We start from the raw sequence: 69749 nt of genomic DNA, 5'->3' as shown, positions 1-69749 counted from the left end.
CGTAATTGTGCTTTGTCGTGACACGGTGACAGCGTGGCTTAGGTGCCCACAAAGAATTTGCCCCTCCTCGAAGCCAGCTGCTGGCATCAGTGCTGCCAGAGCACACCTCTGTATAGGAGTACGTAGTAAAAGGGGCATTCAGATTTCATGGAAAATTCCATAATTACCCATAACTATTCACTCCAGAGGAGCATTACTGTTGATTTATCAAATATGCCACTGGGTTAGCATATTGATCCCCTCAAATTTAACCACAGTTGTTTACTGTGTAGTTTATAAAGTTCTGTCCTCAGGATGTGCTCCCCCAAATAGCCTGCGAGTCAAGCTTGGTGTCCACACAGCTTGTTGGCATCATGTCCTGAATAGCAATGAACTTGGGTCTAGGAGCTCAGTCTGTGGGAAGAGTAAGTAACAGCACTCCTCTGAGTCAGGTGAGGTCCTTCCTTCTCTCTGCTCACTTTTAATTATAATTGCTACCATCTTCCTTCCCTTTGTCAGGGCTGCAAATCCAGTTGGGAATCTGGTGAGCTGATCTCTGACAATATCAGATGTTCTAAGGACTCTTAATCGAAGGCAGCCCATGAAAGCACCCTGGGGAGTGCTTTATTCTCTGTGTTTAAAAGGACATGAAAGTACAATAGTTCTCTTTATCCCGGTACAAAGCAGCCAATTGATCTTGTCAGTTTAATAAATAATACAATTGCTTCCATCAGACACTGTTAATAGACTCCTGTCTGGACTAATGTTGTACAGAGTGGTACAAGCACAGAAATGCTATCTGCTGCGTCTGCCCCGGATTAACCACCTCCTCCTTTATCACCTAAAGGCAAAGCTTCCAGCAGCAGTCCCTGAAGGGCATCAGGTCCCCTGATCTTCATCTCTTTCTTTATCTTTCTTCATTTTAATGTGTGCTCTTGGAAGAGACAAGCTAATTTCCTGATGCGTCTGTTGTCTGGCTGCTTCCTAGCGTTTGTACAGATTCAGAGAAGCTGGGGAATGTTAAACAGGCCTCAGGTTTGCTTTTTCTTTTTTTTTTTCCTCTGTAAGTCATTCACTAAATGGTCTCAAGATGCAAAGGCTGGCTCACGCTTTCCAAATGCTACAAAGGTGCGTGGAGCTCGGATGCAGCTCCTGGAGTGTTGGGAATACAAGGGCCAGATATAGGAAAGAAGAGGCTCACAGCTCAGGGTATGGGCCACTCCTGGTTCGGTGCCAACATAACCACGTTATGCCCATCTGTGGATTTCGAGCAGGACTCAGATTTTAGCATAATCAGCCCTGGTTTTGGTGGGGGGGGGGGGGACATCAGACACAGATACAGCATTCGTGTGGAAAGTGCTGGTAACGTAAGCAGAGGAAGATTTTAAAAATCACACTGTCCCAGGTTTGGTTTGCTTTCATTTGTCCTTTCTCTACTGTGACATGGAATGGTTCTGGGTTCTGCAGTGGAGGCAGGTCGTAGACAGGAAGAGTGTGTGTTTGGCACTGAGAAAATAAGTATCTGGGGGTTTTCAGGACCAGAAAGACTCAGTGGGTATAGTGGGGATAGGTTGCTTTGATGGTCTTAGAGGTCTTTTCCAACATTAATGATTCTGTGATGCTACTTCCACACAAGTATTGTGTATATATTGTGTGTACGTATGTTTAAATCCGGTCTTTCATGTCAGAGTCTCACAGGCTGTCTCCTCAGATCATGAGATGTGACCTTGAGTGCAGTGGAGCCCTCTGCTCAGCCTGGCGAAGGCGACAGTGTGGTGAGTAAAGGGTTGACTGATCCTCATGTTTGCAAGAAAAACACCTCTGAACTTAATGCTGGAATCGGTCATTCCACCGTTAATGAAATTGTATTTATTTGCAATTACCTGAGTGCATAACGCAATGGCCAACCAGCAAAAGCTATGCTAACATTTAGGCTCACTACACTTTGCTTTTCTCTTCTGTAGAAGGTAGGCAGGAACGATACCAGGACTTACAGGCATAAGTGATGCTGAGCTGTTCATGTGTTCCTGGGACAGTATGTGAAGGCAACAGATTTGCATCTCCTCAGAGTTCTGCTTGAGCAGTGTGGCCCCACAGCATCAGAAGTTGGCAGACCTGGGACTCTTTTCAGACAGTGGAGAAAGCAATCTCTGGGAATTTAACGCTCCGTCCCCAAAGCCTTTTATCCTGGATCCCTGCGTTCTCAGGTCTGTGTTTGCAGGAATACCATTTTTGAGCTGTTGCTGCATCGCTCGCAGAGAAAACACTCTGCTGCCCTCCTACTTACAGAAATCAAGTGCTTTTTATTTTAAATTCAAAAACTAATTGAAATCCAGATTCTTTAACTAGCTTTTGTGATTACTTCAGAAAGAAAAAGCAGTCCTTTCAATAATAAAATGTTCACACTAAAAATCAGTTTGCTTTACTCCCACACCCATTTTGAATTGAGGCTGCTGTGTTTGAAGGGTAAGATCCAATAGTGCCTGTAAAGCCACAATCGGTGTTTGAAAGGCAACTCTCTGCTGCTCTTTGAGTGCTATTGATGCTTTCAGCTGTGGCATGAAAGACCTAGAACTCTGATCTCGGGTTTTAGGAAAGTCAAGTCATTCAATTCAATTTCAGAACTGTACAGCTGTGAAGCTTTACAAGTTTTGATGTTTAAAAAGGCAGGGATTATTTCTGTTCCCTGTGATTTGTGAGCAACTGCTGCTTCTGTTAGCAAACCCTGGAAGAAACCTGTCTGTCTGATGTGCACAGACTGTTACTGATACCTGAGCCGCTATTACACATCTGGCTGATAGCCATGAGATCAAAGCTCTCTCTGATGCTCTGCTGCCCTTTGAGCACCTTTTAATTGGCCCCGAGCCTGTGATTTAGGACCAGGAACTGAGCTTTGCCTCCTTGGGTTGCTGGGGGAAGCCAGTTTTGGTCTGTAGGAGGCTGATTGCTGCTCTCAGCCTTCCCTCGAGTGAATGGGGGGATGACATCATTACTGCCACCTCTCTGGTTCTGGTCGTAGTATATACAGAGAGCTTGCAGCCTTTGGTCTTTCTCAGGGGAGTCCTGCGGGCTTGGCTGAGGCCTTTTGGTGGGGATACTCAGCTGTCCTCTCCAGGGAAGGTTTTGGGAAGATCTGACTGGCCTTCTTGATCCTACAAGTCACTCTGGGACACCGTGCTCCTCTGCTAAACAAGCCAGACCTACGAGCACGTCCGTGTTGCATTGCTGTGCAGCCTGCATCTCGCTGCACAGGGCAGACTTTGCTTGTGGGATAGGGCAGAGCACTGGCTCTGGTTGTTTCCATTTTCCAGCACTCTGCCCACGATGGCTGTGTGCAGGGAGATGGGACACGGGCAGGTGCCCTGTGGAAGGCAGGAAGCAAAGCCATCCTGCAGGACGGCACTCTGAGCAGGGGCTCAACTCACGTGATGCTGCTCACCTGCTGTTTGCAGCCAAGTCCAAAGGCACAAAGATAGCAGTGCCTTGCAAGATTAAACTCTTTGATTTCAATCTCTTTATCTAGAAAGCGTGTTGTTTTATCTAATGCTTGTCTCCATCTGTTTTAGGCTGCGGTGCCTGCTGTGAAAAGGTATGCATAATGAAATGATTAAATCATGCATTTTCAAATAATCGAAGTCACGCTGTTTCAGCTATGCAGCAATCCTGTTCCTCTTAGGAGACATCTAGCCAGATTCAGAATTTCTTTTGGATTTTTTATTTCTTAGAAGGACTCTGAATAAAAAAGATAATCTGGCTGAGGCCAGTTCTGTTCTCCTGTATGCCCAGGGCCAGATTTGATCACATTCATATTCTTCCTGTGTCGCCACAGACAGAAAATAACTTTGCAGGCTGATTTTATGCTCTAAAGAAAATCATTCACACTGTGACAGCACTTCAAAATATTTCAATCCTTATTCTGTGTATGCTGCTGGCTATTGCTGCAGTGCAGAAAAAGGCACTTCACTGAATCAGTGGTTATGGGAAGGGATAAAGTTTCCAAATCGCTCTTTTCTGTCTTGATTTTCGAACTAATCCCTTATTCCTGCTGCATCTCTGGTTTGGAGCCTCTCCCCGTAACTCTGCACTACTTCAAGCTTTAGCATTCTTGATCTTCTTAGCTGCTCAAAACTGCTTAAAAAGTGAGCATTAAAAGGTCAGGTGATGCTACATGGGCTGCTATATTTGAGAGCTGCTGGTGTTCCCCAAAGAGGTGTGGAAATATCCCTTTTCCTAGAGGCTGCTGAAGCGAGGAGGATCTCCCTGAGCCTTGGTGAAGCTGAACTGCCCAGAGAAGTTGTGGGTGCCTCATCCCTGGAGGTGTTCAAGGCCGGGTTGGATGGGGCACTGGGCAGCCTGAGCTTATGCCTCACTAAGTGCTAGGCAACCCTGCCCGCAGCAGGGGCTTGAAACTGGGTGATCTTTGAAGGGCCTTCCGCCCTAAACCATTCTATGATAAGTGCAACCAGATCCTAGCATTGGAGTGATGGCCAGGTGGATAGGGGCATGTGTGGTTATGATGAAGTGCAAACAGCAGGAGCAAGGAGCATCTACAGTGAAGGATGGGAATAAAAAGACTCTTGAAAGAAAGATACTTGCCCATCCACCAAGGTAGGATCTCTTAAATTGCTCTCGGGGCTGATTGATATAAAATGTTGGTTGCTTGGTCGTTGTATTTTTTTGTTTGTTTCTTTTGTTGTTGGAGAGGAAGGCATGCATGTGTGTGTGTTTCCATGTTCTTACTGGAGTTCTCAAGCAGGAATGATGTCAGGGCTCTTTGGCATCCCAAGTTCATGCAAGTGACAGGGAATGGCTGGAGTGTAGTACACTTGTTTTACCAAAGGGACTGTATTTACAGGAGAGGAAGCACAGCAAGGACAAGGAGCTGCACCACAAAATACCCCTCTAGGACAATTCTTGCAGATCCAAAATGCAGCCTCAGGGAGATGAAGAGTGAGCAAAGCCCTCCCTCCCACACGGTGCCACAGTTAGGAAATTGAGCAACAATTGCAGCCTCTCTATGAAGGCAGAGAAATTTAATTGAATAGCAGAATATCAGATCTGCATTTCAAATGGATGAATTATCTCTTTGGGCCAAGCAGAAGTGTTTAATTTTGACAAAAGGAGATAAGGATTCATCTGCTTTTTCATAATGAAAACTGTCACAACCAGTCTCGTTTCTATTATGCAAGCATTGCTGTGAGAGATTTCAGATCCACTGTGCAGTTCTGCAAACCAAAGGAAACCAAAGGATCTCAGACCAAATGGCACCATCAGTCTCAGAAAGGCACAGCTCTGTAGTGCAGGGAAAGGACAGTGAGCACATGGCTGCACCACTGGGGTGCTCTTGTTCTGTGTGTTGGATGTGGGGGCAGCTCGGCAATGGGATAGAAGGCATTACTGCAAGCAGAAAGCATTAATCACACACACTGACCGCCAACCCATCACCTCCATGCCCACTAAACCATTGCCACGTCCACTAGGCATCATCCTTTGGATGGAGCCCGATCTAGAGATGCTTGGCCTCATTAGGGTGGTACCCATGCTCCTCTATTCCAAGTTCATGCAGGGTGTGTGAAAACACACCGTGACAGAAGAGCTTTACAGCTCAGAGCTCCTGAGATGATGCACCCCTGGATGAATGTGCATTATTGTCGGCAGTGCCCACGTGAGTCCTCATCCTTGCAAAGATCCACTAAGATTTACCACATTCTCGAGATTCCTCCCTAAAATTCCAGCCATCAGCCAAGAGGGAGAGAAGAGCTGTGTGTGGTTTAGTCTCAGTGCAATCTGTTTGAGAAATGTCTATTAATAAAAGGTGTAAAGCCTTTTGCAGTTGGGTGTAGAATGACTTTGTGTAAATAACGAATGATACCAGTCCGTATTGATTTTCCCTGTCTGAGTAATTCCTGGATCAAATGTGCTCCTTTTACAAGTCAAAAGGTGACTTTCTAACTGCAGTCCCTCCAAACTCCGAAGAGCTAAAACCCAAATTTTTCTTCCTCTCCTTCATCACTGCTGTAAATAAAAGCCTTAGAGCGGAGACGCACCTTACGGTTCTGTTGCTGACCCACAAAGCTTACTTTTTAAACAAGAAGAAAGCTTCCCAGCTCCATAAACTAGGCATGACCATCAAGCATTGCTTCATGGTGCTGCGGCCACTGTTGTTCATCCTCCCAGGCATCTCATGCCTGATGCACAGTGTTTCCATTGAGGCAGGAACACATCCTGCATCTGCCAAGAAACGAGAGCTGACCTTGTTGGAGACCTGCAGCCAATGGAGAGATGTTTTTGGGGACGGGGAGCTACCAGGAGCTCACCTGCAGGAGCACTGCCTCAAGTGCTCGTGCAGCCAAGAGGAGGGATTTTTAGGAAATGAATAAATAAATTTAAGTTTTATTCATGACTGCGCTCAGAGAAGACTCAACATCTTTTTCCCTCATAAGACTGACATTCCAAAGTAGAGAAAAGACATCAAATACCAAAGGAACATCCTATTGAGGGAGAGGAAATGAAATTGATTTGACTCCAGGAATCAAAATTGAATATTTAGAATATTTCTTTCTGTACAACTGATTTATCTATTTGTTCCCCAAAGCAAAAATTAACCTTCAGTTTTAAGTAATAATTCAATGTTTTGGTCCTGAAGGCTGAGTGAATGGCACTGGTTTTCCTTCTAGATCTTCTCTGAGGAAACAAAGAGGTGACGGTGACCAGACATGGACTAACAAAGCTCGACTACGGAATAACACTTTACCTTAAGCTAAGTCAGAGCCCAGCCCATGAGGGCAGATATTTATGGATGAAACTATTCCATTTCTGACTTTTATCGGGCTTTAACAACTCTGCCGTCAGCAGCAGGTGCCAAGGTAGACTTACCCCAAAACCTCTCAGTGAGAAGGAAACTCATGTTGAGCAATTCCTCTGTGAGAATCGCAGAATCATTAAGGTTGGAAAAGACCCCTAAGGTCATCAAATCCAACCACCAACCCACCCCCACCGTGCCCACTGACCACACTCCTCAGTGCCACATCTCCATGGTTCTTGATCACCTCCAGGGATGGTGACTCCACCACTTCTCTGGGCAGCTGTGCCAGAGCCTCACTCTTTCTGAGAAGAAACTTTTCCTAATATCCCACCTGAACCCCCTCTTCAGGGGTTCTTAAGGCCGTTACCTTTTGACTAAAGTAGAGCTTCACAACATGGCATGCTATGTGTGTCCCCCAAAGGTTCCTTTGAGCCCGCTCCTGTTCCAAATCTCCCAGCCTCTCTGTAGCACATCTCTCCCTTAGCTCATTCCTGTGCAGCAGGAGCCGCTGGGTTGCACCCAGTTTACCCCAGTATGTGAGCTGTCAGCTCAGGCCTGAACACCGGGTTTCTCACACCTGCAGGAAAAGCTTGCAGCTTGGTTTGTTTCGTGCACTGTGCCCTTGGTATCCCAGCAGCACACCTGATGTCTCTCAGACAATCTCTCTCTCACTCATTCTTCTTCCAGCCTCCCACAGCGAGGTCCCCAAAGTTATCTAATGAACAGGGATGTTATGACATCCTTACACAATAACTCTAAACACCATCCCGGGAAACATCGCCTAATAAACGATGCAATTACGGCGCAGATGAAAAGCGGCGCTCCTGAACGCACGCACTGTGTTGTCCTTCGTCCTGTCGAACAAATTATTTCCGTTTTCCTCTTGAGTGCTTTGTTGTGCCTCGCTTTGTTTATCAAGCTGCCTCTTATTTCTCCTCCTCGCTGGTGTTTGTGGGGAAGAAAAGTGTATCTGCAGGCACAGGAATACGAGGCGCCGGCATCCTGCGCCGCCGCTGGAATGCAGGTCCACCCAGCTGAGTTTTTTCCCATCGTGCTGGGTGGAGGGGTTCCACAGATACGCTCCTGCACACACCCTTTCTTTTTTTGGTACTGTTAATTATTTGAAGCTACTCCTCAGATTGATGGTATGGCTATTAGTGTGGAAAGCAGGCAGCGCCTCTTTCTGTGGCGGCAAGGCACAGGAAGCTTTCTAGCTCGATTTATTCTGACTTCTACCACATCTTGCTGATTTGTTATGCTCTAAAATAAGACCAATTAGACCCAGCAGTTAAACCGGACGGACAGAAGGGCACGTACTTTCCTATCGAAAGGCATTTTTGAAACAACAACAGCAAAAAAAGACTCGCCTCAAGCCAGCAAATGCTATCTCCCCTTTGAAGTGTGGGCAGCACCGTGCAATTATTGCTGAGCTGCCACCGGAGCATCGCAGCTCTGTTCTCGCCGCCTCCAGCCCGCGGCGCTACGGGGCTGGCTTTGCAGAGTGCCATATTTTAATCTGCCTCGTTCACATGAGCAGAGCCAGCAGCAGCCGAAGGGAGAGCTGGCCTTGGCCAACCCAAACACAGCTGTTGTGGCTCATTTTGAAACCTACCAGCCTTTCTGCTGTCCCTTTTCAGAGATGAAGCTTAATCTGTTGTACGCGAGGCTTATGTCACCTTATTCGAGAGTGGTTTCGCTGACAGCCTTTGAGTTTTTTCCTCCTTACCTCATCCTTTGTGGTTCTGGCAGCAAAATGGCTTTAATAGAAACGTGGCCAGGCAGAAAGCGGAGAGCCGTGTAACAGCTGTGTGGTTGTGCCACGCAGCCAGGACTGAGCGTGAGGCACTGAGAGCCCACAGATGACACTGGAGCGTTCTGTCGAGGCCACGGAAAAGTGACCCCTCTGTATCATTGGGGAAAAAAAAAAATGGGCACAGTGAACAGAAGCTGTATTTTAAATTGTGTTTTTAAAATAAGACACTGGCACAGGTTGTCCAGAGGGGTGGTGGGTGCCCCATCATCCCCGGTCAGGCTGGATGGGCTCTGAGGTGACCCTGTTCACTGCACGGGGGATGGACCAGATGGCCTTTAAGGGTCCCTTCTGACTCAAGTATTTCTGTGGTTCAATGAGTTTAACTCCAGGGGATTTTAGCTTTATCTGAAATCCAGATGAGAGCAAAGTGTGGGAGAGGAGGCTGACGTCTGGGCTACACGGATCCGAATTTTCTGCTGAGTTGCAGCACTGTGCAGCAGCTGAGTGGAGCAGCCCTCCCAGCCTGCCTCTGTCTGTGGCTGTGCAACGACCAAAGCAGGGCTATGAGCAGCTCCTGTGATGCCAAAAAAACTCCTTGTGTTGGTTTATCCAGAAGGGCTTCTGCACCAAACATAGCCTCTGGTGTGCGGGTTACGTTTTGGCTCTGCTTTTAGAAGCGAGCTGTCCCGAAAGAAGCTGCAAGTCCATCCTTCAGGTCTGTGATTACTGTAAAAGCCCAGACTGGAGCTTTTTTACTGCTTGCGTGTCACTTTGCTAATGACCACTGGTTTCTGCCTCAGTTGAATAGGTTTCCTGGATTAACCAGTAGAAAGAAAAAGCCCTCTACCCTTGGTTCTTTCTCATTTTATAATTATCTGCTGTTTCTCCAGAGCTGCTCTTTTATCCTCATGTTTTGCTCTTGCCTGGATGTGCCCAGTGCCTTGCAATTAAAGCAAAGCAGCTCCACATAGTTCACAGTCTAAGATCACATCTTACAAACCCTTGCTCATTAGAGCAATCCCACTGGAGTGAATAAGGCTGTTTCCCATCAGGTCTACTTGTTTGTGAAGTTTAGGAGGTTCTGACCTTAAGTTATATGTTTTAATATGTCAGCAAAACGTTCCCTGACTCACCAGTAACGGTATAATTGCCACTGTGGTGAATCTCCAAAAAAAACCAGATCCAAATGTGTTTATGTAACAATCAGAAAGCTTGTGTTCCTGGAGGGGAGGAACAGTTGCCCTTTCGGCATCACTTTGTGCTTTGGCCTGGAGGTGTTCCACATGTTGTGCCAAAAAGCAACAACACGAGGGACACGGTCAATGCAGAACGGTGTTTATTGAAATTCTCTATCTGTGCCACTTGGCAGTGCCAGGAGGTATTCAAAGAAGCAAAGAGTTCTTAAAATACGGTCTTTTTTCACCACCACTCTTTGGTTTTTTTCCTGCAGTGTTCAGTTCTAAGTATAAAAATCAGCTTTTCTGGTTTTGCTTCTGGTTTGCGTTCGATTACTCACTGCTTCTGTGCTCTCTGTGCTCTGAATTTAAAAGACATCTGCTTCACTTCAGCTGTATCCCCCACTGTCGGTCCCTGCCTCCTCCTGCTCTGTGCTTGCTAAAATATTGCTGGCACGAATATGCAAGGAAAGTAAATGCAAAGCCAGCACCACAGATAATTGCTGATCCTTTTAAAGTGTCCAAAGCTCTCGTGAGATCTGTGATGCAGAGGCTGTTAAGTGAGGCAGACCAAGATTCGACTTGCAAGCTGCAAGAGCAAGCATCTGCAATTACTTAATGCAAACAACCTCTGGTGAGAGTTACAAATCAATATCAATATGTGTGATGTGCTTGGTATATTTTATTGTAATTAAACTCTGTCTCACGTAGCTCCTTGGCTGCCTTGTTAGATCCCTGGCACGGGGGCACGGGGGCAAAGGAGCAAGCCACCTCCTCCACAGTTGGCATCAGGCAGACACATACGCTCCAATGTCCCCGCAGGTTTTGCTGATCTATTTGGTGGTGTTTCCCCTGCAGGGATGGTGCTGCTTCTAATCCACTGGAAGCACAACTTGCTTGATAGCCCAAAAGGTATAAAAACGCCTCTCTGAGCTGCCAGGCAGTCTGTACCAGGTAGATGTGCCCTGCTCACGTGGGCACTCTTTCCCACTGGATGGGGAGGAGGCTCGACTCCGACCCGCACATGTGCAGGGCTCTGACCCATCTGGCCAGCCAAAATCTCAGTCGAAGGAGCTGACATCCATCTGCACCCACGGACTGCCAATGCTCAGGGTGCAGCTGGAGGTTAAAGCTAAAACAGTCCTTCTTCTAGGAACGCTGCCTTGGGCAAGGTCTGTCTGATCTGGAAGATTTCATGTTCTCAAAAGAGAGAAAAAAAAACCAACACCCTTTTTCTACTTCAAAGTCCTGGCTTTCCCCTACTTATAAGAAAAATATCTTGCGATCTGACATGGTCAGTCACAGCTCTAGCCTGTGCCATTGCTCATTCTTAGCAAACTCCTCGTCACGAGCCCAGAGAAGGGGGAAAACAGCCAAAAAAGAAAATGCCAATGGAATGTGTAGGGTTGGTTTGAATAGCAGATACGCTTGAGAAAGGCTGTGCAAACATCCAGCCAGGCCAGAAGCCAACTGCAGGTGCTCTGCGTGAGCGAAGCCCATTCAATGCAACGTAGCCAGCCATCATCAGGGTTCTGAGCAGCAGAAAAATGACCTCTGGGGGAATGTTCCCTGGTGCTGATTTTCTGGCATCTCCTGGTGGGCTGGGACTGTCCAGCTGGCATGGGGCAGGCGGGGGCGGGGGTTGGTACAGTCGTGGTGCCCATGGGCAGGTGGCTGCACGGCTGCCCCACGCTGCTGGGGTACCACACCTCTCCCAAGGGTTGGGTGCTTTGCTGTAGTGGTTCTATCTTGAGGTCCCTTCCAACCCCTATGATGCTATGACTCTATGACTCTATGTCTGTTTGGATGGGGTTTCACAGTTCCTTTCAGTTTCGGTTTGTAAGTCTTCCAGGTAACGAGTTAGATGCTTTCTTTCTTCTCAGGCTCAGTAATTGCTTGGCTGCTTTCCATTTGATGCTCCCTATGCACACAGAGGGAATCGTGCTCTTCTTTATCAAGGCTTTCCTATACGTGCCTTCTCTTAAATGGAATGAAGAGAGGGTTTGTCTTCTGGAGGGGTGGAGTTAGGATGCCCACGGGGGTCAAGGGTATGACTGGACAAACTTGCAGACACAAGCAGGGCTGCTTCAGGGTGTATGGCTCTGAGCACGCTTGGCAGCTCGGTGTGCTCCTGGGGAAGCTGCCAGGGCTCAGTCCCTGCAAAAAGCATCCCTCGGCAGGATGCAAGAGCATGCTCCGCTCCTGGCTGTGCTTTAAAGAGCAGCGTAAGCTTGCTGCAAATAGTGGTTGTCTTTGTACTAGAAATGGCATTATTCCCCGTGTCAGTCAGCAGCATGCTGAACAGGTTTGGATGTGAATGCCCTGGTCAGGCTGGACGGGCTCTGAGCACCTGATGAAGCTGCAGGCATCCCTCTTCATTGCAGGGGAGCTTCCCCTTTACTCTGGAAGTGAACCTCAAGTGAACTTACACTGAGGCGTTCAAGTTCCTGTACTTAAACTGAAGAGAAAGAAATGGATTAGTTGTTAAAGGTGTCTTAGAGGAGATAAGTCAGCAGCAGCCTAGCTGATTTAACATTAATGCCTAAGAGGCTGTCAGTTAATCATGAGAGATCATTAACTTCCATCTCCTTTCATCCCATGGAAAAAGATTTTTCCTCCCATTCTTCTGTTTTCTGACCCTTCTGAATGCAATTGAAAATAACTCAGCTTTTCAATTCCGTTTAATCCTGTCTGTGTATGAAACACTTCATACCACCACGCGGCACTTCATAGTAAATTAAATTAACCCTTCTGTGTACTCCTGAACTGTGAGAGACCCTCAATAAATAAAATAAATCCGTACATAAAGAGAGCTCAGTAGCAGGCTGAATGCTTCCCATTGCCCTCGGAGACATGCAGAGCAGTGTTTCCATCACACATCCGTGTGCCTGCACACGTTCAGCCAGATGCCCGAGTCTGGACATCAGCGGAGTCTTACGGCTCTGGCAGTGGTGGTGATGGGTTGACGGTCGGGCTGGATGTTTTCAGTGGTCTTTGATGATTTGGCTGTTCTTTTTCTCCTTTTCCTTCAGAGTTAAATACCCGACAACCTGCTGGAGACTATTTTCCAGGCAGCCACTCAGCTCTCCCCGTCCATACACTGTGCTGTGGGAGCTCACTGCTTCTGTATTAGGAAGATGATAGGGTGGAGCTGGGGTCTATGTAACAGAGGCCAAATGTGCAAGAGAGGACTTAAAATGGCAGCAAATGTGTCATCGATAAAAGAGTTAAGTGGAAAGGAACCTGCAGCCACTGGCAGGGCACAGACCTCCATGTTCTCACCTCATCAGCACTTGGAAGCGATTATGGGGCTCCTACAAAGCTCACAAGGTTCACTGTGCCCTTGGCTGTGTCCTTTTTGCCATAAAGAGCCACGAAAGCGTTGTGTTCCCCGTGGCATTAACCTGTCTGCCAACACAGCCCTACTGATCAAGCCTTTATAGTCCTATCACTGAAAGTCCTTTAAAGCTTGCCAGGAAACACTGAGTGCCCTCTATCCAACGCACATTTCTGTGAGGCAGGTACAGCACCTATTGGAAAATCAGACAAACATTTCCAGCAACAATAATTCCTCTCAGCTGCTTACGGTTTTCCTGAATTGCAACCATCTTGGTTGCCCTAAGGTTTCCTTTTTGTCAAGGAGCTATCACTTTTGGCACTGCTCTACGCGGGTGAATGCAGGATTCCTGGGGTAATGCAGATGCTGATTTGGTACCAAATCCCATGCCATCAGAAGAGGCATCTTCTGCCTCTGGAGAAGGTTTAGACCCTGCCCTCCCTCGTGCTAAATGGGTTTCTTAGGTAAAAGAGTGCTGATTGACTTTGCAGCCAATATTCTTGAGGGTATGACGTTGGAAGGGCCTTTCCAATAAGAAGAAAAACAGATTTCTGACTCTAGATAAGGAAAGGTTTTCCCCCTTTATTTAGCACTTAATGTAACTTAAAACTGGAAAGAAAGGTGAGATACTGGAGAGCAGAAGTTCTCCCATCTGCCATTAAAGCTAATAGGGGCTTTCTCTGAGTGCAGCCCAGAAAGTCAGGTGCATTTGCTTTCGCTGCCACTGGACCTTTCACCAAAGTACTGTTTTTAAAGCATTTGCTTCCACAGCAGGATTTCCCTCTCTGGTTTCCATGAGATTAATTGTTTCAAAAGCTGGAGTGGGTGGAAAGTCTTTCTGGCGGAGTCTGTATAGAAATATCACCACTTTTCTTCGTAGGAAAAACTGATGCTTTTAGCACTGTGTTTCTGTATAGTCTAATATTTCACACAGCTATTACATATTCCTTCATTATTCAGCCATTATTTAGCACATTAATGAGGCACATGAAGTGGTTTAATGTAGCTATTCATTGATTCCCACTCCTTGATAATCTTCTCAGCTGTCAACATGCAGCCACAGACCTGGCTGCTTTGAACTCAGGACAGGTACTGGGGATACTGTAATCAAAACAAAGAGACTTTGCACTGTGTCATTCATTTGCCATTCTTAGCCCTGGTCACAAAGAGTGGCATGTAGGGTTAGGCTTCTCGCTAATGTGCACTTGTCCTGACGGATTGCACAATACATTTCAGAGACTTCAGCTGAAAATGATTTTCTTTTCTTGGCTACTGCACACTCCAATTAAGCTTTCACTGGAAAATATGAAATAGGAAAGTATATCTCTCCTTTAGCTATAGCTGTAGCAACGACACAACTATACATTCCTGGGTAGTCAATCAGTGGCTCACGAGACCCATGGAGCCATGCCCACCTCGACAAGCTTTGGAAACCTTGAGAGGAGGTCCTGGAAAGTCAGGACTTGCCTTGACTGCATGGCTGGCTGGTTTAGCACCGTGAACCTCCCCTGGGCTCCACAGGAACAGTCTGGCTGGCCACAGACCAACTATCAGGGGAAATAAAGCTGAGAGGGCAGTAAACCATATATACTGCACTGCAGTGTGGATGAGGATTAACTGGCAGAATAACTCCACTTTATTACATTTTTTTTTCCCTCCAGTTCCTAATCTTTGCATGGAGCAAGAGAATATATTCTTGGCCAACCATACTTCTAGATAATATACAGTCATGGATCCCTCTTACTGATGATTTTACTGCTCAGTTACAGCTGCTTCGAAGGGTGGCAAGAAGCTTCTGCACGTGAGCAGTAGGCATCTGTAAAAAGCAATGTGATGCTGGTGCTTCCAGCTCAGAGGCTGCGAGTGTGGGGGTGCATCTGCTCTCCTGTCTCACATGTGGGAGAAGCCTCCATGGGAATGGACCACTGCTGCACTGAGCTGTTGGGCAGTGGCATTTCAGGGCATAAGCCACGGAGAGGCCAAGCGAAACACTTTGAGTTCCTCTGCTCCATTAGCTCTGGGATGCTGTCTTGTACTGCATCCAGCTGGTGTTTTCTGAGAAAAAAAAAAGAAAAAAAAAAGCATGTCTCCACTGAAAGAGATCATCTTGTTTTGTTTAAACCCATCTCTGAAGTCTGCAAACCAATTTCTCTTTCAGACTGCCCAGTTCACTGAACCAAACCTCTACACAGTAGCGTATTCAGTTTCTGCTGTAACCTGCTACTGCTGTTCTAACCACAGAAATCACAAATAAAGAAAAATCCCCACTGTTTGCTTATTTTTTTTCCCCTCAGTGACACTGGTTGCACTGTTAGCTGGGAGGAAGGCCTCGGGACGGCATCTGACTGCGCTTGCTTCCTTAGCTAAGAGAGGCACTTGAATGTCTGTGGTTTTGCTGAAATCACAGTGCTGCTGAGAACATCTGTAGAGAAGAATTAGCTTTTTCTCTCCCCCTTCCCCCAGTGACAGCAAACTTCTGAGAAGGTCAGGCTTAGGGATGCTTCTGTGGATTATTTTACCCCAAAGCGTAGGGCCCATTGCAACCAGCTGGAAATGCAGCAATATTTAACAAGCACGGCCATTCAGTGCTATAAGACGAAGGCTCGGCAGCAGCCAGGCTGTTCTTTGGCATTTTCAGCCATCCTTGGGCTGTTTCTTCTGAATTAATCGTGGTCGTCATTAAGAGCTGTGGCTCAAAGCCAGCGCTCCATCCCCTCCTATCTACAACAGAACGCTGGACCGAAGTCCTTGTCAGAGAAATCTCTTTGTAAAGGAGAGGGACCAGGCAGCTGGGCTTTCTGTGCGACGGCCCAGAGACGTGGAATGTGCTTTCTCCACTCCATAATTGCAACTAACCTCATTTGGTAACTAAACCAGGACTAAACTTCTTGCACAAGGCACCTCTGGATAGAGTTTCTGGGGCAGGCAGACACTGTGCCTCCTCGATGTGCCTCCTAGACACTCTGGGTAGCTAGCTGGATGATTTTAGCAGTGCTGGGGTTTACTAATGCAGACATAATTCAATTAAGGCACCCAGAGGATTGGAGAAAAGCCTTTATTATTTTTAGGCTAAATAAAAATAGTATCTTGGGCTTCTTAGAATAGCAAAAACACATAAAGCCATGGAAGATGGCTGGACAGAGGATATATATATGATTTTTCAGCCCAAATTGAATCTGTTTAATTTGGATTTGGCCAGCCCCGTTGTGCCCAGGTGTGGGTAGTTAGTCCTCCGTGCTTAAAACTGCAGGAACGACTGTGAGTTTGACTCTGTGGCAGTAAATGCAGGGTACAGCCCCTCAAACAGTATTTAGATTGTGATTATTTTAATCAGACCCCCCTCGGTAAACACGAAACTCCGTTTTTAGTCATGAAGGGATGTTTCAGTGGTACTTAGGGGATTTCAGAACCTAAAGACTCACCTAAATGTGTACCTAAATCACACAGGCTTCAATGGAAACATCCCTCCATCCTGTTGCATCCTTTCATTCTCCTTTTCTTCCAGTGCCATTGTGCTGTGTTGGAGGGCACTGTCAGTGCTTCTGGATGGTCTGATCGTTACGTCGGGGCTACACGGGGTGATGAGGGGAGAAGGCACAGGCTCAGCAGTCCCTGAAAGGAGGCAGGCAGCACAGTATGTCATAGTGCCACATACTCCAATGTACAGCACTGTGTGACTGGGAGGATGGCTCAGTCTACAACAGTTCTCAGGCATAAAATAAGCCACCTCCCCCCATGCCAAAGGGCAGCAAGTACTGCCAGCAGGTCAGCGAAATGCCCAGCCCGAGCTTTCCTGGTGTGAGGAGGACAAGGACACACAGGACTTTCATCCGTGCCTATCACACGAGGCTTTAAGGAGCAAGATAACTTTCTCAGCATGCTCATTCTGTGATTGAGGAGACTTTTATAGCACTGCTCTAACAGTGTGCTTTTACAGCACTGCACTGACGGCGTTTTATGTTCTTTGCAGGGTCAGGCTGTCTTTGGCCTACGTGTTGCTTTATGTTGTTGTTGTTTTTAATATAAATTCCCTCTGTATTTGGAGCCATTTCAATGGATGTGAGCACAACAGCTGCTGAAAAACAGGATTTCTCACTGCCATTTCTGAGCAGCTTTTGCTGCTTGCAATCCTAAGACACCAGACTTGTCTGTGCTATTGAGCTGTACGCTTTCAAGCCAACAAAGCTTAGCATAATCTCTTTTATACTTTCGGTGAAGGTACAAAAAAAGGCTGTTAAAGATGTATCAAGTGCATGCATGTAGACATCCTGCACCTTGCCACTCTGTTGGGATAAATATCAGTAAAGTCTCTGGGAAAATGCTTATGGCAGCCAAAGACCTCTCCTCTCCTGTGCAGGCTTCAAACTGGCAATTCTGGGCTTGCAAATGCACCAGCAGAGGCACTGTGCCTGTGGGCAAACACTCCTTCCTCCTAATTATCACCAGCTTCAGCTAAATGCTTAAAGAGCAGCGTGCTCGAGTCACCCTGAAATAAGGACAGATGTCCCAGTGGTGTCCCCATGCCCCAGCCACCTCCACCAGGGGAGGGAGCACACGGACAGAACTTGATTTTTGGCAGCTGATGAGAAGCCACCTGTTGGTGTTTGATGGTTTGCTCCTCCTCAGCACTGTCAGGTGGATTTTGGCAGTGGCACAAATTGAATGGTCCATGTTCCAAACACCAGAAAGGACATGGGACACCTGGTATTGAGCGACAATCCCAGCACAGGGCTGGGAACAGAGTGCTCCCCTTGGTTGTCCATTGGTTTGTTCACCAGTATCTGCTGTAATCTCATACATTGGGATTTTCGTTTGGGAATGAGCACTTTCTTCGTTCACTCACTATGAGTACACAAACAGAAAAACCCCATCAAGCTGTTTGGCGGGGATGGGTGGGGGTGGTTGGACTAGCGGACCTCAGTTTTCTTTTCCAACCACAATGATTCTACGGTGGCAGCTTGCTGAAGCGCTTCCAGCCTTCTGCTGAGCAGAAAAGCCACCGGCAGGCTCCCACCTCAGCCAGGAGCAACACACCAGCGTCCCCTTCTCTTTGTGTGACCCCACGTGCAGCCGCTCTTGGGGTGGCAGATGGAGCTGACCGGCAGCAGCACGAGAGGCCGAGGCTTTCTGCTGGAAACGTGTGGGCAGCAGCAGTGTGCAGAGTAGAAGCTGACAGCAGGAGCCTTGTGCTGCTGGTGGGAGGCTTGACAGATTTGCTGCTCTTGCTGTCGGAAGTAGCTGCAGCTCCCAGCGTGCTAAGATCAAGGGCAATTGGTTTTCTACAGCGTACCTGTAAATCCCATCCCTCCTGCCTGCTGAGCCTCTAAATCAGACAGCAGAGAACAAGCTCCCAGCTGGCTACGGTGTATAAACTAATGAAATATAAATGTCTGGTACAAAAGGCAAGCACAGGCCCCAGTTGCTGCTGCTGAATGAAATGGTTGGTGGGAGTTTCCCTCATTGCAGCAGTATTTCTAGCAACGAGTGTTGCAGGCTGAGAGCAGTCCTCAGGGCCTGTAATTTGGTCTGCTCCCATCACCACCGCTGCTTTAGAAAGAAAGCAGCTGCTGCTTTTATTTTTATTTTTAAATCGTGGCAGCAAGAAAGTTAAATGAATGATTGCTGACCGTCTCTTTTGACAGAGGCCAGCATTTCGGGATGAGAGGAGAGCGGCCAGCTTTTAATTTCCTTGTCTGCAGGGAGATTTCCCGTGAGACAATTGCCAAAGGATCTTTGGGAAGCGATTAGCATTTCGTTCAGGAACAGAAAGGTCAGCAAGCCATGGAATTAACAAGGCCACCACGTTAACTACTCAGGCCCAGATGCTACTTGCACTACCCTCATCTACTACACTACTACCCTCATCCCTACCCGTTCTTCCTCTGACAAGGTGCATGAACCTGCTCAGTGTCAGACAGTGTACACCACCGTACCCACAAACTCAGGGGGATTCCCAACACTGCACAGTGTCTTTGGGATCAGCTGCACACTCCCTGCCACAGCCCCGAAGCTTGAGGAGGTTTCTCAAGGCATCAGCGTTATGCAGTAAGAACAAGTGGCAAAATCTGCCCATAGATTTTAAAGGTTTCACCAATCCTCTTACTTTATTACGTGTACTTTTAACTCTCCAGGTATCTTTCCAGAAGTATTTCACATGAATTCCACCTTTTATCCAAACTATTTCTGCTATATTCCATCTATTGAACCTGCAGATAGTTACTACAGTTCTTAAGGGTGAAAAGAAGTCCAGACAACGTGATTCCTCACTGCTTTGAGCTACAGCCATTGTAAGCTGGTACCAAGTGGGCTTAAACACTAGTGTTTCTATGAAATAATAATTGAACCTATATTCTGCCAATGTAAAAGGCTACAGAAGATGCTTGATCCAAGGCAAAATAGAAGAGGGTCCCAGTTGTGATGGTTCAGATTAAAGTGGCAGGAAGATCACCCCACCATCATGTAGGTCTGCAGAGCAGGAAGGGATGGGTATCTATCTCTGGGAAACCTTCAGACCAAGCTACATATACACCTACTCAAGTAGAGGACAATCTGAAGCATTGCTAGGCCCTCCTCAGCTGGTACTGCACTGATGCCATAAAACTGAAACCGAAAGGCTGAGTAACACAGGGCACTTTAGGGCTCGCAGAAGTCCTGGAGGCAGCGTGATGATCCAGTGCTTAGAAAATAGAGAGGGAATTATCCGTGGCCATCTCTGCGAGTACTCCTCGGATGCTGGTCTCTGAAGAAAGCCTGTACTGTGTCAGAGCAATTCCCTATAAGCCTGCTCAGGCCCTGGCTAGCGCAGTCAGATCTGGGGGCTCTGGCAATATGCACTAGAGCCTGGCCACCAGCAGATGGAGGTCTCACCAGCACGAGGCCAAGGGAAACTGTTTCCCGTGGCATTAAATATCTGAGCACAAAAGCAACGTGTGCCCTAGAAGGGCTCTTTTTCCTAGTAGCCAGAAAACCAGGATTTGGGGAGGAATTCAGCACATTCCTCAGTTTCCAGCTGAAACTCGCTGCTGTTAATTTTCTATTCACTGTGGTCATCAGACCAAAGCTTGGGGTTAATCTCACTCAGTGGCACCAAGAGCTGGGAAACAGCAATCACTGGGCAAAAACCTGCTGAGAAGACGGTCATGAGCACAGCTAACGAGCAAGGAGGGAAGTGAGTGTGAACTGCATCCTTCTGCTGGCCAAGAAGTGCTCCCTTTTCACCCACAGATCAAATGCGTGTCCTCAGCGTTAACAAATCATCTTCCTCCACGTGGTGTGATTAGTAACCTTTGCCCATCGTCGCTGGCCATCAGTATTGCCCTCACAGTGGTAAATAATTCTAGCCATGCTCTGACCCCATGGGGTGAGGCCCCGTGCAAACAGGGAGCGAGGAACCGTTGCCAGTCTCTAGCAAACGCGATGCACCTGAAAATGTGCTTGTTCTTTCAAGTGTGGTATTTAGCATCGGTGCTGAAGGCATCTGCAGCTGAGACCAAGCAGTGTGTTTTATGGGTGTGCTTTCCCTTGTGCTTGTGGATCTCAGCTGGGATGGGAGCACAGAAGGGCCCTGAAAACACCGACATCTCTCAGCAGGTCAGTGCCTGGGTTCCACGTGGGATGCTTTACTTTCTTTTCTCTGGAGGGAATGAATAGCTAAGGGGGAGCTTGGTTGCTTCACCTTGGTTTCGCTTCTGCTGCTGAGCCCAGGGAAGCTGGGCTGAGGGGATGGTGTTTGGCTTTGGTCCTCTGGGAGCCCTGAGCCAGCTTTTCCAGTGTCCAATACCAGGAGATGCAGGTGTGAAAAACAGAGCTCACCTCCCAGCTCCTTGAAAGCCACAGTATGGGGTTCCTAGTGCAGCCCTCTGTGTCTTGTCCCCTTGGCCTCTGCTCCCTCCAGCTTCCTTCGTGCAATGAATCCCTCCCCCCGGCTTAGCCCTACACCAGGGCAGAACAAAGCCTGCCACGTGCGTTCATTGTCACTCCCCGTGGATCCTCCTTGAGCTGCCCGCCCTCCTTTAGGGGATGGAAAGAGCAAACGACCAAGTGTTGGAAGCAAGATCCCCACTCAGCGTGCGTTTCCAGCCTGCCCCTGTGCAGGTGCCGCGTGTTGTGCAGAGGGGGCTGTTTCAGAAGCTCATTTTGCCAGCAGGTACAACAGAGCCGGGAGGTCAGAGAGTTCAGACAGCCTCACCTTCCAAACAGCTAGCAGAGATCGAGCAGAAAGCCCCTCTTCTACACACGCAGCTTTACCGCTCGCTGCTTTCGGCTGAAACCTGCGGGAGCCGAAAAGCAATAAATAAAAAGCTCAATTTTAAGGCCACCCAACTTCGCGGAACAAACTTCTCGCCGGCACATCGCTTAACCCCATCCTCCCCGCTCCTGGGCCCCGATCCCCGGCGCCGAGCTGCTCGGGCTCCGGCGGGGGTGTGTGTATGGGGGTGGGGGGGACCGCGCTCCCCTCGGCTCGGCGGGGCCGCCCCGCTGTCACTTCCTGCCGGCGGCGGCGGGACGAGGCGGCCCCGACCGCGGGCGCGGAGCGGGGCGGGGCCGGCGGGGGCTCGGCGGGTCCGGGCCGCGAGCCGCGGCGGAGGGATGCGGAGGAGCCGGGCCCCGCGGCTGGCCCTGGCCGCCTGTTTCGGTTCGTTCCTGTTGGGCGTCTTCTACTTCCAGAGCGGCCTCAACCCAGGTGGGTCCGGCCGGATGGGATCGCTCAAGCCGGAGGTATCCCGTACGGGATTCGGGAGTGGGATACGGAGTGCTGGAAGGGCTGTGCGTGCCCCCCTCCCCCCCCAACCCCGGCTGCTCGCTGCTCTCAGGGCAGCGTGGAGGGTTTCGCAGCGCGCTCGTGTTTTCCGATTGCTGATTTCCATCTCGGGTTTGACCGAGATGTTAGTGGGGCTGTATCAGCGCGGTGCAGAAGTTTCCCTTTCCAACGGGGCTGCTTCCATCACCCGAATGCGTTTTTGAGAAGAGCTCACGTTGTTTGCTGGCTGAGATGGGAAAGGAGCTGGGTTTCAGCGGGTTGATGTTTCTAGTGTAGCTGATGAGGTTTATCAAATGAGTTCGGTGATCCCGGAGCGCGCACGCAGTGTTTCGTTCCTCAGTAATTCTTTGAGGAGCAGTCCGTATTCAATCCTCATATTGGGAGCACTCGGCTCTCATCCCCACGGCTCTGTGCAGATGGGACTGTGCTTTACGCTGGATCCGATCCCTGGTGTTGGAGCCCGAAGTGTGGCTCTTTTGGGGTTCTGCTTTTCAAAGGGCTCCTGCATCGGCAGAGCTGGCTGTGCTCACTTGAGTGCAGCGTTCCCATCAGGTTGGGCCAAGCCAGGTGGCAGGAGGGGCAGTGGGGCATCTCCTGGTGGGTCCAGGGGTCTTCACGGCTGCCTTGTTTTTAAGGGGTGCTCTGGGACTGGCTTGGGGATCCCAAACTGTCAGCGAGGATGGTGAGCAGCAAATGCAGACTCGGGAGCCCACTGAGTTTCCCAGAAGAGCTGAATTTGAAGCGATATTCGTGTGCTCTAAGATCTGGTTATTTTCTAACCTCACAGCCCAGCCTTCAGTTCTGTGCCACTTCTGTCCTTAGTTATTTTTCAGATTATGGTGTTTTCTCTCTTTACTTCAGTGAAAAAAAATTGCAGTAGCAGAGGGAAGGTCATTACCAAATACTGAAAAGGTGCAAGCTAAAAATTGCTGCATTTCCTTCAGGCTCAAGGGAACGCTAACTGAGGTAATTCACTTGAATTTTAGGACTTACTCCTAACAGTAATAAGTAAACAATTTGCAGGCAAAAATGTCACCCTTGGAGTGATGGTTGCCTCAGGGCTATTTGGAGTTCTAGTTGCCTGGAGTCGTTTGCTTTCTGTATCATAATGAAGAAAAATGCTGGGAAATGCAGCAGCGCCTCGAGTTCTCCTCTGGAGCAGTCAGGTTCTTCTCTCCATCCCTTGCAGGGTTCTGCAGGTTGCAGTGGGGTTTGACTGAGCATCGCTAGGCCCTGCTGCAGCTGGGTCAGTGCAGTGTGGTTCTGGGAGCAGCGTAGTCCCTTGGAGGGACTTGATGTGCTGCTGTCAGAGCACGGCCATCCAGGGGACCCCACCCAGCCTTGGTACTTTTGCTACGCCTCTTTGGAGCTCTTGCTGTCTCCTCCAGCACGCTGTGCTCCTTCTGTTTAAGGAAGGTGGTGGTAATGCCCTGGGGATCTCTGACCGTTGTCTCATCTAACCCTGGTTGCATCACGTCTAGGCTGGAGGCTGCCAATCCATGTCTGCATCAAAGGGTCGGCCTCTGCTGGTCTCAGGAATGGTGCTGATTTTAGCAGCAGGTGGGAGGTGACAGTGCTGGTATGGATGCTGGGTAGGGAAGTAGGGGGGAAAAAGCTGCAGAGGGAGGTGAGTGGCATATGGGAAGGTCCTGCAGACCTCCGCTGATTGTACAGTACAGCCATACCAGGGGTAGATCTTCTGGGAAAGGCCGAGTAGCCAAATGGGACTGGCATCCAAAGGCTGCCAGCACGGGGCTGAAGGGATGTGTGCATAAACTTGAGGCTCCTGAGCAGTTACTAAGCAGCTTCTTCATCCCAAAGTAATGTTTCCTGATGCGAGCTGATTGGCGTGAAGCGTTTTATACAACCCTCCTTATCTCAAGGCTTCCATCTCCTCTAACTGGTGTTCCTTAAGAAGTGAAGTCCTCTTGCAGCCCAGGGGACGATCTCAGAAGTGCTTGGAAGAAGGGGCACCTTTGGGTGCCTGAGGCAAGGAGGGAGGCTGGGATTGGTCAGTGTGACCCCAGAAACCCTTCACAAGAGCAAGAGCCCTCCTGTTCTTACCTGATCCTTGCTCTGCTAAGCCCGTGCCTTGTGCAGGCTGGAGGTGATGGGGAATGTGGCAGACAGACCTTGCACAGCAGCAGCCTGTGGGCTGGGGAATGCTCCTCTTATCCTGTTCTAGTTTCTTCCAGTGCTAAATCACTATCTCCAGTAAGAAAGAAGGGAAAAAAGAAAGAACTCCAGCTGAAAATGTTGCTTTCTCTTCTCTGGTCCCATCCAGCTGCAGAATCCAGCTGTTATTCCTTCTGTCTTTTTAGCAGCACTTGCTTATTGCGGGCTACTGCACTCGTTCTTTCATGTCCTGGCATGAGTTGTGGGACTTCCAAGGGGCTTTGCAGGTCACAGTTAGCCTCTGAGCTGACTCTCTATGAGAGATACCAGGACTGCAGTAGCAACGAGGCCATGACACTGTCCCAACCTTTAGATGAGGAACCAGGAAGGTTTGGGAGCAGGGAAGCAGCAGGACCTCATCAGGTCTGCTCATGCACCAGCCCGTTGGGGGCACTCTGGGCACTGACAGAGCAAAGCTCTCTTTCTGTTCCTGGTGCCAAAGAATGAGGATTGGGATGTTACAGGATGGATAGCAATGCCTGAAGCTGCACCACCATTGTGTGGCACAAAGCGATTCGGGCCTTGTGGCCTCTGCACATCTGGCTTTTCAAGTTCTCTGAGCTATGCAGCCACAGTCAGTGGTTGCTGTTGTGAGCTGTCAGCCAGCTCCGTCCTTGTGCCTACAGATCTGTCCCTCCAGGGCACAGATTGCAAGTGTGCAGGGTGCTGGTCCCTGAGCCTACAAACGCACATACCCTGAACGCAGCCATGTAGATACCAGCAGATCGTTTCAAACCACTTTTTTTTTTCCTTGTTCTAAAGAAAATAAAACCAAAAAAGAGCCTGTTTTAGACCTCAGTCCTTTCCCTATTGTTTAGAGATATTTTCATGCCGAAATTCGGGCACAATCGAAGCCGAGGGCAGGTCCCCACTGACCCAGCAGGCACGGGGCCCTTCAGATAAGCAGGGCTGTGAAACTGAAGAAGCCCCCTGAGATTGCATTGCTTTTTCTTTCCTGCTTGGTTCTGTTTTGTTTGCTTTTATCGTGGGGGCACTCCTGCTGGGCTCAGGTTGCTGTGAAGTCCTGGGGGCAGGTGATGCCCTGGCAGCCAGCACAGCCCCAGTGCTCAAAGTGCAAGGCACGTGGCTGCAGCACGCTGGGCAACGTGGGCTGGAAGGTCCCCAGGGCTGCCATGCTAGGGGATGTGGAGTGCCGTGGCTGTGACCCCTCGTGGTGGAGAAGTCAGCTTGGTCCAGAGCGGTAATGAAGCCCATCTGTTCCCGAAGGCACAAGCCTTGAATGAGGAATGCTTTTTCTTGTCTTTCTTGGCTCTCTACGGTTTCCTGAGAATCTCTGATATGTGCGAGAGGTTTGGGAGGGGGGGAAAAGGGGGTTTGATACGCTGGGAGTTAACTCTGTGCATGCAGGGGAGATTCACATCTCAGTGACTTCTTGCTGGCCCCACGATGTCCTGGCCTCACTGCTGCTCCCTGGGAGCACACTGCACCCGTGCTTTCCTCTTTAATCCCACTCCCGAGGACTCCAAACTCCATTTTGTACTGCAAAAATGGCTCTGAGGTGCTGGGATGTGTTAGTTGCTGGATTTTCTTTCTTGGTCGCTGCTTCCCACCAGTATCTGAATGGAGGGCATGACAAGGCCTCCATCTTAATCCCAGTGCAAACACAGCTGCCTTTCCTAGGACTTGCTAGAAGCCAACAAACTACAAAGGCATTAGGTGCGTAGCTGCCATTACTCTCCCTCAGAGCTGAGTACCTAAGGAGTTTTACACCCCAGATACCTCTGTGGGGCCAAGCCAGGGGAGTTTCACATCCAGGCTTTGAGGCATAGCTGGGCAAATGCCCAGCACTTCCCTTGTTAAAAGGCAGTTAAGTGCTGTTAGAGGTCCTGGGAGAGAGGGAACGTCTCATCTGCCCTACTTGGGAAGCCAGAATCTCAGTCTAAATCAAAGCCTGACATGGGTGATGTTAGGAATAAAGAGTGGCTCCATATCTCTGGGAGCTGGGAGACAAACTCCTCTTCCTGCACATTCTTTGTGGAGACCCCCAAATGTAGGAGGTAGCACGGGAGCACGTGCTTCAGTTTTGTTTCAGTTCTAAAGAGCCTGAGAGCAGAGCTGATGCTGTGTTTATTGTGTTGGAAAGAGAGCGTGATGCTCGGAGAGCACGCAGCCTGAGTTAGAGCAGGGAAGGGGAGCCAAAGGACACAGTGTGAGAATTGGCTTGGTGTGATTCAGGACCTGTGCAGAAGCGATGCCCAACCTTCCCTGATGCTGAACACTTTGCTGGAGGGCAGCAGTGGCTTTCAGCAGCCACCGAGCTGGTCCCCAAGCCAAGGAAGCTGCAGGAAGCCCCGAGCAAGTAGCCAGGTGAAGCTGCTCCCTGCAGCACCCAACAGCCTCAGCATTTCTGCTCCCCTCGAGCTGGGCTAATAACCCTCTGGGGCTTTGCATTGCCCTCAGGAGTGCTTCCTAAAGTTGGTGCTGTTTGACCAACAGTCTGAACCCCGCAGACAAGACAGTGATGGCAAAAAGAACAAACACCCCATGCTGCCTCGTGCAGACACGCAGCAGATCCCAGCATCTGTGTGACAGTGTGCTGGGGAAACTGTTCTCCCACTTGGGTTTTATTGTTTGTCAGCTCCTCCTGGGGCAGCTTCCTGAAGATTCCTGCCTCATAGCCTTCCTTGAGCTGTAAGGTGGGGAATGGCTGCAGCTGGTCGAGGGAACGAGTAGGTTGTGCTGTCTGATCCTGCTTTCCTCATCAAGCCCCAGAGCTCTTTGTGTTTGGCTAAGATAAAATGGTTGTAAATTTTTGGGCAGGGACCGATGGGAATTTGGCTGGGAAGGGCCAAGAGCTGGGATTTCCTGGGAGTAGAAAGCAGTTTCTCACCCTGCAGGAGGTAGGAAGGTCTGTCACCCTGCAGGGAGTCTTGACAAGCCTGGGTTCAGCAGCTACATCTGCAGTGAAGGTGGCTTGTTACCTTTTCCTCATACAGGAAAGCACTGGCCACACAACCCACATCCTTGAGCAGCTCTGTGCTGAGGTGGAAGTCGCCATTCAGTATCAGTATTTAAGATGGGCCAGGGCCTGGTTTTGAGAGGGTGAGGGCACGTCAGTTACCATGCACTCAGTGTTCCCGTGGTGCTGATGGCCATCTCCAAGCCCCACGTGCTGTCACCTTGTGAAACTGTTTCTGCAGCTGGGGGATGCTGCAGGCTGCCCTGCCCCCAAGCTGGGTGTCATGGATGTGTTACGGGACCATGTATGTCTGCCATGGCCGAGATGGGCCCTGACATCTGTGCTCGTTTTTGGAACAGAACTTAATTTGCTAAGAGTCCCTTGGAGCATCATCCAGCTGGACTCGATGCTGCTTTCTCCCCTCAGAAGTCCCATTTGAAGGTGGTTCAGCTCCGGCCAAGTCTCAGCCCCTTGGGCAGCTCCTGGCAGCTCTCTCATGTTGCGCGTGCATGGAGATGTGCTGCCAGTCTGGGAGCTGCACGTCACACCCGTGGGTCCCATCCCACCCTGTGTCACGTGGAGGGACACCCCAGCCACGAGTCCTTTTGTCACCACGTTGCTCACAGCTTATCCTTCTGCAGGGGAAGTGCTGCTTGACAAGCATCTCCTGGCTGCTCTCCCAGACCTTCTGCAGGGGGAGCATCGTCCCGGGCTGGAGCTGCTCGAGGGGCAGCTCCCTCGTCTCTCCATGGTGATTTGCAGTCTCATCACTGATGTGAAACCTGATCCAGCCTTGCTCTGCGCCAGATGTTGCTCTGCTGCCACGGCTTGCTGACCTCTGGAAGGAGGGCAATGTTGACATGAGGTTCAAAGGTGCTGTTTGTTTGGAGCTGCTGGATGTGGGTATCTCTGCGGCTTCAGAGGGCTTTCCTCAAGGCAGGGGCCTGGGAAATTAGCACAAACTAATTGGAGGTCAGAAACTGCTCAGCAGTTCCCCATCCCTGATCCTGTCGTGATTCTTTACAAGTGTGTGGCTCTGCTGGCTCTGCCCTTCCTTTGGCCTTGGGGAGTGGACCTGCATGGTCACGTTTCTCTTCAGCATGGGAAGGTGGCAAGTTCTATCCTGCAAGCATCTGCAGAGCTGGGCTGCTCCTTTTGGCTAGGCTGCTGTGGTAGTGTACTCACAGCTGGGTCCTCTCCAAGTTTACTCCTGGCAGCACTGAACAGATTGATTTCCCTGTAGCTTAACAGGACCAGTGCATGCAAGTGCTGCAAGGCTGGAGGAGGGGAGAAAAGGGGGGGAGTTGCTTCAGTTGCCCGTGAATGGCTGCTGCTGGGTGGGTTCAGGTGCAAGAATCCTGGAGGTGTCCATTTGAACATGCTCACTCCCTGCGAACAGGGAAAAGATGTCTCCAGAATACCTATTTGCAGGGATTGCCTGGCAGTGGGGAAGCAGATCCTGCACCCCCCTCAGACAAGTTGCTGCCAGTGGTGATGAATGTGTTGTGTGTCGGCGCTGCAGTGGGGCTGGAAGTGTTGCATCCTCTCCTGGTTCTCCTGTGGCAGCCTCAGGTGATGCCTGCATCTAAATGCCACAGAGGGAGGTGCAAGGAGCTTCTCATTGCAGAAGTTCTGCCTTGGAGATGCCTCTCCCAGGCCTTCAGCAGCCCATAACGTGCTCCTCTCCTGCTCTCTGCTCTGTCAGTGATTTTCACAGCTCGTTGTGCCACTGTCATCCTGAAAGTCGCTCCCAGGATGCGGGCAGTGAGCTGCTTCTGTGTGGAGCAGAGTGGGGCAGTGCCCGTACCCAAGGTGCTGCCATGGAAGAATTTGCTGAGCGTGCATTTTTTTCCCCCGAGATCTGCCTGTGGATCTTTTCATCGATTCCAGATGCACAGAGCTGACAGGCCACGTTGAAACGTGTTCAGCAGGCAAGCTGCTGAGCCACGGGACCTTAGAGGGCTGTGTTTTTTCTTGTGTGTGTATCACAAGCCCGTGTACAGGGGGCACAGAGCACGTCTGCCCGAAGCACACTGAGCTGCAGGCAGGTTTTGAGCAAGTCCAGCCTGGCCCAGGACATCCTGCACCCTGTCTCCTGCCTGCCCTGCACGTCGTGGCAGGGATCTATCACTGCCTTGGCACTGCCAGCGTGTGCCTTTCTGCTCTGATTCCTGCTGAGCAGCGGCCTGGAAAAGGGCTTTATTGACAAGGGATGGCAAGGCTGGCAGTTCAGGCTTGCATCAGACATGCATGCAGCAAGCTGGGGCCAGGAGAGAAGCAGGCATAATGAATGGGGAAGGGAAATTGCTCTTGGAAAGCTTCTAGCTTGGCGTGTAGGAGAAATTAACCGTTTGAAACAAGAGCCTTGCATGGTACTCATGCCCAGCAGCCACGTTCCTCCTGGATACTGATAATTTGGTTTCCTATCAAGATGCCACTTGCATTCCTTGTGATAGTAGAGAGCTAGGCACGTTGCCCCAAGGAAGTACACCCCTCGCTTCAAATACCTGCAATCCTGCAGCACGTGGCTGACATCTGCCTCAGCCTGCTGCCAGGTGACCTCCTGCAGCCACCAAGGGGACGTGTGGTTTGGGAGGGACCTCTGATCAGCACAGAGTGTCCAGAGCAGCCGCTGTTGGCTCTGGTCCTGCTCTGAGCCCTGATGATGACACTGTGGCATTTGGCAGGTTGTTTGAAGCAGCTGGATTCTTTCTTTTCCCCTCTGCGTGATTTATTGTGAGCTAATCCTATAGCTGTCACCTTTTTCCATCACTTGGTTAGCATTTCCTTGGCTGGTCCTTGACTCGAGAAAGCCTTCCTTGAGAATCAGAGCTTGAGATATCCGTATCTCCATAGAGAAGAGAGCCACGCAGCCAAGTGCCAGCTATGCCAGCTCCAGTCCCTGAGTGCAGCTGGTGATGCAAGGTGAGAAAGGATGGAAAAGTGCCTTCAGAAACATAAAGGAGAAGAAATATATGTAGGAGTGAAGAAATCAATGGAGAAAAGCACTTCTGATGAAGGACAGAAATGACAAGGAGTGGTCACCAGGAGGCTGTGGCTGCGAGGCTGTTGAGGAGGCATGTGCTATCCCCCCCCCCCCCTCGGCGCAGGGCAATGCATCCCGTATACAGAGGTCACCACAGTGTTTTGGAGGCTGAGCTGAGGCATTTTCCTATGAAAGTCAATGTGTCTGCGTGGAGCTGGCTCCAGACAGAGAAAGCTGATGTTTGGTGGCACTTAGTGCTAGTGGCACTTCGCCCATGAGCACCAGGTCTAGGACAGCAGATGGCTGCAGACATCTGGGATCACAGGCACGGGTTGGGACAGGTGTGTGTGTGGGGTTAAGGCCCACGTCAGCTCTCTGGGGCCCTGTGATTCCACCCCAGATGTTCCCCACACCGCTGCTGCTGCTGGCAGGCTCAGCACTTCCCTGTCTGGCTGGAACGGGAGCAGGACGTGTGCTCACCGCCGCGCCTGGCTCTCCCCATCCCTTTCCACAGAGCATCCCATGGGCCTTCCTCCATGTCCTGAGTTAACATTGCCTGGAGGTGGCACACCTCTCTTGTCTCTGGACCTGTGCCTTGAAGGCGGTGGGGCTCACCCCTAGAACAGTGTGTGATTTTTCCCATTAAAGGTGGTGCTGTCTGTCAGATTATCCCATGTAAAATAACTTGACGGTGTGTTTCTTGGCTAGAGGGAGGCTATCATTAGTGCCAGGGAAGTGCCAGGTCCCAGCTGGGGCTGCAGGAGTAAATCCTGGAGACTAGAGCCTGCTGGACTGCTCCTAGCATCTCCTTCCCAGAGGAAGATGTCAAAGGAGGACAGTGATAGGGGCTGCTAGGAGCTCTCTGGTGACAAACCTCGTTGCTGTAGCTCGTTGTGTCTGTTGTACGTGGGCTGTTCTCTGTGTCAACCTTCTCATGTGCATGTCCCCCATCTTCCTGCTCCCTTTTGCCTCTGAGTTGCTTTTGGTTGTGGTTTTTCCCTCAGCTGTGTGAGCAGTCCTCCTTGCAAGGAGTCTCCCTGCAGTCCCCATGCAGTTTTGAAGTGTGAGGGGGGTTCATTATTTGGTTTATCTGTTTCAAAAGGACTAGGATGGCTGGTAGGAAATGTGCAGTGCTGGAAAAAAGCCTGAGCTAAGCTTCCAGGCATCCCCATGCTGACTCTGGGAACTGATCAAGTTCAAGTCACTTGGTTTAAGTTCTGATGAACGAAACAGCTCCAAGTCAGGAGCACGTGAACCTCTGCTTGCTTGGGGTGGATTCAGAGCTGCTCCTCCCACATCTGGGGCTTGGGTTTGTTGTGTTGGGGTGCCTGCGTTTGGCTCCTGTGGTTACAGCAGGGTGTACGTTTGGGGCAGAGGATGATGATGCTCGTGTTGGTGTGCACCTTGAAAATAGAGCCTGGGTCATATGGCCTGAAATCGAGGCACTTGGAGGCAGTTCCTGTGCCTCAGAGCAGTCGAGTGCTGCTGGTGATGGTGGTTTCAGACAGGCCATTGGACCCATGCTCGGTGCCTGCGGGTTGTGGTGTAGCTGGAGGCATGGAGGGATGCCATGTGTAATGATGTTAACCTTCTCTTTTCACTTCCAGCTCCCCAGTAGAGGAGATTGGGTCTGAATTGACAACACTGAAGTGTGCATTTAAGCAAATCAAACGTGGTTCTGTTAGATTTCTTCTCCTTCCTTCTTTAGTGTTTTAATTCAGCCTCTGTTGTCTGTGTCTCCAGCTTTTTAGATGCAGTAAGTCTGAGTGGTCACAGATCGGATCCAGCCTGATTGCAGAAGCAAAAAATATCGTGTTGTAAAACCTTCCTGCAGTGGGAACAGTTTTGGTTTTCATTCCCAGAGGTGTTCCTTTAACTCTGAGGGTGGATAAGGATGTGAGCACCAGAACTGCTACACTTTGCAGCAAGCAGAAAAGCAAAGAAAGGGTCACTTCCATGGTCTTTGTGTCCATCGAGCAGTGGTTGCTACCTTCAGGGCCATCAGGTCGTTAGATCTGGAGTTATATTTAGGGTTTTGCTGTTTGAGATCACATTTATTTAAAAATAAATAAATAAAAAATCCCAACAATCGTCCTTTGTTCTTAGGTGGAAATTGAGCAAATGCTTTCTCCATCAGTGCAAGCCCAAGTATAAAAGCCAGAGCTTCCTAGAACTGAGCTTCCTTCCAACCAGCTCTGCTGGCTCCAGTAGCTCTGCTCCTTCCAGCCAAGGCTGTTCACACAGACCATGGGCCACATGCGGTCTCTTGGCCTCAGTGCCCCGGTCCATCCTCAGACAGTGGAGGTGTCCAGCCAGCCTGCATGTCTCAGGCTTTGCTGTCAGACTGGGAGGGAAAACTGAGCTCAGGCTGCTGGACCTCTGTGTAAAACAAGCTCTGTTTTCACTTTCTCTTTTTTTATATATATATGTTTTTTAAATTTTTCCTCTTGGATGCTAAAATCGAAAATTGGAGCGGTTCAGCAGTGAGTGACTGCAGCTGGGATTTGGCTTTGTATGAAGCAGTCTCTCTTAGATCAGGTGGTCTGATCCTTCTGTGCATCTCCTGGGTGCAGCTTCTAGAATAGCAAGGAGCTCATCTCCAAGGAGCAGGGCTGTGTTGGCCGTTGGTCACTCATTGTGTTGGGTGCCACTGAGGAATCAGAAACCGCAAAGCCTGGAGAAGACCATCCTAATTTCTGGCTCTTCCAGTAGCCTATGCCATGCCTTGTTTTTAAGCTGATCCCTTGAAACTGTACATCTCTGGATGTTGTTTCCCCATTTTACAAAAAGGACTGCCCCAAGAGCTCCCTGCAGTTCGAGCACATGCCTTTCTCGCTCCACCATGGGGAGCTGCAGGGTGTAATTAACACCCAGACCCATCATTTTGGGTGACCGGGCATCGCAATTATTTTATCTCCTTTTTTAGGTTTTGTGCAGACACAACAGGAAGTGAATCTGCTGCTGTTTGGCAGAGCGAGGTGAGAGTGGTGAGGTCAAGACTAACTGACTCTTTGGGACCCCTTGGGGTGCACGTTCACCTGCCAGCAGGTACGCTTGCTCTTCTGGGTTGGATTGGAGACTGCCATTTTGGATTGGAGACCACAGGTGGACCATTGGATTCTTTGTCTCCTTCTGAATCCCTGAAGACTCACCCCAAAAAGAGCTGGGATTCTTTACAGCTGGGATCTCTCCCATCTGGGGTTTCCAAACCTCCCCTTATTCGTGCAGTTTGGCTCTGGAGTGAGTGGGCATCAAGGTGCCCCATTGCTGAAGCACAACCCATTCCTCCTTGCTGGAACATCCCATCCCAGCCTGGGGACTTGGGCCACCAAGGGCAGAGCTGTTGGTGTTGCAAGTGAAGGCTGCTGTGCTATGGATAATGACATTCATGCTTTGTTGTTTTTTTGCTCCTATGGCAAATACCACACTCAGTGCCTTCCAGGACTCCATTGGCCTTTTTTATCACTGTCATACTGGCAACTGATAGCCCTGAGCTGATGCCTCTGGGACCTCCTGCCACTTCCAGCAGCAAAGCAGCAGAAAGTGCTAAATTCCAACATAGCAAAATTCAATTCTGTTTTATTTCTCGCTTCCCTGGTCCGGGACAAAGCTTCCTTTTCCCTGCTTGGTGTCTCAGTCTTTCTCTGGCATGGCACATTTTCTCAGTGCTTTGCTATCAGCATCATTCTGTTTTTATGTCAAGCCTACTCCTGGAGTATTGATCCCAGAGGTGATCTAGGAGGTGTTTTGCTGGAAGCCCACCTCCTGCCCAGCGTTTCCCCTTCAAGCATTGCTTGCCTGTATCCCTTACAGTTCCCCTTTTGAACTTCTCTGTTTTGAAGTACATATTTCCTGTGGCATGCTGTTATATGCTGTACTTATATCTGGGTGGCTGTCTGCCACGTGTGCACAATCTGCAGGAGCTGCTCAGGTTGTGTGGGTACGAGCTGTACCCAGTGACCGTCAGGCTCCATTTTATTCCTCTTTCCAGTCCTGCTCCCACATCTTTGAGTCGTTTTCCTTCCATCAGACTCTTTCCTTTAGCCTTGGTAGTGCTGTTGTCAGACTGACGGGCTTGTCTCTGCCTGAATCCTGTCTCCCAGCCAGAATCTTAAATTCAGGCGCTGGATTTGCTACTATTGGACGCTGAAAACCTCCCTCTGTAATTAAGAGTCTCTGCAGCCAGAAGAGCAAATTCCTTTCCTAGTGTTTCCAGAAGGATGGGCATGATCCAGTTTCTCCTCAGCTCACACATGACTGCTTGTCTTCATAATCAGCTAGTGCACCTAAATAGTCACAGCTTTGAAACCCATTCCTTTTTCCAAAGAAAACTGGCAAGTCATATAAAGCCCAGATCCCGCTGTGGTATTGCTGTCACACCAGTGCAAGGGAATGGCTTTGGTTTTGATGGGCTAGCACAAAAATCTGGGCTGTAGAGGAAAGAGGGAGGGAGTGTGTTGTCTCTCCAAGCTCCAAAGGAAAGGCTGAAAGTGGAGGCTCAAAATGTGCTCCTTTTCAGCCCGATCCATCATCTCTGGTGAGTGTTACTGCTTTAGCATGGGATTTGGTGCTCTGTCACCACTGCCTTCTTACTTCATGCTTTGAAACTGCAAAGGACAAACGCAATACTTCCTTCTGCCTGCCTCAGTGACAAGCATTTTTGGTTCAGATGGGGGATGTGTAATACTGTCTTTGTGCCCAAATGGTGATCCAGTGGTTGCTGGGGATCGACATTTTGTTCCCTTTAGAGATGGGGTATAGTGACATTTCTGCTTATGGATGTGAGCACAGCAGTGCTAAATTTCTGTGGATTACCATTGCGTGGTGGAATCCAGGAGCCTCAGTAACAAGCTATGAAGCCAGGAGGGCAGCCAGCATGCGGAGATCTTGGTGGCTCCCTGTGATGGAAGATCCTCTGTACTCAGGGCCGTGGTGCCAAAACGCAACACGAGCCATTAAATTGCTCTGATGGCACTCCCTCCTCAACACTGTCATACGTATCAGTGTTCCTTGGCCTTCCCAAACTGCTCGGAGTCCCAGGAGCATCCACCTGACAAGATGGTCAGGATGGGTAAGGGGGGTTTTGTGTTCAAACTTGGATTTTGAGCTGGGTGAGGAGCACAAACCCACGCTGCTGTGAGCTGTGTGTATTTGTAGCAGCTTCAGGTCACCCCGGGCTTGTTTATGTCCCTTGTCAGAAAGGTTTTGGATGATGCACGAGTTAACCTTGAAAACAAACGCCTCCACGTTGCCTTTGCTAAAGATAGGAGCAGCGCATGTGGTGCCCACACTGTTAACTCTGACCCTCCGGGTTCAATGCTCTTTGCTCACAGCTGGGAGATGCAGGCAGCAAGTGCCCTCACGTTCAATTCCATCCCCTTCTGCTTGCAAAAAGCTGAGCTGGAAAACGTGAAACGGGACCTGCTGGGTTCAGTGCCCCTGCCCAGGCTGCCGATACCAGATCCTTCGCTTGTCTCTCGTTAGCACTGAGGCTGTTCCCCCCCCCCCCCGTGGGGTAACTGGGACAAGGCAGTGAAGAAGGAGCACCTCCTCATTGAGTCACGCTGTGACCCGTGGTGCCACAAGAAGCATTCTTTCCCATGTCAGAGGTGCTGGTGATGAAATCTTGTGAGTTCAGCCAGGCGTTTCCCCTAATTACAGCCTGAAGGAGTGGTGCTGAGCTTGCACTGGGTGATTTCATGCTTTGGAGCAGTTTTCATTGAGGCAGAATGCAAGCACGTGGAAAACAGGAGGGAACTGGGAAGCAAAAAGCCTCGGTGTTAGAAACTTCCACGTTACCAGAAGCAGAGTGAGTGATGCCTGGCTTTACACATAGGTTCCCACATGAACTTGGATCCCGCTCTTCTCCATGTATGTGGGCTTTCATGAGTTTAAAGGATGTTGGGACCTTTTGCACCATTTATTGAAAAAAAAAAAATAAGGGGGAGAGAGAGTGATTATTTTCATTGCAGAATCCCACACTGCCGAAATGTTGTTCTCTAAATCAGTCCTTTCTTCTGACTGAAGCCCAACCTGTGAGGAGTCTGCAGCCTACTTAATGTGTTGACTGAGAACAGGTGGAAGGTAGAAATGGCAAAGGAAAAACACCATCTATGGTGGGAAAAAAAATATAAACCCACCTTCCTCCATAGCCGAGCATCTTTCCCTAGAGCCAAGGTGGGTTCGCCTCTCTTTGGGAGATGTCACCACATCCCAGTGTGGCCCCCAACCCCTCTGATTTTTGTTTTCTCTCCATTTGCAGCTGCAGAAGACGGGGGTATGAGGACAGCCTGGCAGGGGAAGGCCGGCCGCAGCCCGCTCCAGGCCCTGTATGACAGCGACCAGGTGAGGGAGATGGGGGTGAAGAGGGAGCAGGCTGACCCTTTTTCCCACCCCTCCAAAATGTGGGGCACCAGTTACCCCAGTGTCCCACACCAAAACCTCCAGCTGTGTCCAGAAGAAAAGACCGCACTGTTTTTGGGGGGTAATTGTTGATCAAAACTTCTGCAATGGTCTTTGTGGGTTCCTTCCAAGGATCACACATATATATAAAGCTGGTCCTGGCCCTGATGGGTTTATAATCCTGGGTCATTTCAGTTCTCTCCATCACCTTGCCTGTACATGCTGAGATACAGGGGGGGGCTTTGCTGGGTCCCTGCCCGTGCAGGGCTCCGTTGCAGCTAGGGCCAGATCCTTCCCTGTGCTTGACACTGGTGTTCCAAACTAGGGTGGTGCTTTCATGTCTATAAGCAGCCGAATTACATTTGCTCGGGGAAAAAATGGCTAATGTGGACTTCCTTGGCCATGATGCCTGCATACCCTAATCCTGCTGGAATGTCCTGGTGTTGTTTCTGTGAAAGTGATGCTTAATTTCTCTGGCTTTTAGGAGGGGAGGAAATGAAGGGAGCAATTTTGCTCTGAAATAACTGAAAGACGTGCACTTAATTCCAGTGGGCAGCTCTTGAAAAGTAGTCACATTTATTTGTTGCCATGCCTGCAGACAGTGGCTGTCTGTCTTGCTGTCTGTCTTTCCATTCCTGTAGTTTTGAATTATGAGAGTGCAGGGAAAAACACCTGAAAAAAAAAAAAAAAAAGCCAACAACCCACGCCATTAAAATGCTTGGGTTTTTTAGCACTTTCAGAAAGTGTTTCCAATCTAAAAAAGCGGAGAGCAGCCTCCAAACAAAACCTAGCAAGAGAAATTTCTACCAGAAAGTTTGGCTGAGTAGCACAGTGTGCCATGAAAGCACCTCTTCATATGTGATCCCCACCCCTCTACATTCAGTGTCCCTCATGTCTGGGCTGCCAACAACGTCAGCATCATCTCTTGGTGGCACGCAGGATGTGTTGGCTTTGCAGGAGGAGGTTTTTGCCCTGGTGTTAGTCCTGGCCTGAAGGTGAGGACTCTGCTGAATCCCACGTGGTGTGAGAGGTTTGTCTGAGCATCCCACCTCCCCAGAGCTTCCTCTCTCTCGTGTTCTGGTGGCCTCCCAAAATCCCATCCAGGCCCCTACGGAGGAGAGAGGGTGCAGCTGGAGCTTGGCAAAGAGCGTCCTTTGGCATGCATAAGCCATGCCAGCTGCCTGCAGAAAGGATGCAGGGTCCAAGGAGGTGGTGGTCTGCCCTTACTCTTATGCGGGATGCCAGAGGGACTGAGAAGCTGCAGGGACAACTGCTATGTAACTGTGTGTTTCCTGCATGGCTTTAAGTGGAAGCCACCGTTGTCTTGTGGCACGGGGGTCGTTGCACTGCACTGGAGCAATGGCTCTGTGGGGTCAGAAATGGAAGGTAAAACCGTCTGTCGGCAAAATGAGGCTTTTGGGGGGTTCCTGGCCTTGGCACTGAGCGTGAAATCTGCCAGTCTCAGTGAGGAGAAGGCAGAGGGAGCGGGCAGCAGGAGGAGGGGACTCTCCCCTTCTGAGTTCCTGGAAGTGGTTTCCTTCCCCGGATGTGACAGTGACATTCTGGAGTTTCTGATGAGAAGAAAGACGGGAAAGGTCATGTCCCCGAATCATCTGGAGGGGGGGTTTCAGCTGGGGTGATTCCAGAGAAGTCACCACAGCAGCTGCTGGGCCTTGCAGAAGTCAAAGGGAGAAGAGAAGAGGGGAAGAAGGATGACTTGTGGACGTCTCTGAACTGTCTTGCCTCAAGGGAGACCTCACCAAGAGCGGAGACATTGGAGTGGGGAAGGAAGTCTTTCAGGAGAAGGGATTCATCAGGAAAGGGCATTCCCACCACCTCCAGCTCTCTGTCTGCACCACGGGGTCTGTCCCTCTGTCCTCCCTTAGCTGCACACCATGCTGGCTTCTTGTGTATGCTCGTGCTGGTTTGCCACATCTCTGCCTTGGGCTGTGGCTCTCAAATTCACGGCAAGCCCACAGGCACTGATGTCAGATGGCAGTGCCCCTTAGCAGGGAGGTGTGTGGGACCCTGTGCCAGCACGGGGGCTTCGCTGTAGTCCCTGGGATTTAGGCCCAGATTGATATAAGGGAAAGAGCTTCAGCCCAGCGCTGAGGTAGGCTGTAACAAATACTTTTCTGACCCTTTCTGCACTCCTGCTCTCCCCTCACGCCCTTGACTTGTCTTCTCATCCCGCTTGCCATCAGGTTTTTTTCTCTCTTTTGCTCCCAGCAGGTCCAAACGTTAAATACACCCAATCAAGCAGAGTTCAAAGTGGTTACTGTCCCCATAAAGCCCGTGGACCCCCCCCCCCCCCCTTCCTCCAAAAAAAAAAAAAAACCAAAACAGGAAAGGGAAGGTGATGGGAGCAGCTGTGTGTGGGTGAGCCAGTGAGCGTCTCTTTCTTTCTCCCCAGTTTGAGCAGTCATCGCTGCAGGCGGTTCACCAGCAGCGACGCGAGCTGTTGAGCAACGTCTGCAGCCGTTACACCCGCAAGCGGCGGCTGCTGCGGCCGGATGACTTGCGGCACTTGGTGGTGGATGACGCGCACGGGCTGCTCTACTGCTACGTGCCCAAAGTGGCCTGCACGAACTGGAAGCGGGTGATGATGGTCCTGACGGGGCAAGGCAAGTACCGGGATCCTCTGGAGATCCCTGCCAACGAGGCCCACGTGTCGTCCAACCTCCACACGCTCTCTGAATACAGCATCCCCGAGATCAACCACCGCCTGCGCAGCTACCTCAAGTTCATCTTCGTGCGGGAGCCCTTGGAGCGCCTGGTCTCGGCCTACCGCAACAAGTTCACCCGCAGCTACAACACGGCCTTCCACAAGCGCTACGGGACCAGGATCATCCGGCGGCACCGGCAGCGGCCCAGCGACACGGCGCTGCAGCGCGGGGACGACGTGCGCTTCGAGGAGTTCGTCTACTACCTGCTGGACCCGCGCACGCAGCGCGAGGAGCCCTTCAACGAGCACTGGGAGCGGGTGCACTCGCTCTGCCACCCCTGCATCGTCCACTACGACGTGGTGGGCAAGTACGAGACGTTGGCTGAAGACGCCAACTACATCCTGCAGCTGGTGGGCGCCGACGCGAGCGTCAAGTTCCCGTCCTCGTCCAAGACCACCAGAACCACGGACGACATGACGGCCCAGTTCTTCCAGGACATCAGTCCCTTCTACCAAAGGAGACTCTTTAATTTATACAAAATGGACTACTTGCTCTTCAACTACTCCATCCCCTCTTACCTCCGCATCCGATGAGGCAGGGGCCGGGGAGTGAGGTGGGGGAGAGCTGGGTACTTCTCATCTTGCCGCAGCTCCTCTCATCCCACCCCGTGCTCATCTCTCGGTTCTCCCCGTGCCTTCTCCGTTACAGTCTGTTCTGTGCGCCTCATTCAGGCGTAGTCTGGAGGGAGAACACCCCACGGAACACTGGGGCTGGAGTTTCTCCTTCCCTTTGCCTCCCGCCCCTTGACAGTGGCACTTGTCAGTGGGTACAGGACACTGCTGGCATCGAGGGCTCGCCGTGTCGGGGGATTTTGTGACTAAGAGATTCCTCTGTAGATCCAAGTCGTGGGAAGGCTCCTTTTTTCGGGCAGGATCCCTTTGGGTGTTTCTCCTCCTTGCAGGGCTGCTTGGGGGTCAGCCTGGGAAGCAGGATGGAGCTTGTCAAGAGCTTGACACAGGACCAGAAATAAAGCAATAATTTGAAGTTTTCCCTGTTGGTTTGAAATTGCTCCCACCTTCTTATTGCCTTTTCCTCCCTCCTTCCCGGCTTCCTGAGCCATCTCCACTGCCGGGGAGAGCAGCAATATAAGCTGCTTTTCTCTCTTGACAAAGCCTGGAGGGCTTTTTGTTCCTCTTCTTCCACGTGCTGTGAACGAGAAGAAAGAAGCAGAGCTGCAGCTGGGAGGAGTGACAGAGATACGGCGATTTCTCCTGCATGACAGCAGCAGAGCCATCAATCTGTGCGTGTGTGCATCTGGATTTCTGGTCAAGTCCAGTTTCAGGTGTTTTTTCTTAATTAGGTAGAAACAGATGTTAATTGTTTTGCAAAGCCATACACCCAACACAGGTGCAGGTACGCCCACTTGGCATGAAGGGGTGAAGGAAGAGGGTCCTGCGGAGAAGGTGATGCTGCACTGGGAGGGCTGGAGGAGCACGTGTGTGGGTGAGTGTGCGTGAGAGAGAATTAAAAATGGGGACAGGGACACCTAGAGGAAAAGTCCCATTTTGCTTGGCTGGCTTCTGACAATTCACCCCTTGAAGAAGAAACAGGGGCGGGGGGGGGGGGGGGGACAAAAGAAAATGACAAACCCGGTCCTAGGGTTTTAAGTTCAAGCCAGTCCTGAGGGCTGTATTTCTTTAAAGCCATATTTAAAACCTCTTTTCTGTTCAGCCCTGGCTAGGTGGCTGCCTTTGTAAATAAACACGCTGGTAATAGAATTTGCTGTAGTGTGTCTGCTGGCCCAGCTGCGAGCACTTGACTTATTAGTGCAATACAATGGAGGTTTTATGAAAACCCCGGCGTGCTCAGGCTGTTTTAAAAAATAATGTTTTCATCCAACAACTTTCGGCTGTTCCAGCTTAACCTTTTATTTTTTTTTTCTTTGCTCTCAGCTCTGTACCTTTCTACTGTTTGGAGAGTGGGTTGAAAAAGAAAAGGAAACGGTAGAATTGGTGGTGATGTTGGCAGCCCCAGGGGCTCTCCTAGTGCTGGAGCTCTCGCAGGAGTGGTCCTGTGATGAATCTGAGGGCACAGGGAGCTGGTGCAGTGCTGCCTGTGGGTGTGCAGGTGCCTGGCTGGGAGAGCTGTGCCGTGGCAGCAGGGAACCAGGTTTTGTCGCTGTGATAATGGCAGTTTGGTGCTGGCTGGGGTGTTCCTGCCCTCTGCATCCCATCCCCAGCATCCCAAGTCCCTGCCTCGCGTGGTCAGTATGTCTATGACGTGCTCAGAAATGCCCACTTTGGGGCTTTTGTTAAGAAAAAAACAGTTACAATTCAATGCATTTAGGTCACATCTTCGGCCTCCCCCGTGCCTGAGCGTCGTTCCCCAAAGCACAGCATGAAAATGACAGAAAATGGCAGCGTGGAGCGGGCAGTGATGGAGCGAGGAGGACCCCGTGTGACAGACGGGGACAACTACAGCCGTGACACCTGCGGGGCTTGGTGCTGCCGGCCCTGGCTCAGCTGGTTATTTTTACATCTCTTTCCCTGCATCCCTCCTCCTAGTCAGATGAGAAATTATTGAGGTGATTGGACGAGAGGTAATGGCCTGAAGCTGCTCCAGTGGAGGTTCAGGTTGGATATTGGCAGCATTTTCCTCTCCAAAATAAGAGTTGGTGAGGAGTTGTTCCAGAACCGTGGCGATGTGGCACTGAGGGACGTGGGCAGGTGGTGGTAGGTTGGACTTGGTGATCTTTGAGGTCTTTTCCTTCTCTACCTCTTCTCTACATAGGGCTGAGAGCGTAACCCTTGGTGTTTCTGCACTGGGGCACTGATGGGTCGGGGCAGGAGCATCCTGTGGTCGGGGGATGGCTGTGGGCAGTGCTGCCAAGGTCACCCCAGCAGTGGGAGCACAAAAACTAACAGAGAAATCCAAGAGAGAGCTGTGATAACGGCACACAAGGCTTGGCCTCAGGCAAGGAACAACCTTGTGGACTCTTTGAACCTTCCCTTGTGCAAATCCCCCATCAAGTACCTATTAAAAATTAATAATTAAAAACCAAGAACATGCTGCAGCCGTTGCCATAGGAAGCAGCATTCAGACCTCTGGGTCACAGCTGAGGTGGGGCAGTGGGGGTCGGTGTGAAGCTTGGGAGCTGCAGAGGAGCACTCAGAGGCCCAGGGATGCAAAAATAAAGAACAGCATCACTCTTACATGTGTCCGTGTGCCAGCACACGTATGCAGTGTAAATAACAATGATAATTGTAATATTTATATGTTAATACGTGGACCGCGTGGAGTAAGTACGTGTATAAAATTTGTTACGAGAATAATTAAATAGCAAACTGTCATACTAACAAGTTTAACAGCGTGATGGTAGTTGTGGAGGATGGTGAGGTCTGGGTTGTGTGTGTGGACGTGGTACCTCTACCAACACACCTACACACACACAACCCCTCCCCATAACAGAGAAGCCCCTTCCCCTGCTGAGCCTTCCTCCAGGCCGACAAACCCCAGTCCTACTGAGCAGGAGCTTTCCTCCCTGAGCTTGCTGTGCACTGAAGCTTGGCTTGTTTACCAGCTGGAGGATTAAATAGACTTTCATTGAAGGGGAAAAAAATATGCAAGTGTTTTCAAGTATGCCTTGGAAGCCGTGTTTCGCTTGAAGGAGGCTTTTCAGACTTGCTTGTGTTTGCTGGCTTGAGCTTCACTCATCCCTGGTGAGGATGCCGTGTCCTGAAGAAGTAGTTTTTCTGGAAAAGTACTGTGTGAGGATGAAGGAAGAGAAGGATAAATCCACTCCTGCCTCCTCCTCTTGAAGGGATTTGGTTACTTGGGAGGCATTGAGGAATAGATGTCAGCTCAGTTAGGTGCCCAACCCTGGGCACACTGATGACACACACACAGCAGCAGAGACACTCCTGCTGGGTTACGTTAAAGGCAGAAATCACTCTGAAATGTCCATTCTCTGCCTGAGCTCTGCTCTGAAGCTGCATGAATTTCGTGGAGGAAAGAGGAGGGAATCAACACCCTCCCCAATAAAACAACCCCCAGCAAACACCCCAGGTAGCACAAAAGCCAGGCAGGGCCTGCTGGGACTTACTGAAGGCCTTGAAAGCAGAGGATCCTGCAGGCATCTGACACCAAACTTTGAACAGGAGGAAATCCTTGGCTACCTTTGCAGTCCCAGCAGTGCCACCCATCGCTGTGCACTCAGCCTGGGAGGAGTGGGCTCAGATGCAGTTTCAGGAACGCTGATCAAACCCTGCTCCAGGGTTACACATATAGACTTTGTCAGCAAGGGCCCTTTCACCTTTGCACGAGGAAAAAGAGAACAGGAGGAAGGAAAAAGTGTGCAGAGGCTGAATGGCCAAATAAATGGCCTTTCGCTGCCCCTGAAAAAGGGGAAAAAAAAATCCCCTTTTATTAAAACCATTTCCTTTGGTTATGTCATTGCTTTGGAGGCTGGAAGCAATTTTGAGTGTGCTCCCCCCACTGAGTGCACAGGGCTGATGTTGGCTGCCCACCGAGCACTGCCCCTGTGATGCACCCACCCCACTCACAGCAGCAGCCCCTCCTCCATCCTGAGCACAGCATGGGTCCCCCCCAGCCCAGCTGAGAAGCACAAATAGGGCACAGATGGCCCCGATTACGTGTGCCTGACCACATCCTATGTCAGCAGTTCAAACCACAGCACGCAGAGCTCTGCCCAGGAATCACCCGATGAGGGATGACCTCGTGCCAGTGCTTTGGGGCAGCTGAGTGTTGAGTACAGGGGACTGATGCTGGAGGAGTGTGACCAGATCACTGCACCGCTGTGGTTGGGAGAACGTGGGGGACCAGAGGGAGTGTGGGCAAAGCTGTGATCCTAGAGGAGAGCACCTGGGACCCTGCAGAGGGCTGGGGGGGACCTTCAGCTCAACCTTGCCCCATTCATGCCAGCTGCAAAAGTATCATGGCCTGGAGAGGACCTCTCCAAAGCAGCAGGGAAGAGGAAGCTGGTGATGGGGCAGAAAGTACTTGCCCGGACTGCTCCGGCCAGGGCCAGATTGAAGCTAACAAAGGTGCACACAAGTGCTAAGCTCAAATTATTAAAGCATACATCTCCTAGTGCAGCTCCCTCAAAGTGAGATTGGCAATCAGAAGCTTGCCATGTGAGCCCCCCCAGCCACTTAGTGCAGCTGTGTGCTTGGGCTGACAGGCTGTGGGGAGAGATAAAGGGGGAGAGGGTGCCCCAAACTCATGACCCCTCCCTGCCATGGAGCTGCTGCAAACACATTCTCCAGCTCAGTTGGTGTGGGGTTACTTACCCTTCAGGAGGCTGGGAAAAAAGGGAGGCGACAGCTTACTTTTGTTCAGAGAGTGTTTTTTCTCTGCACTGCATCTCCCAGCACTGAGGTCACCCTTGTGCAGGACCCCAGATCTGCAGCAGGAGCAAAGGAACACCCACATCCACAGCAGTCACCTAACACAGCAATCCCAAGCACCGAGGAGCTGTCAGAGCCTTGAGAAAGGCAGGGGACCTTGGCCTTCCCATTTCCCTGCTCCAAAACACACAAATGCAGGCTGTTATTATAGGTGAGGTCCACTGCAGTTTGACCCACACTATCAGCTCCAGGGGATCTTGGAGGAAGCTCTTGCTGCTTGGATTTCAGTGAGAACTGACTGCCCTCAGCCCCACAGGCCACCCCAGTACATTGCTGGGAACACACGCTAGCTACCCTGCAGTGAGGGCACAGAGAGTCCTTTGCCAAATCCCCATCCTTATGCACACACACGAGTCTCAGATTCATCGTGGAGAAATTTCCAAGGAGGGGATGGTGAGTGGAGAGAGGGAACAGGCTTTAATTCTAACCTGAAACATGGGCTGCTGTCATCCACTGTTGGTTAGGAAACACCGATTTTGCTGAAGTCCTATTAGAATTGTGTTGTCCAACCCTGAATGGAAGAGAAAGTGGCAAACAAGAACTTCACCGATCATATAATCACTGGAGTTGGAAGGGACATTTAAAGGCCATCCGGTCCAATCCCTGCAACGAATATGGAATAGCCCCCATTTAGATACTGAGAGTTCCACCTGCTAAGTCTAAACTAGAAAGAGGTAGGGCCACAGCAAGAGAAAACCAGCCCTAAACCCACTACATAGCATTTTTTCACCACTTTATTTGTGTGCGTGTGTTTCTATAAACATTTTAACTAATGGACATTTCATAAACCGTAAAAACAAACCCGAAGCTCCTGCTCCCAAAACACAATCAAATCCAGTCGGTCGGTCAGACAGCAGCAATGGTGCTGTGCAGGTAGGAGGTGTCTCAGTGCATCCTCCCACCAGGAGCCAGCAGAGCTCACAGCCCACGTGTCTGAGTGATGGAGGGGGAAAAATTGAAAGACCTGGCTGCTCTCTCCTCATCCAGAGAGAGAAAAAGGGCGAACGAAATATTTTCCTGGATGGAAAATGAGATTTGGACGGAGACGTGACATCGACTCACAGGATCGGATGCAGCCAGTTCAGCAGGCTTTGGAGCAGCCCTGCAGGCTGTTTTGGTGCTGGGGACTGAAGCTGATAAAAATGCTCATTACCACATGGCACCAAATTCTCCTTAATGCCACGCTGGCTGGGTGCAGGTGTGAGCAGCGGGCTCTGCTTAAAACCAGCTTGCTCATGTGCAATGGCACAAAGTCTGGGGGTGCTGACTCCTCTGGATGGGCAAGCCCAGCTTAAGGCACGACGGGGAGGAGAGGCAGGGCGGTGGGGTCCAACCCAGCCTCCACTGTCCCAGAGGATTGTGCCGTGTCAAATGAGTGACGTGGAGCAGCACACAGTCCTTCAGTTGCCCAGGTTCATGTCTGCGCCGTGGATGAGCCAGACCAGACGGAAACAGACAGCGAGGAATCCAGTACCCAGGAGATCCCCCAGGGCAGTGAGGTAGGGGATGGAGAAATTATCAGGATCCAACGCCTTCCTCCACATCAGGCGCACGATGAGGTCAGCCACATAGAGCAGGATTCCCACCTGGAGAGGAAAGACAGGTGCTGCCATGAGCAGCAAGAAGGCAACACACAGCCTCCCTCAGCTCACAGCCAAAACACTGTGGCCGTGGCCAACGTGATGTGGCCACAGTCAATGTGCTGGAGCTAGTGACCTCCCTAAGAGGTCTCCACCTCACCAGGCTATCTCTGTTTCCCTGCAGGATGGAGTTGCATCATATGGGTATAGCTGGCTTTTGCAACCCTGCAAACCCCACTGGCTCATGCCCTCAGACACTGCATTGCCCAGTACCACCCATGGTGCCCCAGCCCCCCAGCAGCATCCTCGTGTGAGGACCACAAGTCAACTGCTCACCAGCACCACGTGGGCCAAAAACCAGAGCCTGCCAGTGCCAAAAGCATCTCCCAAGTGCACAGTTCCCACTTCCCATGCCATGAATGCTCCTATTCACTCCAGCAGGAACAGGACTGTTGTGAATATGCATGCAAACTCAAAGTATAAGTTTGTGGCCAGATTTCTTTCTCCTCATGTTTTTTTTTTACCATTAGAAATTCAGCTCTCATCTGCTTTGTTTTGCCTAAGTCTCAGCGGACAACTGGAGTTCGAGGCACTTTCCACATCAAAGTTATCCCAAGCAGCACTGACATGTTACAAAGAGAAAACCATTTCTTTTTTCCATCTCAACGATTTCAAAATCCTTGATTTCTTTTAATTCCTCTTTCCCTCCTGACTCTGATAAACAGATGGAGAAAAATAACACAAGTACGTATCTTAAAGATTAAAGCCTGCCTAGTTAATTGAATTAAGAAAGGAGAGTTTGCACTCTGCTTCTGTGGTTCCTCTGTAGGAGACTGCAACCCAACAGGAATCAAAGGACAGAGGTGGCAGTACTAAGGGAGGGGCAGAAGGAGAGACAGAGGGACCAAATTAAATAGCAGACTCACAGAAACTAAAGCTGAATAGAAACTAAAGGGTTTTATATAGTCCATCTCTCTGCCTCAGCACAGGATGAAATATGTCCGTATGTGTCCTGACAGTGGTTCAGTGTATGCTGAACGACCCACAAAGATGGAGGTGCCACACTGTAAGCAATCTGTCCCCTTTCTTTCTTGGCTGTTATAGTTTTTCTCAAGGTCTATCATAAATCTGCCTTCTTCCATTTGAAACCCACGATTTCATGTTTCGCTCCCAGTGACCACAGAGAAAACATCAATCTGTCCCTTCCTACAGAAACTCAGCAGCTTCAATAAAGGCTGTTACCACATTTTTCCCAAGCTTCTCCAGCCCAGCTAACCCCACTCCGTTCAATTCTGAGCTCATGTTTTCTCAGCCTCTGATCTTTCTTTTTGGGCTTCCTCCAGTTGACCCAAGCTTCCCCCTCTCATTATTTCTGGTTGCATTTATAAATCGTAACGGAGGGAAAGAAAGAACCAGGCTGAGCACATTCTGGGCTCCCTGGGAGCCTTCTGGGGTCAGCGGTGTTGCCGGGATTCTGCTCTTTGCTCTGTCATTTATTCATATTTTCACACTTGGCTTTGGTTGAGGAGTCACCTCAATGCATAAAGAAAAGGATAAATATTTTCCTTTGCAACTACAGCTGTGGTGCTGGGCTTAGGGTTGTGCAAAGGTCAAGAAAAACGGATTGTTGACACATGCAAGGAATTTACCCGTGGACACACTGCTGTTTGTAAGGCAAAGCAAGAAGCCAGCTACCTCGCCCTGCAACCTAATGAATCACTGATTTAAAAGGGAAAGCCAGAGCCAGAGCCTCGGCGACACGCACATGCATTTCTGACTGAGACAGCAAAGTTCACAGGGCAGAGAAAAGAGTGAAAGGGGACGGGCAGAACTAATTGGATAAGTGTCCATTGCTGACCCAGAACCTTCACTTTCAGCAGTGAGCTTCCCAAGCGTGGGTTTGCCCTTCACTACTGACCCATCTGGCCCTGATCAGAGGGATCCCCAGCTCTTTACCGTGACTTGTAAAATTGATATCAAAATGAGTGAGGAAATCTACTGCCTGGGCTCATAGCTTCCCATTTGTTCCTTACTGGGACGACCAGTCACAGCCTAAGAATAACTAGAGCTTAGAAACTGAAGGAGTGAATATAGTGACAAAGCTACCTCCTACAGCAAGAGCTCACTACGTTTCCCTGCTTAATGCATCTCAGCTAATGACAGCAATTTGTTCCTCATCTTATCTCTAACCCCTCACTGAAGGGCAGTTGCACACCTACGGGAAACTGAGACCTTTGCAATCTGGGTGAAGTATTACAGGATGTACAGAAGACAGAGAATGTTCAGTATGAAGTGCACCTAAAGCGAATGGAAATGGGGTCATCGCTACGAGCCTGCCTCAGCCTGTCCAGCTGAGAGATTGCTTTGTTTTCATGGTATTTTTTTTATGAGAGTTTGGAGCTTACCTGCAGCAAAGCAGCAGTCAGATAAAACACCACAAAGGTGAAGGACAGAGATGCGTGGCCTCCTTGCAGCAGGTGGATGGTGTAGAGGAACACAAGGTGCCCTGGGACAACCAGGAGGAATAGGACTCGGGCTGACTTGGAATTCACCTCTGTGGAGGACAAGACAGAAACAGTGATAGCAGCAGCTGCAGATGGTGGGGGGAAGACAGAACACAGCTGTGTCATTCAGTGGTGGCAGGCAGAGTTGGGGCTGTCCCCTCCCACCCGACACATTGCTAATGCCTTCGCAGCAATTTGGAGCATCTGCAGTTATCAACCCAGCAGCTTTGTCTGTCACTGAAAACTGTGCCAAAGACGTGCTCCACGCTGATCCTCTCACTCTACATCTTCCACACACTTCTCTTCAGCAGCTCTCTGCCTCCCACTGATTCAGCTCTGTCTTGCTGCAACCCACTTTCCCAGTTTTTAAGTGTGCTCCAGCAGTAACTCCCAGCCCAGCAGGGAAAATCTAGGGGAACCTGAAATCCGAAAGGACAACAGATTGAAATCCAGTTTTGAGGATGCTTAGCTTTATCCATCGCTGAAGATGGAGGAACTGTTGATTTTCAGCAAAGTTAAGCTCTATTTGCTCCCCTTTCCACAAGTGATGGCTCTAGGCTGGCCATGGTTAAAGATGACCTTCTGTCAGATAACATCTGGGATTCCTTTTCAATTACTTCTTTAAGCGCTCCCTGAAGAGCAGTTTCTTACATGTTAGGGACCAACTACAAGTTGACAGGTCAGTGGTTGGACCTGATGACCTTAGAGGCAATTTCCAACCTCAATGATTCCATGATTCTAAGCACACACAAAAGGGTTTTTTCCAAGCTCCTGCTACACAGATGTAGCTCTCCAATCTGAGGATCTTCCCTGCAAGGGAGAAAGGGAGTTCTGCCTTTGAAACCCACCTAGTCCTTCTCCAACCAGGCTGGATAAAGGAGCTATCTGTGATGACGGGCCTTGAGACATGGACACCTAGGTTTCAAGGTCTACCTGATGAGAAGAATGTGGTGAATGGATTGGGCCAATTCTGCCTCATCTTGTATGGTAAAACTCCAGGCATGCTCCAGAAATGTAGGAATGTGGAAATACGGCTGGCCTGGATGGCGACCAGGTTCCCTCCAACACCTATGAGAAGGAAACAAAGAAAACCTGTAAACCACCTGTCCTGCAGCAGGAAATCCAGCCTCAAACTTGGCCCAAGACGTGCCATTCACTTCCAAGCTCTCTGGGAGCAGCAGTGAGAGAAAGAGAAAACCTGAGCCCACTTGGGATGCTGTGCCATTCACCTGGTACGAACAGCTTTTAAGAAATCAAGAAGGCTCCAGTGATCATCTCCTTCTGAATGCTTTATTGGAAAGATTTTCCCCAGCTTCCCAGCACCAGATGCAACGTGGCTTCTGCAGGTGATGCAGTTACACCTGGTTTGATGCAGTCTGTGAGCAACACCTGGGGAAAGCAGTGCAGGCAATGGCAGCTGCCACTCATGGTCACCTCTTGGATTCACTCAGACAGAGGAACCATTGCCATTTAAAAGACAGCAAACATCATGGAGAATGATTACGTGCCTGTCTAAAGGCAACTGACACGCTTGTCAAGTGAGAAGAAATCATATGAGAATGAATCAGAACCCAAATGTGTTAGGTAATTAAAAGGCAATTAATTCCTTTCAGATTGATTAATTCCAGCAAACATGAAAACGCTGCTGTATTTTCCAGCAGAAAATAGAGGGCTGATGATCTGTGGAGCAAAACCCCACCACCCTGAGCGTGTGCAGGGTAGAAATGGCACAGAAAATTAACAGTGAGCCAGATCCCACAGGCTTCTCATGTTTTCCCTGCCTTGCAGAAGGAAATACTCCATTGTTAAGCGTGGGATTTACCTGAGTGGAATTAAAGCAAAGCATGGGAGCTTTCTGAAACACACACTGCTGGATTCCCCTGCACATACAAAGCACAGGACTACCTGTGCAAAGACACAGAGCACAGCTCTGCCAAACAGGACACCCACCCCCACAGACCGGTGTCTGGGTCAGCCACTGTTCAACAGAACTGCTGTTGATGTACTTTCTTAATCAAGCTCTTTGGCTAACCATGCTGGAAAGCATGCTAGCAAGGTGCCTGTCTTCATGCAGATCCAGAGGATGACAGCTGGGTGACACCCTCTGACACTGCAAGAGGACACCGTGCTTTGACAGAGGCACAAGGCCAAGCCTTCCCTAGGGACGTGGGTTTTCCCTGGAATGGGTCTGTAAGAAATAATGTAATAGCAGAAAAACAACCCAGGGGATCCTCTGTGATGCCACTTTATAGGTATGCATTTGTGTGTGTATTACAGAGAACTGCAAGGCTTCATACAAATATAAATATACACAACAAACGTGTTTATACATAATCTATACATATAATCTTGTATACACATGCACACATCTATAATCTTACTATACTAATCTTTACCAACAATCTGTTAGAGGCGATGATTGCAGAGCTCAAATTGCTGAGTGGAGAGAGACACAGTAAATGGGTTTATTGTGACATCCACGGCAGATAGGATATTATGAAAGTGAAGGTGTCAGCACTGCTATCACAGATACCCATCAGATGCTGTTAACCTTTTCAATGGCTCTATCATTTTTCAGACCTGCCTGCTATTTTGCACTGGAGACACTTCAAAATACGAATAAGCAGGGATGTAATGGGGACCAGTAGCTTCCCTCCCACTGGTGGTGGCAGAGGGGCTTGAACATCTGTGTAGGGGCAACAGTGGATAGCAGAATCCTTGAGAAGAAGAGGGAGGAAGAAATAAAAACACACATATGTTTTATGATTATATGTCCAACCTACCATTAATCACAGGTGTGAAAACTGCCATGCCTTCAAAGTTCGGGTCAGTTACAGTTTTGTCCAAGATGAGCCCACCAATGCTGTTAAAAGAAGTATAGGCAAAGAAGGTGGATCAGTCTCTCTTCCCCAGGGCAATTGCTGTGCTGTGAAAACAGCACACTGAGACGAGTTACTGTTTCCCCCCCCATTGCCAGTGCTGGAACATTCCCTGTAGCACAAATTTACTCCTTTTACATCTGTTTTTACTGATAGATAGCCTTGCCTCTTTTGTTGAGGGCATATGGAGATCAGGAACCTCTCTCCTTGAGCAAAACCAATACTAGTTAGGGAAGCAGGTTTTTAAAACGCTCTCAGATCTCAGCTGGGTCTGAATGATGTAGCATTGGGGGGGGGGGGGAAATGAACCAGAGTTTTCATTTTCAGCTGGATAAAGATGAGGCTGCGATGGTCATCGTCACACTTCTGAGTTTCCTGGCTGGAACCACATGGTACGTGAATGCATGAGGGCAATTTAAACTGGCAACTCTACGCCTCCATTCTATCAGCCTGCTGGAGGGCCACCAATGGCCGAGAAGCACTGGATAAATAACCTTCTGCTGTCCCCTTCAGTTTCCCTTTCTATGACTTCCTAGAGGAGCGTGGGATCTCCATGCTGCATGCCCACCTGTGTGGGTTTGGGGAAGCAGTTTGTTGCCTTACCTGCTGATGCTCATTGCGACGATGACCGGCTGCCACCCAGACTTCAGCACCTCAGCAAGGGAAGGACTTTGCTTGGCAATAGCAACCCAGAGAGGGATCATGACAATGAAGACGGCACAGATCAGAGGTGAAAGGTATTTCATATCTGGCAAGGAAAAGAAACCCTGAATCAAACACCTCTGGCTTCGCAAGTTGCCAAAAATCATACTGACTGAAGTCTGGAAGAAAGGCAGCAGGGCTCTGGCTCAGACTGAGAAACATTAACAGAAAAATCACATGAACCAAGATGTTCCCCACATGACCACTTCACTACACCACAGAAATCCATAATTAACCTCTGAAACTACTGCTAGAGGATGTTATTTGAAAAGCAGCGGGATTCAAAGCAAGCTATGTCTGAAGATGAGCAAATCTCCAACTTCATCTCCAACTAAGCAAGACAAAAACTTACAAGCTTTCTGGCTTCAGGGTACAATTCAAACAGCAAGGCGAGGGGAGATCTCTCCTGTGTGCAAGCTGTAGCACATTTTAAGACAGCTCGTGCCTTCACCTAGAACAAGAACTAATAGATACCTTTGGTGATAAGCTAGCACACTCAGTGAGCAGCCAGCCTGCTTTATGGGGACAAACGCCCTCTTGAATACATAAGCCAATTAAGATCCAGAGTTTATATCATTCTAGCTTACATAAGTTTTCATTAGGAGCTTTTTCCATTCAGTAAGGCCATAACCTTGGAGTGACCTTTAGAAACAAATGAATTAAGAAACAAATGTGCGCAGCACTAAAAGAAAATAAACATGACTCAGAACCATGAGAAACACCTTCAAGCAATGGGGATGATGCCAAACCTTTTGGTATAAAAATGCTTCTTCAACAAAGCACTCCATCTGGTCTCTGCACCAGGGCCAATGCCAGCAGGCTGTAACACAGACTTCGCAGGTAATCTGGGATGCTGCAGGCTCCAAGCATGCATTTTTCATAACGGCACTGCCAGGGCCTCGGGCTACCTGAGTAGCACTGATTTGAAGATATCTTCCCCAAATCGAGGGCTCTTTACAAAGAGATGTAACGCGGCTTCAGCACTGACACGCAACCACATCTGGCTGCTGTCTTGTCAGTGCACCTACCCACCTGGAGTCATTTAGGACATGGCTTCTAGGACATTTAGCTGCTGTGCTGGATCTCCCACCCTACTCTTGTTGTTTGGAGCAACTAGTTACTACACTCTGGGGAAGGAAACGGATTTATTCAACTGCCATCAGTGCTGCCTTCCTTTTACCTGCCTCCCTTCCTGCTCTCAGCAACCAGGTATCTGTGTGCTTCGTATTACTCTTAACAAGAGGCTGAAACTAAACCGTTATCAGATGCTTCTCTGGTCACAACCACAGAGGTTATCGTGTTGTTCTGCCAAGTGTTCCCTGGGAGATATAATCAGAGGCACAGCGATGGAAAGACAAATTAACCTCACAGGGGCAGCTGTGATGGCATCATGGAAAAACCCTAATAAAAAAAAACACACCTCTGAAGCTCAAGGAGAGCTGGATGGAAGCCATCCGTGGGCCTCTCCCTGCAATGTGTGCTCCCTCACTCACTGGCACATGGAAGGAGTTATGCAAACTGGGAACAGCTGCTGTGCTGCTTCTGCTCAGGGTCTGAAGCAACAGTTTAGGTTTCAAATGGTATCAAGCTTGCTGGGTCCTTTTGTTTTCCTGTTCCTCTTCTAGGTTATGCTCATGGTAAATAGCTGAGCACTTTACAAGTACACATCACCAAGCTGCAACATGTTTTGAGCTTTTCAGCATCAACAGGTGCCCAGGCCTTTGCCAACTAGCAGCACAGCCAACCTCATTGCCACAGCTCCTACGCAGAGTCCCAGGAGCATGACACAACCTCTCCAACTCCAACATGACATCATCACCTTGTTCACCCATGACTCTCTACAGAAGAAGATAGGAGAATATTCTTAAAAATGCCACGACCATGCAATAGCTGCATGAGGAAAGGCTTGCTATGAGCCGTGCACAGAAAGCAGTTATGCTGGACTAGTGGCAGAGGCAGAAAGAGTCACAGTGTCACACGTCAACCTCCTGCTCTAAAGCAGAACAATAAACGTTGGTCACTTCTTTGAGAATTCCCAGCTGCGTTTCTTCATCTCTGCCTTCCTGTTTGCTACTGAAAGAGTGCCCTGAAAAAATGCTCGTGGTCATTTTCCTACCTCTGTGCTGTGAGAACCTCCTCTCTGAAACATGCCAGAAATGGGTAAGTGCCCTCCAATAATTCAACAAGGACCCCGTACCTATGTACTTGAAGAGCGTGCTGCTGATTCCTGCCAGCAGGGAAAGGGTTATCAGGTCTCCAAGGCTCGCCGCTATGGGTGTGGCAATGTTGTCTGGGTTGATCCCAACTTTCCTGGCTCCAATGATCACGCCAATCATCACCAGACCTAGAGAAGACACAAAGCAGGAATCAGAGGAGGCAATCTGCTGCATTTCACCCTATTTTGGTTCCTAGAGGGATGTGGGGTCTGGAAAAAGCAAGCAGCAGATTGTCCATAGCTGTAACTATGCAGCTAAAGCTGGGGTGCCCTCAGGAATTCATCTTCTTGCTTTCACCAGCCTGAAGGGCATCGCTCTGCCCTTATGAAGTTCACTAAAGGCCCACAGGCACACAGGCAAATTCCAGGGATCACAGGAGATACTAGCAGGCTGTCCAAATGCAGCAGCTCCTGAGCAGCCTAATCTCTGCTCCCTTGAAGCAAGACCAGGCATGAAGCACACTCATAGATAAGCACACAGCAGGCACGTGGCAGCCTCCTGGTGCCATCCACTGCTCAGGATTCTGCAGCACAAAGATATTTTCCATATTAGACCATGGTTTCTGAGAGTTTCAACCACACCACCAAAGAGTAAGTTCTTCTATGGTAAGGAGGAGCCTGACTCAGCCTTTCAGCCCAGCCATCAGAAAGGGCCCTCGCAGCCCAGAGTCTTTGGTGCACAGAATGGCTGAGGTTGGAGGGTACCTTTAAGATCGTTGAGTTCCAACCCACCTGTTGTGGACTGGCTGCCATCCCCAGATCAGGCTTCCCAGAGCCCCATCCAACCTGACCTTTAACACTTCCATCCCTTCCTGGCCACAGATCCGACAGCTTCTCATCATGTACACCCACATGCCTGTGACCAAGTCCAGAGGGGAGATTAATGCTGGCTGTGTTTTAACATCCACTGTTCCTCATTAAAGGCATCCACCATCACCCTTTGACTCCCTCTCCAGGACACCTACTTGCTCTAACTTGTCCCTTCCCCTTGGAAAACCCAACCCGCCAGCTCCCTCCATTCGGAGTGTCATGCTGCCCTCACATGGCAGACCCACAAAATGATCTTCAGCTGATCAGAGCAGCTCCTGCCCCTCCAGTCCACCCTGCGTGCAGGTCAGCCAGGGCTCAGGGCACAGTGACAGCCACAGCCCTCTGCTTTCCATCCTGAGCACGGTCTGGAGCTCTCCGCTACCAAAAGGACGCAATATTCAGCTTTGTGCACAGCATTGGTACATTCCCCCTTAGGAAAAGGGCAGTGCAGGTGGCTAACATGCCACAGAAACTGAGACAGCACGTGCACACGTGTACACCCACCCACAGAATCATTAAGGTTGGAAAAGACCTCTAAGACCATCCAGACCCACCATCCACCTACCACCAATACTGCCCATAAACCATGTCCCTCATTGCCACATCCACACAGCTCTTGAAGACCTCCAGGGATGGTGACTCCACCACTTCCCCAGGCAGCTGTGCCAGTGCCCCACCATACTTTTGGATGACTTTTTCTTAATATCCAACCTGAACCTCCCCGGGTGCAACTTGAGGCCGTTCCCTCCTTGCTCTACTGCTGTTACACGGGAGAAGAGCCTGACCACCACCTTGCCCCAATGTATTTATATACACATAGCATGGTTTTGTGCATATCAGGTAACACTGATTGCTGCTGTGGGTGCCAAGAGCCCAGCAAACGTCCCAGGAGACGAGAAGCGAGGACGGGGTGCAGAAGAGGTGAAAGCAGTGGGCATGGGACTAATGCTCCCTGCACCCCTCATCACTGTGCCAGACCAAAGGGATTGCAGTCGAGCCTGTGGCGCAGATGGGGCAGGTTTTCTGCACCACGTTGGATTTGAGGAACCAAAACGACTCACCGAGAGAAAGGGCTGCGATGAAGGCCGTGGTCACACTGCTGGCACACAGCACGGCCGCCTGGCTCAGCTCCACAGAGCCCTTGGAGATGGCTCCCAGGATGACAGCAGCAACAGCAGCCAGGAGTCCCACCACTGTGGCCTGGACCTGGAGGTCGAAGGACAGCTGGTGAGCAAATGAGCCACATCTGCAGCCCAGCTTCACGGGCGCACACTAAAGTCTTGCAGAGATGCTGATCTCGTTTGTGTATTTAAGCAGCATCCCTGTGAGGCTCTGCTACACTCAGAAAGAATCCTGACAAAGTTTGGAGAGAAACTGGAGGCCTGTCAAGGGCAGATAACGCTTTGACAAAGGACACCGAGTCCATCAGCAGAGGAATGGCTCTGGTCAACACAGCAACGGGCTCCCCATCAACACAGCACTCCCAGCAAGCTGAAAGCTGTGGAAGGAGATAAGGGAAAGCACACAGACATGTTGCAAGCCCTCTGGCCTCCCATATGCAACCTTCCGGGCTGGTTGCTGGATTGCAACAAGAGCAGCTTAATTCTCCCATCTCTCCCCTCCTGCCCAAGGCTGACTCCCAAATGCTGCCTGGAAACAACAGGCTTTATCTGAGAGCTGTTGTGAAAAAGGGACCGTGCTGCAGTTCCCCTTGGAAAAGGAAGTATTTCATTATTTCAAATTGTCCACAAAGACAATGAATGTCTGGATCTGTTTTGCCTCTAAATTGCAATCTGCAGGGATACACAGAGCTTAATTGGAGGCCAAGTCCTGAGCTCTGTTGAGAATATCTGCCCCAGATCAGCAGCTCTGGTCCCAGAACTGATGGGAACAGATGCGGTCAGACCACAGCGTAGCAACCAAAAGAGGCTTTCATCCTCTCCCACTCACTCACTCCCACTCACTGACTCACCTGGATAAGGGCTAAGTTGCAGGTGGCCATTTTCCACTGCTTCTGAGCATCATCCATCTGTCCAGTGTTAGCCTAGGAGTCAAGAGAGACAACCTGAGAACAGGTCCCTGGGGCACAGGTGGCTGCAGTTTTGTCCAGTCTGGGTCACTAGCTACAGAAAAGCAACCCAATCCCAAAGCTGATAGCAGTGGATCTCTGGCTCCATCCCACTTATGTGTCACAAGAATCCAGACACCAGCAACTGCCACACAGAGATTAATTCACCTTCAAAGCAGACAGAAATTCGACATTCCGTTTACAGAACGAGGGCACGCACATTATTTTCATACCTACACACCAATTTCTACTTTGCAAACAGAGGCTTGTCTCATACACAGTGGGTTATATAAAAAAGCAGCACCTCTTGATGACTGCTCTAACTCCCTCCCCAGCCGCCACCACCACCACCTTGTGAGCACTCACAGCAGTAGAGAGCCTGGATGCCAGCGTCATCTCGAGATTACCCTTCAGGCCAACCAAGGCAGGAACCAGGATAAAAACTTCGGTAATTGTTCGAAACACCTCCCAGTGCTGGAAAGGGAGAAAAGGATGGAAGCAACCTCAGTTACACAGACAACTTCAGTGCTGTTTCAAAGGGGACGCAGCGGATTTCAGAAAGCCACACTTTTCAACGTGCCTTTATAACATTAGCCAGGAACAACGTGAAAAATAATTAAGGTTCACAAGCCAAATGAAACACAGCTCGTCCTCCATCCTTTGTACTGACACAAGATACACAAGTATTGCCTGTTGCTATCCAGATTCATGAGAACAAACACAGAGATCTGGAAATGATCTACCATGGAGCAGCCGTGTCTGCCTTTCCTTAAAAATCTCTAACTAAGCATCTAAGGCTGCTAGTGGGAGTGAAAGCCTTCTGAATTAAGATATCCCACAAGCCCAAACTGATAAATTATCAGTGCTCCTCTGAAGTTGACCTATACAAACTCTTGGATCAACTGCAGTGCTGGAGCTGACTGAAAGCCTTAAGAAATTCTTTTGGCTAACACACATCTTCTCTAGCATCCCTACCACGCAGTGCCTTTCAGTATAGTTCATTCACTCTCTGTGCAATCAAGGATGTTGCAAAGCCACACTGCAGCCAGAGAGGCTCACGTTGGGATGGGACTGGAGAACAGCTCACTGTGAAGCAAAACCTACCAGCCCAACATCTACAGCAGAGAGATGTACAAGAGAAAAAGAGCTGCAATGCTTTAGACTGAACATCCACCCGATCTATCCCTATCTCCAACAGTGGTCAAATTCAGGTGTACAAAACATCTGACTCTGCTGCAGAGTCTGGAGCTGGGGAGTTTCTGTGCCCTCAGCAGCACTAGAAGGATTGCTGCACTGAGTGACGTGGTTGCGTGGTATGATGGTGATGGGTTGATGGCTACACTAAATGACCTTGGTGGTCTTTCCACCCTTAACGATTTTATGATTCTGTGATTTCTCTTTCAGGTACTCATCTAATCCCTCCCCTCAGCCCCTGTCATCCCACATCATGCAGAAGATCACATCCTTTCATCCACTCTGGATTTGTCTTCATACAGCGATACTGAATTCTGATGCCAGAAGACAAACAACGCAAACAACAGACCTCAGCTCACCTTTTCCACGTCCCTTCCCATCCGTGGGGGTGGGACAGACCCATCAGATGTCAACACATTCCCCTGTCAGGCTGTTGGGAAATGTACACAGGGTGTAAGGGAGCACGGTGTTTTGCTTGGGCTGTGCCAGGGGAAGCTGTGGGAAGCAATGGTGTGGCTGTCTGCTGGGAACACGTAGCAGCTTCCTTCGAGTCAGTAGGAATGAAAGAGGGGCTGAGCCAGTCCCAAACATGTGGTGCAAGACACCCCTCAGGGGTGCAGATAAGAGGCCCAACAATGCTATCAATACACATTTCCTGGTGACCTGGAAAGTGGCATTTCAAAATGTAAACAGCAATCATAGACAACACAAGAAGAGACACTTTGCTTGACACCCTACGATTTGGTTTGTATTCGTTAATGTGGTACTTAAATACCTGAGAAAAGAGGTGGACATCCCTTAAAGACTCAACTCCCTCTCTCTCCTATCTCTTTAATGAGGAATAAAGAATCTTTGATACCTTTGAAAGAAAGGAGAACAAACAGCTCACAGCCACAATGCAAAAAAAAACCCCAATCATTTAAAATACACAAACATGTCCACAGCTGAATGCATATTTTGCACATAAAAAGATATGTAGGTAAGAAAGGCACAAACTCAACTCTTTGTATTTTATGCACAGGACACTTTTGAGCAATATGATTTTTTTTCTTTAATGTAAGCTCCAGTCCTTGTGTAAACAATGAATTTTCCTGGTCTCAAGTCATCACGACAGACGGTTTAGCATCCCAGGAATGATTTTTTGGGACGCTGCCTTACATATAATTACGCCGAAAGGCCTTGAACAACTAATAAAAAAAATCCTATAATTGTACTAATTAAAAAAAAGCTGGTTTAATTGTTTCCATTTTAGTCTCATTAGTGACTCACTAAGAGCCTGAGGACAGATTCATAACGATTTATACGACAGGACTGCATTGTGCTAGAGACTGCAGCAACGAAAGCTCATAGGTTTGCCATTGCCCTGAACAAGCCAACAGAAAGAGCAAAACATCCTGGATTGTAAAATGCAAGCAAGGGCTTTTATCAACAGAGAAGGGGGATGTCTTATGTCTGTGGCTTGGACCGCGTCCCACAGCAGTGGGAGGGGAGAATGAAAGGGAAACTTCCTCCTGAGCTCTTTGGTTTGAAGGTGGACAACCAGATTTCAACCTGGCTCTTCACCTAAGAAGAGAAAATAGCAGATGGCTATTGCTTTTTGTTACAGTGGGGGAGACCCATGTCTGAGCCCTGGTGTCTTGTGATTTGACAGATCAGAAACCACTGAATTCCTGTAATATTTGTTGGACACGGATAAGCACTTCCCACTTGGCTTTACTGCTTCTAACATCACCCTGCAAAGGATGGAGCTAGTCAGACTGCCAGCACAGATCCACTGTATGTCTGAGTAACGAAACAAGGGCAGCACCATCAAACTCACAAGTACACCCGAGATGCCATCACAGATCTCCCCATAGACGTAGTGCTCTCTAAGACTATTTTGCAGCGACTGCACACAGTGCAAAGTGTCCCTCCATCAGATCACCCCCTGAAAAAGGGGCAGATCACAAACTCCTGCACTCACTGCCATCTGCTGGGACTCTTAGGGCACTAGCTCCCTCCTCTGGGAGCTGAACCCATCGACTGATGGCTTCTATTTCATCATAATTGGAAACATCTCCACCAAAAAATACACTTCCTATTATCGTGCCTCCTGCATGACCCCATTTTCTAAGAGTCTACTGAGCAAATACACAAAGCAGATTGCTCTCTGCTGTTCCAAAGAACACGTGTAACGTAGGGGTACAAGGCCTGTGCTTTCCATCAGTTTGGATGCAGTCACATTTTGAACAGAGCACACTTCTCAGCAAGTGCATTGGATTTCTTTCAACAAAGACCTATTCACCTGCCAACGGTACGGAGCGGGCACGTACTACGTCTTTATCCTTCCCTGAGATACCTGGCCAAAGATAACTGCTAACAATTAACACAACATCTTGGGAAGTTGGAGAACTTCTGTAATGCTGCAAGACAGGTCTGTACCTAAGCACTGCACAACAAGGTGGAGACGACAAACACAGCATAGCAACAGCTGCGCTGCTCCAGTTAACCCTTCTTTGATATTCGTCGTATTCCCCCTTATTTAACTTCTTCGTTTCTTCCAGTGCAAGAAAAAACAGCAAGGTATTGTCTTTCCAAACACCCCCGTGTCCATATTTAGCTCATGCTGGGGTACTAATGCCAGAGAATCCAATGTACTCCAGTGAACTCAGACTGGAGGATATATCCTTGGGAAGCTCTGCCAGCCTTTTGATTTGCAAATCCACTGGCATTAGGTGCCCGAAGTAGATCACATTTTGCATTTCTATTTGTGCCACTGGTACAAAGAGAAGATGGACGAGAAACGTTCTGGTCGTGAGCACAGTGATGCAAATTCACACAAGTCCTTGGAGGTCAACGCAACTTGCCCCAAATTTACACCCACCTCAGAACGTGGCCAAGAAGCACTCAGTTTGCAGGCAGCACTTATCACTTAGTGCCGGCATGCCTCTCACCCCAGTATCTACATACCTCCTAGACCAAAGATTACATTCGGTTGTTTGCGAAGAACTGGAAGCATAATCTTGCCCGTAAGTAAGACAGGTAGTTAATAACAACCCTGACCTAGATCCCCATATCAGCTGTTTTTGAAGGGAAGAATTAATATCACCCAACAGGGGCACAGTCTGCAGGCTGATCAGTCACAGCCAGGCACAGCCAGCGAGCATCCAGCCTACAGGCACACCAGTGCAATACTACTGTCCCACATCCCAAGCTGCCCATGGACTGACCTCGTAGGAGGCAGGCAGCATCCCTCTAGCACAGCACAAGCTGGGCTGACTGGCTGCTAGGGCCATACACATTAAAAACAAGGCAGCACAAATACTCAAGGTCAGTGAAATTGCCCACCCCTTGCTACTGAAGCTGCCTAACCACATGTACCTACTTGGACAACATCCATCAAGAGGCCAGCAGCTACCATGCCCAAGCCAGCCAGAAGGAAGGGCACAAAAATCTGGGAGGCAATGGAGAACGACGTCTCTGGGAGAAATCCACTGGCTGACCTGGTTAGCTTGCAGGTGAAACCTCTCAGCTTCTGGCCATGAAAGCACAGCTCCAGTTCTAACTGGGTGACCACCATTGTCAGCCACTGCTACCCCATTCTCAGCAGGGGTAGATCAGGGGGAAATCAGGACATCACATAGATCTTCCTGGTCACTTGCTCTGGAGTCAAAAGCAGTGTTTTTCCTCAAGCTCCAACAACGATGCCAAACTGTTTTATCTTCTCCTCCTCCTTGGAGCCCGTCCCGAGGGTCGCAGCAAAGGTATCCTCCAAAACTGATTCAGCTGGGTTGAGCCCAGGTGACAGCAAACTTGATGCCCACTATTCCTCCGAGTTATATCCAGGAGGGAATTATAAAAGATAGAAGAAGATTGTAGAGATGTCTGTGGACGAATAGAAACGAGCCCACACCCCATTCAGCTCCCACCACCTCAGTAAAAACCAGTAAGACCTGCTCAGGCTACAGCACTGAAAGAGTGACAGGTCATGCAAGAATCCTTCAGCATGCTTGAACGCACCAGTGTCCTTTCTCCTCGGGTTACATTTCTTGTCAGCCCACGGCTCGCCTTCGGTACGCCAGTTTAATATATAAACCCACTGCAAACCGTCCCCGCTTCTCTCACACCCACCACAAGCAACGCTGAACTTTTCTTGCTGTCCCAGCGTCGAAGAGGTGGGGAAGTTAACAACAAGATCCGTTTCGCACTCCTCCAAGGTGAAGGAAGGTCAAGGAAAACACGAGTCCACGTTTCTCCCGGGCTGACAACATCACACGGGTCCCATCCGCAGGCGAGTGGCACAGCTGAGCAGATTGGAGAGGGGATCTGCCCCTCCAGACCGCGTCCCCCCTTCGTCCCCTCCGCGTCTCAGCAGGATGGAACGATCGTGCTGTGCCAGCTGTACCTCTGAATGACTGGCTTTCAGGGGAGAAAAAAATTCACAGAACCAGCCAATAAGCTTCAAAAGCGAACACCCTTATCTGCTGTCATCACTTCAACTTTCTGCTAGTTTGCAAAGGCCAAGATAAGAGTCATAGCTAGAGCTTATTTAAGGTAGCTCTGTAATCTCACTGCTCCACGGGCAAGGCAGAGAAAGGGCGCGTGTTTCCGGGGCATGCCGTGAGCAGGTCTCCCTTCCCGTCCTACAGCAGAACACTCTTCTTCTGCATGCTCCCAGGATGATATTGGCATTGAGGGGAATCTCGCCCCGGAGTCTCCATGGTTGTAGAGCTGACATAAGCCCAAGCACCACAGCCACATATGGCCAAGGAATTTGTATCCTGCTCAGCGACAACTGAAGAGAACGCTGCAACTCAAAGTCAAACATGAATGGAAGGAAATCAGGGTGCGCTGCTGTCGCTCCTTTCTAGCAATAAATTCGGGCAAGCTAATTGGATCACAGGCTCAAAAAGCACAATTTAGAACAAAAGGGTTTCGGAGAACAGCAACCGAGCCTTTTCACTATTCAACTGCAGGTTCAAAGCCAGCTATGCCCTACCTAAAGCAAACAAGTGAAAGCACGTGTCCGTGATCAAGTTTCTCAGCCCAGTTCAAATTCAGTGTTCAAATTGCGCTGCCTTACTGACACGTTTTATGCTAATCATCCCCTTCCCTGATGCTCTGCAAAGAGATGTGGAAGATCAATGACTGGTGGACTCTGCCCCACGCCTGGGTCCCCAGAGCTAAGTGCATTAACAGGGTTGGACAGAACAAATCATACTTCTGCACTGGGGATAAACAGGGAGCTGAGGATACCCTCAGCCATTGGGATGGGGCGTTTCTTTTGGTCTGATATGACAAACCAAAGCACCAAGCTTAGTGGGCTGGGAAAACACAGCAGGGTGGGAAACAGGAGCCACAAACAGAAACTCTGTCCTCTCCAGGTAGTATTCTGGGAAAGCCTGGAAAGCCTTCCCCATGCCTTGCTAGCTTGGTGAGTGTGTGCACCTCTTCCACCTAACAACGGTCTGGTGAGCTGAAAGCTAAAACAGAGAGGATATTCCAGGTAACCTAACTGGAAAAAAAATGGCCACAATAGCTGGAAGAGGGAGGTTAATAAAAATCCAGTAACAACCACACGTAACTTGATCCCTTTATGCCAGCCAGGAACTGGGAAGCAAAGGAACAAAGGATCAGTTCTGGTTAGAAACTAGGAGACTTCGAGGAAATGAAGAATAAAGAAGCTCTGGGCAGCAGCCATGAGTTTCCATAGGTCTGATAACACGCATAACTCATGCCACTGTATCTGCCAACTGGATTGCTGACAGGCAGAAATGTTAATGTAAAGGAAATATCAATGAGCCCGAATGACTCAAACGACATTAAGAAGCACAGCCTTCTCCAAAGCTTCAATCTGGCAGCGTTGATGAGTTCATCACGCTTCAGTTCTCTGCTTCTAAGCAAGCACCATAAAAAGCCTTTGACCGATGAATCACTGCACAGAAAGGTAACTGGTTCAGGTGACCTGTGCCTGTATGCTGCATCATTTCGCTACGCATTTAAGGAATCTCTGCTAAAGTCCCATGCCATTATTGCCAGGAAGGAGATGTATCACATTTTCCTGGCACAGAAACATGCGGTATTTGCCCACAGAGGCACACACTGTCTGAGAAGTGCATTGCAAAGCAGCCGGAAACAGATTACAACCAGTCAGGCAAAAAGTGCTCCCCGTTGCTGCACCACGCCTTGTAGCAAAACCTGGGGATGTACTCTGCTGCCCTCCTCTGTGCACAAATACCCCACCAGCCCTTACCCTTAAGAGAGAGCCAACAGGTAGCATTGCTTCAGAGCAGCCAAAGCAGAAACTGTCCCATTGGTGGGCACCTCATCCTGTCCCACATGTCTCCACGTGCAAAAAAAAGGCGCAGACAATGGCCCCGATTCCCTGATGAGACGCATCCAAGTGATCCATACTCATCCATGGAAAGTCACTGTGCTAACTGCCAATAACCTATTTTTCCGATGTGATGTTGTGTGGTTTGATGTCCCAGGCTGTAAGAACTAGCATGAAGCTTCCTTGTGAGCTCTAGCATGAAGCTTCCTTGTGAGCTCTTTACTTGCATAAAACAGAAACCAGATTGTTGCGGTTTCAGAGGAATAAGAGGTTTGTTTCACATTCTGTTCAAATTAGTGGCACAGTCCTTCCTAAGAAAAGAAACAACAAAAACACTCTAAAGGAAGAAAACTCTTCCAACATCATAAATCCATCTGCAATTCCTCACTGCAGTGTCTCAGGATGGGAGGTAACACGTATTTAATGCCATAAATCCATAGGAATGAGCAAGTCCGACCACTCTGAAAAGTAAAAACAAAAGTCACAGACCCGTGCAAGTCGAGCAGCTGCTCAAGACTCAAGCCTCTCAGAACTGTCATAGAACTATAGTACGTGGAATCACTACAGCTGGAAAAGACCACTAAGATCATACAGCCCAACCACCCACCCAACCATCACCATGCCCACTTTGTTTAAGGAGACCAAAAGTCTGCCACGTGGTTCCAGACTTGCCGTGGAGTAGAAGTCTGCTGGGTGCTGAGCACGTGTTAAGGTTGGCTGAGGGCACTGTGTCACCACCCTTAAGCCTCTACAGCTCTTATAGCTTAGGGAGAGCAGCCCTGGGCTAATAGCAAAAGGACACAGCTCCAGATTTGCAAAAGATGTCGGTGCAAGCACAGTAGTTTCAGTATCACTGCATTTGATAGCTCAGGGCAGTCTGACCCAGCAGCTCACTGGTTAGATAACACGTGTTAGCAAAACACGCGCGGCACTGAGAGTCACCTACAGCACAAGGGCAATTTATAATCTGGATATTAAGTGCAGTTGTGAACTGCCTACAATCAGGTGTTCATTGCCACTATGAAGCCCGGCATTTCGTTGCCATGGGAGGCAAGGTCTTCTCCCAGCTGCCACACAATCTTCATTTGCTATCCCCAGGAGTAAATCCCCTACTTCCAAACAGAAGTCTCCTACCTACCCCACACCAGGTGCACCAAGCCCGCTCCTATCCCTTACCTGAACATAATCCAACACCATGCCTGCCAGGACCATGCCCAGCCCAGCCAGGAGGTAGGGCAGCAGCACCTGCAGGCAGATCGCACCGGCTGACTCTTCCCGTGATTTTGCCATGGACGCTTTCTCCTCAGCCAACAGCTTCAGCTGGGCAGGCAGAGAGGCATCCTCTGCCTCCTGGCTGCCAAGTCGGCTCTCTCTGTGTTTACCCTTGCCCTTTGCTTTGTGCCTGGATCGCTCTCCATTCTTGGTTCTGCCCTCTTTTTTCCTCTGCCGAGTTTCCTCACCTTTCATGGTGGCTTTCTTGAATCGAGGAATATTTTCTGAAAAACAACGTCAGAACGCATTCGTCGTTGTGAAAGAAGGAACAGGATGAGTCAGGCACTGGAAATCCCTTGGTATTTTGTCCAGTCCACTAATCCCAGGGCAAATCACCACCTATTCCCAACACCCTAGATGCTCTACCAACCCACTTACTTTAACTAGAAAGCAGTCCTAGAATAGCTTGGGTAGAAAGAGACCTCAGAGATCATCTCGTTCCAATCCCCTGTCACAGGTCAGTTACTACCTATGACATCAGGGTGCCCAGGCCTCCATCCAGCCTGGCCTCGAACACCTCCAGTTACAGAGCATGTACAGCTCTGGGCGATATCTACCGGTGCTTCACCATTCTCTGAGTGAAAAGGTTCCCCCTAACATCAAACCTAATTCCATTTCCTCTTGTCTTCTCACTATTTTGTTACTCTCTAACCTCTCCTTCTGTAACTGCATCTCTCTTCCTAGGCCTGAGCTCACACCAGAGCACCTAGTTGGGCATCCTGCCCCCCCATAGTGGGAACACCTGGAAGGCTGTGATGGGTGCTGCAGGTACGCTGTGTTCTGAGCCCACCAGCTCTCCTGCTGGGCGTGATGAGGACCAAGGGGCCCAACAGAACTCACGTGTTTTTAGCATCTGACTGCTGGTGTGATCTGGGAGCGGGTCACACCCTGGTCGTCCAGCAGCACAGAAAAGGGCATAATCCACACCTAGCGTAACAGAGCTAGCTGCCAAGCACTCCTCAAGAATAGGTTAGAAGCATGGAATTGAGTTGGAAGGGACCCACCAAAGCTGATCCAACTCCCCTGCAATGAACAGGGAGCTCCATCAGGAGCTCAGAGCCCATCCAGCCTGACCTCGGGTGTCTGCAGGGATGGGGCATCACCTCTCTGGGCAGCCTGTGCCAGTGCCTCGCCGTCCTTATCGTAATAAACTCTCTTCTACCCGACCTAAATCTCTCTTCTTTTTGTTTGAAACCATTTCCCCTTGTCCTATCAGGTTAATTATTCTGTTTTCTGGCCAATCTGCATACTCTCGCTCCCTCTTGCACATTTCTTTTTGTGACACACACACGTGCACTATGTGATTCACCTACATACAACCTACCCTGACTCCGCAGCATCCTCTAAGAAAGCAAACACACCAAATCGTTACCACTCCCCCTTTTCCTGCCCTCGTATCTCGTATAACTCTCACCCATCCTTGCCTGCCCCGCTCACGGCACAGGCACCGCCCCAAATCTTTCCCCATCACTTCTCCCAGCAGAGGGCTGCCTGCTGCTCCCCATGGGCAGGACGCGCCCAGCCCCAACCCCAGCTCTTCCCCACTGCAATCCATCCTCTTCCTGCTCAACCTCTGGGGAGGCCGCGGACACAGCTGGCCGGGAGAGGAGGAGGAAGGACGGACAGCCCTAATCTCCATCCCCACGAGGAAAGCCGCCCCGCCCCCTCAGCCCCTCGGCGCTTACCGGCTCGGAGCCCTCCCCGGGCTCTGCCCGCGGGCGCAGCGGGACCGCCCGCCGCAGCCGGGGCGCGGCTCGCGGACAGCCCTGCGCGGCGGCCGCGGGTTCGAGCCCGGCCCCCGACCGCTCGGAGGTATGGGCGGTGCGGAGCGCTGAGTGGCAGCCGTAGGGCCGGCCCCAAAGCCGGGCACGCGGAGGGGGGAGGCTTACGGGCAGGGATCGCTGGGTCGTCGGGACTGCGGCCCTTCCCGTTCCCGGCAGGAGCGGGGCTCTGGATGGAGAGCTCCAAGGTAATGAGCCCTGCGGGAAGGGACTGGGGATCCTGGAGGGGTCCTGATCCCCCCTCGGCCCCGAGGCTGATGGCAGCAGGAAGGGTGAAACAGAGCACGCAGAGGCTGCAAGTTGAGAACTAACAATTCTCCACCTTTGTTTTAGCATTGGAAGAGCTCTTGTTTCAAGCTCCCTGTGCAAAAGCCTCCCTCCCGTGCAATCGACAGCGAGATGCCCGCTGACTTGGTTCCATCCCCTCCCCTACCAAATCAACATCAGTACGGTGATTGCAGCATCCATCACACCAGAGCACAGAAATCCCATTAAGCACTGAAGGAAGCGTAATCATGCATGTCTCGTGAATCATACAGCTCATATTTCCAGAACAATCGAGGATATTAAATCATACCTCAGTATCACAGCAACACTATATCCTGCTGAAGTCCATTGGATGCCAAACTGTGCTAAAGAGCTCCGAATGACAAAGCGGTGCCCCCAGGGCCCGTGAGCTGTGGCTCAATCAGGGCACACCAATAGGAGCTGAAGGCGTTTGTAAGTGACAGTAATGAAAGCCCACAGCTGCTGCGTGCATCACCTGGCGAATGGCAACTGCTGTAACAGCGGGGCTTAAGTTTCAGCTCACTTGGTGTAATTTTATGTCTTCCCTTTGCGTCCTTTAGAGTGGTCAGAAGACGGCGTTTTCCAATGGGAAATAAGAGAGGAAGGGACACGGATTAAAACCCCACAGCCTTGCCAAGCCACTTTTAGAACTGTAAGATGTGTTCTGCTATCACTTTACCGCTGAGCTTCAAGTAAAATATCTACAGAGCAAGCAGAATGCCACCTGGGAAGTGACTGACATGGGCATGCTGGTGATGGGATGCCATGAGGGATCTCCCACCCGAGTCCAACCCCCTGCCAGCCCTTGTCCTAGGCACAGGACAAGACAAAGCCATGTCCTTGTGTACCGGCCCCAAACCCCTGGTGTACCACCTGGGCATGTATCTGAGAACACCGTGCTTTCCCCGAAGCACAGCAGCACTGTTTAGATACGTCCCTGCCTCTGACGCAAGGGAACGGCTGCTGGACCTTGATTGCAAACAGAGCCCCCGTGACCTGGGAGCCCCTGAGATCCCAGATAGGACAGCTCAGCCACTCGCTGCTGTCTGGGAAGTGCTCGGTGGCACAAAGCTGAGCAACACCACACTATGATGTTTTCCTTCCCCACTGAGCTGTGTTCACGCATGTTACGATTTTCTCCCATAGAGGTGCAGGGAGCACCAGCAATGCCAAAGCACGAGGGGAATCGTTGCACTTGTTCCTATTTCTTTCCACAATGCTTACAGAGACTATCCCCCAGTGAAAAAAAAATAAGTTCCTTCCTACTCCTCCTTATCACCTCGCTCCTGGACTTTATTTCCAGACAGCAAATCCTTCAGCTAAGCAGAGGGGAATTTTACAGCTCATTCCATTATTATGTCCAGAGATGACATTTTTGTTTTCTTCCCCATTTCCTGTTGGTGGTGAAGGACAACTGAATGTATTTATCAACCATAAAGCTTGATGTATGACTTCACTGCAGTTAGCCCCAGGCACATACACGGTGACTGCCAGGCTGCACGAATTCCCTTGCCACCACTGGGCTGCAATGAGGCTGATGGTGGCTGCTCCACATCTCCCTGTGCTTCTGGATCCATCATGACCATGCTCATGGATACCCAACAGCACAGGGATGCAGGAAGAAATATTCCAGCTCTAACTTTTCTCTTCTGTAAGACAGTGCGAGGGAAATGATCCCATTTCCCTCAGCTGCTGCTCGTAAGACTTGTGCTCCTGACTCTTCATAGCTCTGTTGCCCTCATATGGACACTCTCCAGG

General features: G+C 49.8%; 2 protein-coding genes across 6 annotated transcripts; one reads left to right on the top strand and one right to left on the bottom strand.

Moving 5' to 3' along the window:
* Window positions 1–21613: 21613 nt before the first annotated feature.
* Window positions 21614–40007, top strand: CHST13 (carbohydrate sulfotransferase 13). The gene is made up of 3 exons (XM_065749375.1): window positions 21614–21732; window positions 36154–36236; window positions 38707–40007. Exons 1-3 carry the CDS (start codon window positions 21639–21641, stop codon window positions 39550–39552), a joined length of 1023 nt encoding a protein of 340 aa, XP_065605447.1. The 5' UTR covers window positions 21614–21638; the 3' UTR covers window positions 39553–40007.
* A 4783-nt stretch (window positions 40008–44790) lies between these two features.
* SLC41A3 (solute carrier family 41 member 3) lies at window positions 44791–68307 on the bottom strand. Of its 5 annotated transcripts, none has more exons than XM_065749287.1 (11): window positions 68281–68307; window positions 65827–66146; window positions 57510–57617; window positions 57048–57119; window positions 56137–56281; window positions 54248–54394; window positions 51952–52096; window positions 51253–51332; window positions 49403–49537; window positions 48371–48519; window positions 44791–45971 (listed from the first exon to the last, which is right to left on the bottom strand). In XM_065749287.1, exons 2-11 carry the CDS (start codon window positions 66115–66117, stop codon window positions 45786–45788), a joined length of 1458 nt encoding a protein of 485 aa, XP_065605359.1. In that variant the 5' UTR covers window positions 66118–66146; window positions 68281–68307; the 3' UTR covers window positions 44791–45785. The 5 variants fall into 5 exon arrangements, with proteins under 5 accessions (XP_065605359.1, XP_065605358.1, XP_065605360.1 ...); XM_065749286.1 differs by lacking the exon at window positions 68281–68307 and adding an exon at window positions 67608–67682; XM_065749288.1 differs by lacking the exons at window positions 65827–66146; window positions 68281–68307 and adding an exon at window positions 61702–62709.
* Between the last annotated feature and the right edge of the window lie 1442 nt (window positions 68308–69749).

The sequence above is a fragment of the Cyrtonyx montezumae genome, unplaced genomic scaffold (assembly GCF_038088225.1).
Source record: "Cyrtonyx montezumae isolate F1298 unplaced genomic scaffold, pur_monq_1.0 scaffold_6, whole genome shotgun sequence".
Taxonomy (NCBI): domain Eukaryota; kingdom Metazoa; phylum Chordata; class Aves; order Galliformes; family Odontophoridae; genus Cyrtonyx; species Cyrtonyx montezumae.
This window is presented reverse-complemented; position numbering and strand designations above follow the sequence as displayed.

What these genes read in the sequence shown, in the direction of transcription:
- SLC41A3 (XM_065749287.1), bottom strand. Translation starts at nt 66,117, where the DNA reads ATGAAAGGTGAGGAAACTCGGCAGAGGAAAAAAGAGGGCAGAACCAAG. An exon ending in CATCCAGGCTCTCTACTGCT is followed by an intron (nt 57,120 to 57,509) that starts GTGAGTGCTCAC and finishes CTTGACTCCTAG; the next exon opens with GCTAACACTGGACAGATGGA. An exon ending in GCAACTTAGCCCTTATCCAG is followed by an intron (nt 56,282 to 57,047) that starts GTGAGTCAGTGA and finishes TTCGACCTCCAG; the next exon opens with GTCCAGGCCACAGTGGTGGG.
- CHST13 (XM_065749375.1), top strand. Translation starts at nt 21,639, where the DNA reads ATGCGGAGGAGCCGGGCCCCGCGGCTGGCCCTGGCCGCCTGTTTCGGT. An exon ending in CCAGAGCGGCCTCAACCCAG is followed by an intron (nt 21,733 to 36,153) that starts GTGGGTCCGGCC and finishes CTCCATTTGCAG; the next exon opens with CTGCAGAAGACGGGGGTATG. An exon ending in CCCTGTATGACAGCGACCAG is followed by an intron (nt 36,237 to 38,706) that starts GTGAGGGAGATG and finishes CTTTCTCCCCAG; the next exon opens with TTTGAGCAGTCATCGCTGCA.